The sequence below is a fragment of the Aethalodelphis obliquidens genome, unplaced genomic scaffold (assembly GCF_003676395.1).
Source record: "Aethalodelphis obliquidens isolate GAN/ISIS:26980383/991018 unplaced genomic scaffold, ASM367639v1 scaffold18, whole genome shotgun sequence".
Taxonomy (NCBI): Eukaryota; Metazoa; Chordata; class Mammalia; order Artiodactyla; family Delphinidae; genus Aethalodelphis; species Aethalodelphis obliquidens.
Window position 1 is genome coordinate 5980818 of NW_020837962.1, and position 61326 is coordinate 6042143.

The 61326-nt window shown below is 44.9% G+C and overlaps 1 protein-coding gene and 1 long non-coding RNA gene across 2 annotated transcripts; both read right to left on the reverse strand.

Moving 5' to 3' along the window:
* Window positions 1–8483: 8483 nt before the first annotated feature.
* LOC113626550 (uncharacterized) lies at window positions 8484–9238 on the reverse strand. Its single transcript, XR_003435188.1, has 2 exons — window positions 9014–9238; window positions 8484–8599 (listed from the first exon to the last, which is right to left on the reverse strand). It is a non-coding gene; the product is annotated as an uncharacterized LOC113626550 (long non-coding RNA).
* Window positions 9239–28268: 19030 nt separating this feature from the next.
* Window positions 28269–55724, reverse strand: HAPSTR1 (HUWE1 associated protein modifying stress responses). Its single transcript, XM_027117431.1, has 5 exons — window positions 55416–55724; window positions 53457–54371; window positions 52776–52856; window positions 42843–43118; window positions 28269–30667 (listed from the first exon to the last, which is right to left on the reverse strand). The coding sequence occupies exons 2-5, from the start codon at window positions 53680–53682 to the stop codon at window positions 30423–30425; spliced, it is 828 nt and encodes a 275-aa protein (XP_026973232.1). The 5' UTR covers window positions 53683–54371; window positions 55416–55724; the 3' UTR covers window positions 28269–30422.
* Between the last annotated feature and the right edge of the window lie 5602 nt (window positions 55725–61326).

A 61326-nucleotide genomic window follows, 5' to 3' on the forward strand; every position in this document is an offset into this window, starting at 1 on the left:
TTCTGGGCCAGGCGCTCTACAGACATGATCTTCTGAATCATGATCTTCTGAATCCCCAGTATAACCAAGCAGGACCCTATGAGGTCTTCCCAGAATAGACCTCCACCCATGTCCTCTGCCTGCCTTTTGTCTGTAGAAAAGCTTTAGTCAACGAATAAATTTAATCAGAGAAGTGAGAAAATGCAGAAAGAAAGAAAACAGTCAAGCAAGACAAAATGATACTTTAGCCATTAAACCAAGTCAAGGACCTTTAGTTCCTCCTCAAGGACTACAGATAATATTCTGAGCCATGTCCTTTGAGCTGTTCTGCAGATACTGAAACCCAGGTGGAAGAAGTTAACTGCATGCTGCCCACCAGCACATAGACCCCAGACCAGTTGGAACCAGTAGGTTGATAACTCCTGATTACCTCACTACCAACCAATCAGAAGAATATGCACAAGCAGATCACGCGCTGCTCCTTGAACACTCTAAGACTCCTCACTACCCCCCTCCAGGGCAGGACACACAGGCTTGAGGGCATTAGCCCGCCGTGGCCTCCTTTGCCTGGCAAAGCAATAAGGCTATTTCTTTCTACTTCACCCAAAACTCTGCCTCCGAGATTTAATCTGGCACCAAATTTCGGCAACACCAGGACAACCCTAGAGGCTGCCCTGATTACCCACATGTTACAGGTAAGGAAACTGAGAGAGGGGACTCCAGGTACCCAAGGCCACACAGCTAAGAGGTGGCAGAGCTGAATTCACACTCAGGTCTCTCTGACTCCAAAACTCGTGTTTATTCTACTCCCCTAAGCTGTCTCCCAGCTCACAAATCTTAGCATCGATTCCCGCTTTACAGATGAGAAATCTGTGGCTCACAGAGGTCAGGGGACTAGCTCGCAGGGCACCCAGCTAGTGGTGGAGGAGGGCCTTGAACCCCAGCATCCGACTGCAATCCAGCGTTTCATCCTAGACCGAGTCTCCGAACATGTGATTGGGAATCAGTATATCAAGAATGTTATAAATTCTCTGTAATAATGCAACCTTGAAACATAAGAGTAGACACCAAGATGGAAAGAAGTGACGGATTTCACATTATTACTGCCAGCCCCAGACGGACAGTTCTTCTGCAAAATGGGTATAACCCTCCGGTGCCGTGGTTCATAACCTGTGCTCTAGGGAAAGCACCAAGGGCCGACAGGTTAGGTGAAAATAAGGATGTCAAAATAGTGGATGCAGGCAGCTCCTCCCTCCCCTTCAATCAACTGGAATAATCCTGATTTTCTGTTTGGTACACTAAGCTGTCAGATAAGGCTTCATTTGGAAAAGACAGCTGGGTGGTTAAGGAAATAAAGCTTGAAAACGACCCCTTGCACGAGTCATTCCGAGCTGGCTCAGGGGTCCCGGAGCAGAGTGGGAGTGCGCATTAGTCTCAGGGGCTGCACAGCAAAGTACTGCTGACTACGGGGCAGCTTCAGCAACAGATATGTATCCTCTCACAGTCCTGGAGGCTGGACGTCCACGATCAAGGTGTTGGCTGGTTGGTTTCTTCTGAGGTCTCTCTCTCTTCGGCTTGCAGGTGGCCGCCTGTGTGTTTACATGGTGTTTTCCCTCTCTCCGTGTCTATGTCCAAATCTCCTCTACTCATAAGGACACCAGTCATATTAGATTACGGCCCACTCTTAGGACCTCATTTTAGCGTAATTCCCTCTCCACAGACCCCATCTCCAAATAGAGTCACATTCTGAGGTTCCGGGGTGGGGAGGACATTTTAGCTCATAACAGAGTATATTAGGGCAATCAGGGTCACCTGACTCCTCTCTCCCACAGGGTCCATCCAAAGGGACGGGAGGGATTGCAAAGCAGGGGAAAGGCCCAGAGGGTCCACTCAGCGGGCAGGGCTGCTAATGGCCAGAGCAGGGTCCGGCATGGCTGCATCCGATGCTCAGCCTGCCAGGCACCCAGGTGAATAGGATTTATCACCACAGTCACCAGGGTAATTAGCGAGAAGGAGGCTGTCAGGGGCAGGTCCCGAGGACAGTATTTCAGCCACGACTCCCTTGCCCAAGCCCCCCCATACTCCATGAGTTATCACTCCGCACCCCCAGGCCTCACCTCCCATCCCAGGCTGTGCAGAGACGGGTATGTGACTTTATGAAGGGCTTTTCAAGGTCATCTATTTGAGCAGCCTGCCCTGGTCACTCTCTCTGAGGGTGCCCCTACCTGACGGGCCTCCAGCTCAGCTGCACCTCCACAGGTCTGAGTTAATGGATCTGCGGTACGGGGCTAAGAATGACACAGCCCTTCCCTCAGGACCCCAACTCCAGATCTGAGCAGAGAACTGCCCAAGTTCAGATCCCGCCTAGCTAGCTCCAAGTTCTCTCTCTCTCTGTCTCTCTCTCTCATCGCAAGCAGGAAGCCACATTAAAAAGTGTCTTCGCCTGCCCTGCTGGGCTCCCATCCTAGCCCTGGAGCCCCTCCCCTCCCCCAACCTCTCCTTTTTGCATCCCCTCCCCAGGTGAGAGGCCACCTCCCTGGTCCCGTGCACCACAAGACTCAGACAGCCCCTCTGGGAAGGTATCTCATCCGGGCCCTTCGCCCTGATGGATCACCAAGAAGATGTGAGCTGTGAATCAGGAAGAGATGGGGGCCCTCATGTCCACCTGGAACCTCAAAAGGTGACCTTATGTAGAAATAGTGTCTTTACAGATGCAATAGTTAAGATGAGGTCATATTGGATTGGGGGAGGGGAAGGCCCTCAATCAAATGATTGGTTTCTTTATAAGAAATGGGAAATTTGGACACAGAACACAGGGAGAGCACCATGTGAAAACAGGCAGAGATGGAGCGAGGCCACTACCAGTCCAGGAGCACCCAGGATTGCCGGCACCCCTGGAAGCCGGGAGCGAGCCGGGGGATAGATTCTCCCTCAGAGCCCCCCAGAAGGAACCCACCCTGTGGACACCCCGATTTTGATTTTCTGGCCTCCAGAACTGCAAGAGAATGAATTCCTGTTGTTTGAAGCCCCTCAGTCTGTGGTCTTTTGTTACGGCAGCGCCAGGAAACTGATACAGGGCCCAAGAGGAGGTGCAACCAGAAAACCCCAAACAGACCTGGAACAAAGCTGACCTCAGACTTTGACAGCCAAGGGGTGGGGAACAGTCCCAGAGGAACTGGCCTGCGTGGTACCAAGTGAGAGGTGCCAGGGATGCCCCCCCCAACAAAGAGACACACGATTCAGGGGAGTCCTGGTGTCCAGACGTGGGGCTAAGAAGGACGTGGCGGCTGGGAGGTTTGCGTGAGATCCGGATGCTCGCTCAGCCTCAGGTCTTCCTCCCCGAATTGGATGTGAGCATCTGCCCCACCGGCTGTGGCATGGTTGGCAGGCAGGTCAGCGTGTAGTTGATGCCCAGACCTCAAGGATGATGTGAGGCGCAGCTCTGGGACTGGGGAGGAGGGGCTGGGAGGACAGTGTCAGGATTTCATCCGGTATTAAATCACTCTAGGACACAGCTAACACGGGAACCCTCTGCCCCCAGCCCATCTTTAAATACCTGGCAGTTCCGTTACTGTCTGTACCAGGCGGATACCTCATAGGTGGAATTTACTTTGAGGGTTTTAATAAAAAGGGATCTTACGTGAGCTTCAACTAATATCCCCAAAGCAGAAGGCTCAGAGCAATGTGGGTTACCCAGAAAATTACATAGAAAAACATCATGAAGTTCGATTGCTGGACTTCCCTGGTGGTCCAGTGGTTAAGAATCTGCCTGCCAGTGCAGGGGACAAGGGTTCAATCCCTAGTCGGGGAAGATCCCACATGCCGTGGAGCAACTAAGCCCGTGCACCACCACTAGTGAGCCCACACGCCGCAACTACCGAAGCCCGCGTGCTCTAGGGCCCACATGCTGCAACAAGAGAAGCCACCGCAATGAGAGGCCGGAGCACAGCAACGAAGAGTAGCCCCCGCTCGCCGCAACTAGAGAAAGCCCGCACGCAGCTACAAAGCCCCAGCACAGCCAAAAATCATAAATAAATAAATAAAAAGTTCGATTGCTGACAATTCCGTATTCCTTGGCCTCTTGGAGAAGAGTTTCAGTGGGAACACAGTGATTTATGCCTGAGTGAGAGCCACACCCCAGATTAGAAAAATTCCTAAGTGCGAGGTAGAGACCTGTCAGTGGCAAGAGCAGCATCGGCCTATATCGATGATGATGGGGCATCAGGTAGGTATCAGAGCCCATGACGCAGGATGAGCTGGAGAGCGTGCTGGGTTCCTTCCTGCACCTGAACTCTAAGGCTCATCCACAACCCAGCGGGTCGGGGAGCAGCTGCCCTGATGGAGGCAATAAGAGGCTGTATCTCATCTGTACAGAGCTGAAGCCAAGAATGAAATCGACCACAAGTTGGACTGCTTTTTATCCTCACCACCGCAGTACTCTTCCCCCAAAATATCTTCGCTGGCCTAAGTTCCAAACAGTTGCTGCCGTTAGTTACCGCTGAATTTTCATAATATACACATAAACTTCAAAGCAGCACGTTTTTATTACTGATACTTGTCCCTTCATAAACATTGTATTCTAAATAGCAATTCATTCTGAGAACACCCAGCCACACAGCCAGACAGACTCAGCTCCCCACGTTTGTTTTGGGAGTAAATTCCTAGATGCTGGGCGTCACCCTCTCTGGGTGCAGGTTGAGTCACTGACGCCCCCCTGGTGTTTAGTACCGCTGCGTGCAAACAGCAGAGTCCATGTAAACAAGGGGGGGGGGCCCCAAGATGAGGACGTCAAGCTGGAGTTACCTCCTAAAATCTTGGCATTTTGATTTGTGTGGACACTTTTGGTTTTGGTTTTGGTTTTGCTTTTTGGCCGCGCGGATCGTCATGTGGGATCTAGTTCCCTGACTGGGGATTGAACCCGTGCCCCCTGCATTGGGAGCTCGGAGTCTTAACCACTGGACCACCAGGGAAGTCCCTGTATGGACAGTTTAGGACAGTGAGACGGGGGAACCCTCGAGGTGTCCTATTTTTGTTTCAATAAGTGCAAATTCTAGTTCACACGTGAAACACCTTCCTGAATTCAGATAACATCTTTAAAATGAAACATTTGTTTCTCTTTTAGTTGTTACTCCCTCGTTTTAAAACCAAAGAACCAATCCAGAAGATGATGATTGTTACCGACATCACAGAAGATCATTTTGTCATAAAGAGGAGGTGCTAATGTCATTAAGGCCACTTAAAAATGGTCAAAACGCTAAATCATGCAATATATATTTCATCACAAGTTTTTTAATTAATATGCCAAAAAACATTGAATTGTACTTTCAATGGGTGAATTATATAGGATGTGGATTATATCTGAATAAAGCCATTTCTAAAATGGTAGGGGGGAAGGAGTGTTTTGTTTTTTTTAATGACCCACTCCAGGCATCATATAAGCTAGATATGCCACTAGGTGGTGGTATTGCTGTTTTATAGAAGAGGAAACAGAGGCTCAGAGAGGTGAAGTGACTTGCTCAAGGTGCCACAGCTGGTAAGTGGCAGAATCTGGATTCCAAGTCAGGTCTGTGTGAGCCCTTTCTGCTCTCCCATCCTGCAGCCTTCTTTTTTTTTTTTTAATTTAATTTTATTTTTTTATACAGCAGGTTCTTATTAGTCATCCCTTTTATACATATTAGTGTATATATGTCAATCCCAATCTCTCAATTCATCCCACCACCACCCGCTCCCTGCCACCTTCCCCCCTTGGTGTCCATACGTTTGTTCTATCTGTGTCGCTATTATCCCGCAGCCTTCTGCACCTGCCGTGGCCCCCTCCCACGGAGACCTTGACAGTGCGGGGGTAGCCAAAGCATCCACTCCACAGCTCACCTGGAGAAGGAAGTCAGGGCCAAGCATGGCGATTGAGGGAACAGGAGGTGATGTGCCGTGGAGATGTGCACCCAGGACAGGGTGTGGGCCCACACTTGGGTTTCTGGGGCAGCACCTGATAGCTTAGAATTTAGACATGACTGACCCCAGGTACCTCAGCCCCCTTGGCCAGAGCCCAAGCCATGGAGAATTCAGGAGACCCTTGGCACTTAGTTTGGGTTCCAGGGAGAGACAGGAAGGCCGAGGATACGCAGTAGTTACCCATCTGCTGAGGCAGCTTTTGGAAGCTGAGACACAGGCCATAGGCCGCTGTCACTTGTGTTTATCCAAAGCCCAAAAGAAGGGGTCTCAATGAGAGGAACCTCCAGGTTTAACAAGCACCCACCCCGTGATCTTGCAGGTGCTCTGAGGCCCACACGGGCAGAACAGGCCAACATTCTTCTTGGCCTCGGTCCCCATTCCCACTCTTCTGCCAGCTCACGGTTCAACCCCATGGAAACTGAGAAGGGGGTGGAGTACAGGCCAGAAGAAATGCGGGTGATGTGGTGCAGCCTGGCTTCCCAGCCCTGGGGACAGTCAGCCCTGATTACTTGCTCGTGTTGGCCAGAGACAGAGAGAGACAGTTGATGAGAGAAAGACTGAGGGATGAAGAAGGGGACAGGCCAGAGGTTCTCCAGGCTACTGTGTCCCCCAGGGGGCAGCTAGCAGTGTTTGGAGACAATCTGTGTTGTCACAACTGGGGAGGGGGTGCTACTGGCATCTAGTGGGTGGAGGCCAGGGATGCTGCTCAACTTCCCAAAGCGCCCAGGACGGCCCCACAGCAAAGAAGGATGCAGCCCCAAATGTCAATATCGCTGGAGTCAAGACAGGGATAGGGAGACAGAACATAGAAACAGCAAGTGACACAGAGACACAGACACAGGAACTGGCATCATTTGGGGAGAACAAAACCAGGAAGGAACTCAGGGTTGTGGCGGGGGAGTGGTGAGGAGGGAAAGAACTGGAGAAGGAGGGATGGGGGAGAGATGGGAGTGAGGAAAAGAATTTGGTCCAAAGGCACCATCGGATTCAAGTTCCATATTCAACAGACTAATGTTTCAAAGATTTAAATAATACTAAGAATGCCTGCTCTTCAACAGAATATATTATCTGTATCCAACCCAAAGGCTGGCAGAGTTCTGCCAGCAGAAGTGCAGGAGAAGGCAAATGAACTAACTTCAGCCACCGGTGGGCATAGGAGAAAAAGAGACCCAGGCGAACAGTGGGCTTCAATCACCCCTAGGAAAAAAATTTTAAGTCATGTCTAATAGATAAGACTCTAGATGTTGAAAGGGTGTATCTGTCTGCTTCCAAAACCTTTCAGAGCACCCATTTCTGGTCCCAAACTAAGAAGACCCAGATACAACCCCAAGAACTCCCCAGATCTGGCCCCTTTGCAAAGCCCCAACATCCCCCAAGTACAGGGCTGAGCTCTTCGAGGTCTGGACTGTCCCCAGTACCAGATAGTTCCTGGGACAAGGCAGAGCCCAAAAAATATGAGTGGAATGTTTGCAATGGCTAAACTTGAACTCTTTGTAAGTCCAAGATCCTTCCAGCAGCCTCTGTCCCTCTCTGCTTTCACCTCCGCCTCTCTCTTTTCTCTGCTCCCCTGCTCTCCTCCAGCAACACTGGCTCCATCCTGTCCCTCAAACCCACCAGGCACCCTCCTGCCCCAGGGCCTTTGCATGTTCTGTGCCCTCATGGCTCACTCCCTCCTCCCCTTCAGGTCTTTAAATTGCCACCCCCTCTCCTTCCCTTTCTACCTCCTTCCCATTCTTTGCTTTGTTTTCCCTGCAGCACTTACATCCTTCCCACTTGCTAAATAAGTCCCTCATTCATTTGTTTAATGTTTATCTCTAGATAGACTCCTGCAGTAAAAGACCGCAATATATATTTATTGAATGAATAAATGTGCTTTAAGCCTCATAATGACTCTCTGTGATGGGGAATATCATTCACCCCATTTAAAGATGGGAAAACTGTAGCTCAGGGACCTGAAGTTGGTCACCCAAGATCACACATCCAAGAAGTGAAGTCAGGATTCTGACTACAAGCCAAGCCTCGGTGCAGGACAAGGGTCACAGCCACCCTCGGAGGAATGGCCCTGAGATGGACAACAATTGGCTAACCCTTCATGAACACTCGCTGCTCGCCAGGCACAGTGCTGAGCACCCTGTAAATGGCCCTTCTTTTTTAAAAAAAAATTTTTAATAGGATAATTATTTATTTTATTTATTTATTTTGGCTGTACCGCATGGCATGCGGGATCCTAGTTCCCTGACCAGGGATGGAACCCACGCCCCTTGCAGTGGAAGCGCAAAGTCTTAACCACTGGACTGCCAGGGAAGTCCCCAATATGGCCCTTCCTCTGATCCTCGTGATTGTGAGGAAACTGAGGCTCGGAGAGGTCATGTGACCTGCTCAAGGTCACGAAGCTAGCGAGTTCCACAGCCGGGTTCCAGCTTAGGCAGGTGGCCCAAGGTTTTCCTTCACAACCTGTGGCTATGGGGCCTCCCAGGCAAAGCCTTTCCCCAGAGTCCTGTTCTGTCCCTGGACCGGGACCTTGGGCAGGTTCCTTGCCCTGGGCCTGCTCACCTGGAAAGGGGGCCGTCTGGATTCTTCAAAGATCCTTCAATGATTCCCACACTGGAGATTTCGTAAGATTCACGTGCAGTTGGCAGCTCCCTTTCACATGGGTAAATATGGAGCTCTAGAGAGATGTGGTGTGGAATGTGGAAAATTAGAGAGAGCTGGGTGCCAGTACCCGCTGGCCAGCCATACACTGTGGGACCTCCCTGAGGAGGGTGGACGCTTGGGCCCCCTCCCCAAAAGATGTCAAGGTCCTCTCTCAGGACCTTGGAAGGTGACCATATTTGAAGATATCAGATTAACCGAGATAATCAATTTCAAATAAGGTCATTAGGGTGGGCTCTAATCCAATATGACTTATGTCCTTATAAAAAGGGGAAATTTGGACATAAAGACACAAACAAAGGGAAGACAATGCAAAGACACAAGAAGAAGACGGCCATAAGTCAAGAAACACCTCAGGCCACCAGAAGCTGGGAGCGAGGCCTGGAGCCGTTTCTCCCTCTTTTCCCCCAAAGGGAGCCCCCCTCAGCACCTGGATTTTAGGCTCCCAGCCTCCTGAACTGTGAGAATAAATGTCTTTTCTTCCAGCCAGCCAGTTTGTGGTCATGTGTTACAGCAGCCCTAATCCAGTGGATACCCCAATAAATTTTGGGTTCTGCGGAAAGTGAAGAAAAAGAGAAGGGGGGTCACTGCATACGTGCTGAAATCACACACAGTCAGGGACTTCCCTGGCGGTCCAGGGGTTAGGACTCGGCGCTTCCACTGCAGGGGGTACAGGTTCGATCCCTGGTCGGGAACTAAGATCCCACATGCCACACGGCACAGCCAAAAAAAATAAAATAAAATAGAATTTACAGCATGAGAAAGAAATATTATTCAAAAAAAAAAAAAAAAAAAAAACACAGTCAACTTGACTCAAATTCTTGAGGCAAAGTCCTTGTTCTATTTGAACTTCAATTCTATCCTTGACTCCTGGCTGGATGGTTCCTGCACTCTGTTCTCAGAAATTCTCTTGGCTTTTATCTCTAGATTCACTCTTCTGATTCTTCATGGTTTCCCATTAAGACACAAGGCAGGGACTAACCTGGTGGTGCAGTGGTTAAGAATCCGCCTGCCAATGCAGGGACACGGGTTCGAGCCCTGGTCTGGGAAGATCCCACATGCCTCGGAGCAACTAAGCCCATGAACCACAACTACTGAGCCTGCGCTCTAGAGCCTGCAAGCCACAACTACTGAGCCCATGCACCACAACTACTGAGCCTGCACTCTAGAGCCCACAAGCCACAACTACTGAGCCCACGTGCCACAACTACTGCAGCCCATGTGCCTAGAGCCTGTGCTCTGCAACAAGAGAAGCCACCACAATGAGAAGCCTGCGCACCACAATGAAGAGTAGCCTCCGCTCGACACAACTAGAGAAAGCCCACGCGCAGCAACGAAAACCCAACGCAGCCAAACAAATAAATAAATAAAAATTTTAAATCCCTTAAAAAAAAAAGACATAAGGCAAGGTGTCTGATCACAAGCGACTTATGGAACATGACTTACTCGATTTATTCTTGCCCAGATACTGGAGATGCTTTAATAACAACCAAAAAACTGTTCATAAATAGGGATGGGTGCCTTATCAAGCACATTAAAAGGATTCGGTACCTACCCTTCAGGGAAGGGCAGCTAAAACCTTGATATGGATTGGCCTAAAGAAAAATAATCAGACAAAATACAAGAACAAGAGGGACGACGAATAGGAATTTCACTTCACGCAACTTAATTTTTATTTATTTATTTATTTTTTTTGCGGTACGCGGGCCTCTCACTGTTGTGGCCTCTCCCGTTGCAGAGCACAGGCTCCAGACGCACAGGCTCAGCGGCCACGCCTCACGGGCCCAGCCGCTCCGTGGCATGGGGGATCTTCCCAGACCGGGGCACGAACCCGTGTCTCCTGCATCAGCAGGCGGACTCTCAACCACTGCGCCACCAGGGAAGCCCACACAACTTAATTTTAAGAAAAGCATGGTTATCTCAATAAATGAAGCTAAAGTTTCTCCTGGACCCCAGAACTCGAACCATATTTATAAGTATATAATTCAGCTACCATTTAGTTTAAATGGCCCTGTTGGGCTAGCTTGGGAAATGTTATTATTTTACTATTTTCTGCAGAGAAAATAATTTCCAATTTACCTATCAAACAATTGATGGGCTGTTAAAATACAACCCATTTAAAAATTGAGTTAACATATAAAATACTGCTTTATGCCATAATAAAAATATTAGTACTTTCAGGTTTTTTAAAAATTATATCAATGTAGAGTAGTAATAGGTTTTATCCACCCCCCCAAATGTTACATTTAATATTGTTGATTTTGAAGGTTTTTTGTAAACATTAAAGAGTAACCATCTTGATTTTTATCTTCTCTTTCCTTTCATCCATTGATAACAAATCTTGTTACAATTTTCTTCCTTCAGTTTTACTCTCCCTGTGCTTTTTCCCTTGGGATTCCTTAGGAATCAAGGTTTGCATTCTAAAAACTCACAGTATTTTGCAGAATCAAAATACTGAGACCTTGAGAGCTAAACGGGATCTTAGAAACAGCTGAGTCAAACAAATGTTAATTGGACACAGTAGATATCACTGAATATTTGATAAATGGACCACCCATAGGTTACAAAGCACAAAGCTGAACTGCTGCCATTGACTCTGGGAAAGCATTCCAACATGTTTTCTAAAACAGAGAAAGCCAAGGAGAAGAATACACCTAAATTGTTTTGAAAGGCTGGGTTTCAAATGTGGAATAATGGAGCTATGTGTTTGTAAACACAGCTATTTAAAAGAATGTAAGCTGCCTGCCAATGCAGGGGACACAGGTTCGAGCCCTGATCCGGGAAGATCCCACATGCCCTGAAGCAACTAAGCCCATGCGCCACAACTACTGAAGCCCGCACCCCTAAAGCCTGTGCTCCGCAACAAGAGAAGCCACCGAAGACCCAATGCAGCCCAAAATAAATAAATAAATAATAAAATTTTAAAAATTAAAGAATGTATGACTTATCTTGCCATTAAAATACCATGCAAACTTGGAAAGCTGAGCTTTGTCAGCTAAAACTAGTAAACAGAAGAGTGCAAATGAAATCATTTCTAACTGAATTCGTTGTTTATGATGATGATACTGTTGGGGTTTTTTTGGTTGGTTGTTTTGTTTTGTTTTTGGCCGCACCACATGGCTTGCGGGGTCTTAGTTCCCCGACCAGGGATCGAACCCAGGCCCTTGGCAGTGAAAGCACAGAGTCCTAACCACTAGACCACCAGGGAATCCCCAGATACTATTTATTGTTTGGAACCAACACAGTCTTGATCATGTTTCTTTCCGGAAGGACTCCCCTCTAGAGCTCTCGTTGGAGATGAGGGACAGCTATTATAATTAGATGCTAGAGAAGTTACAACAAGAAGCTAACATTTACTGAGTGTTGATAATGTGCTAGCTCTTGCAATAAGCAAGTTGTACATAGTCTCTCATTTAATCTTTCCAAGAACTCTATGAGGTCATGCATTTAATAGGCCTAAATTCAGTTACAAGTAACAGAGACCCAAAATGACAGTGGCCTAAATAAGATAGAAGTTTACTTTTCTGTGACATAAAAATCTGTTAGGGAGTGGTCCAGGGCTGGTGTGGCAGCTCCACGGTATCAGAGAAACAACTTTCTTCTGTCTTGTCCATCTACTATGCATGCCCTCCACTCTCCATTCCTAAAACGACTTCACGTTCCAGATGGCTGCTCCATCTCCAGCCATTGCACCTGCCGTCCAGCTCAGGGGAAGGAGGAAAGGGGAGGAGAATGGCAACAGCGCATCCCAGAAGTTCCCCACATCACTTACACCCTATTGGTGAACTTGGTCACAAGGCTAAACATAGCTGCAAAGGAAACTGAGAAATGTAGTCTTCATTTGGCATAGCCCCGGCTAAAATTCAGGGGAGAAACGATCTTAGGGGAAAATGAGCAGTCTTTGCCACAGGTAGGATATTCTTGTGAATCCTCTTTCACAGATGAGAAAACTTAGAAGTTAGTAACTTGACCAAGGTCACAGCATTAATAGGTGATGAGCTAGGATTTGCAAAATCCTATTTTGTGACACTTCTTCTCATGTACCTGGCAATGGTAAGGTATTAGTTACTAACTCTACTATGTTGCTCAGAAGAGAGAAGTTAAACAAACACAGTACATTTAGGATTTTACTCTGTTACACTCAAATCACTGCTTATTTTATCAATCAGAAATTTTTAAAGTGCAGCTATCCCCATGACAGAGAGTACTGAACAGACTAACAAAAAATAGGATTTCCCCCTTCTCCAGGGTATGTGGGTAAAAGAGCCAGCCCCACTCATGCCCCAGAGGGTTTATGAGCAGCAGGTCAGCGTTCTCTCTCTCCGGGGCTCACTGTGGCTCTGGCTGCAGCATCTTACACCCTTCACAAAAATGAACCCAAATGGATCATACACCTAAAATGTAAAATGTAAAACTCTTAAAACTCCTAGAAGATAACACAGGAGAAAACCTAGATAGGTGATCTTGGGCATAGTAATAACTTTTAAAATATAACACCAAAGGCACAATCCATGAAAGAAATAATTGATAAGCTGGACTTCATTAAAATTAAAAACTTCTGCTCTGCAAAAGACAGTGCCAAGAGAATTAGAAGACAAGCCACAGATTGGGAGAAACTGTTTGCAAATGACACATCTGATAAAGGTCTGTTACCCAAAATACACAGAGAACTCCTAAAACTCAACAATAAGGAAATAAATAACCTTATTAAAAAATGGGCCAGGACTTCCCTGGTGACACAGAGGTTAAGGATCTGCCTGCCACTGCAGGGGACATGGGTTCAATCCCTGGTCCGGGAAGATCCCACATGCCACGGAGCAACTAAACCCGTGAGCCACAACTACTGAGCCCATGTGTCACAACTACTTAAGCTCACGTGCCTAGAGCCCGTGCTCCACAGCAAGAGAAGCCACCACAATGAGAAGCCCACGCACCACAACGAAGAGTAGCCCCTGCTTGCCGCATCTAGAGAAAGCCTGCGAGCAGCAACAAAAACCAAATGCAGCCAAAAATAAATAAATAAATTTATATTTAAAAAATGGGCCAAAGACCTTAATAGACACCTCACCAAAGAAGAAACACAGATGGCAAATAAGCATATGAAAAAATACTCCACATCATATGTCATCAGGGAAATGCAAATTACAACAACAGTGAATACCATTTCATACTTAAAGATCTGAAATACTGACAACATCAAATGCTGGTGAGGATGTGGAGCAACAGGAACTCTCATACATTGTTGGTGGGAATGCAAAATGGTACAGCTACTTTGGAAGACAGTCTGGTGGTTTCTTACAAAACTGAACATACTCTTACCATACAATATCCAGCAATCTTGCTCCTTGGTATTTACCCAAAGGAGCTAAACACTTAGATCCCCACAAAAACCTGAACGTGCATGTTTACAGTAGCTTTATTCATAAGCTGTGGTACATCCGGACAATAGGATATTATTCAGCACTAAAAAGAAATGAGCTACCAAACCATGAAAAGACATGGAGAAATCTTAAATTCATATTATTAAGTGAAAGGAGCCAGTCTGAAAAGGCTATGTACTATATGATTCTAACTATATGACGTTCTGGAAAAAGCAAAATTAGGGAGACAGTAAAAAGATCAGTGTTTTCCAGGGGTTGTGGTGGAAGGAGGAATGAATAGGTGGAGCACAGGGGATTTGGGGGGCAGCAAAATACTCTGTATGATACTATATTCTTATGTCCAAATCCATAGAATATACACCACCAGATGAACCCTAATGTAAACTATAGACTTTGGACAATTATGATGTGTCAGTCTAAGTTCATAAGATGTACCACTCTGTAGGGGATGTTGATAATGGGAAAGGCTACCTGGTGGGGGGTGGGTATAATATGGGAATCTCTGTACTTCCTCTCAATTTTGCTTACCTAAAACTGCCCTTTAAAAAGTCTTAAAATGGAGTCAAGGAACCTCCTAAAATATATCTATCTATATGTATGTTTCCAGGGTCAAAGGCTCTATGCCAAGCTCTGACCCCCATTAAATTATAAAATATCAATGGTCTATCGATGGCTCTCAAACCTCAATGTGCCACAGACATAGAGAACAAACGTACAGATACCAAGGGGAAAAGTGGGGATGGGATAAAGTGGGAGATTGAGATTGACGTATATACACTATTGATACTACGTATAAAATAGATAACTAATAAGAACCTACTGTATAGCACGGGAAACTCTACTCACTGCTCTGTGGTGACCTAATGGGAAGGAAATCCAAAAAGGAGTGGATATATGTATGCGTATAGCTGGTTTACTCTACTGTACAGTAGAAACTACCACAACATTGTAAAGCAACTACACTCTAATAAAAATTAAAAACAAAAACACACTTCAATGTGCATCAGAATCACCCAAGGAGCATGTTAAAATTCTAGCTATTCAGCACTCCTGCCCACCACCTCCCCCCAGCAAGGTCTGATTCAGGGGGATTGGGATGTACCCTGGATCTTTACTATTAAGTCTCCCACCAGCTGATACCGATGCAGGTTCAAGGGCCACATTTTAAGAAATACGGCCCCAAAGGCTTCCTTGATCCTTGTAAGGATCTTGACCTAAGGGTCTTTCTAGCATTGACCAAGCAGACCTCCCGTGGGGCAGGGTGCAGGGTCGACCGCGCCCTCTCCACCCCTGGGGCTGGAGCCCAGTGTCAGCGGGAGGGGCTGCAAGGGACAGCTGCCATGTGGGCCAGAGGCCTCTAGATGGCAGTGCTTAGCCAGAAACAGAGCCAGCTGATGGTCCAGGGACCCCCCGCAGGGGGAAGGAGCCTGGGGCCACTGCTCTACAACCTTCCCCAAATGGCTCACACAGGGTGGACCAGGCAAGGAGCCGGAACACTGATACGTGTGCAACTGAGCGATGAATGAATGAATGATAATTTGAGGGTCTGACATCATCAATAATGATAGTAGCTCACATTTACTGAAAACTAGCTACCAGGCACTGTTCTAGCCAAATTAAGATCATGCTGCATACATTTCCCATTATATTATGAGCATTTCCCCACTTCTTGAAATAGTCAAGAGCATGCTTTATAAAGACTTCATAATTTTCCACCTAGTGAAACTGATAAGATGTTTATCAGTCCCCTATCACTAGGTTTTTATATTATTTCTTTGTGTCTTCTATTCCAAATAATACTACACTTCATATTGTTGCATAAGAAGCAGTTTCCACAACTCTGATTATTCCCCTCTTGGGGTAAATGTTTATAAGTGGAATTATAGGATCAAAAGCTAGGACCGGGCTTCCCTGGTGGCGCAGTGGTTGAGAGTCCGCCTGCCAATGCAGGGGACACGGGTTCGGGCCCTGGTCTGGGAAGATCCCACATGCCGCGGAGCAGCGAAGCCCGTGCGCCACAACTACTGAAGCCCGCGTGCCTACAGCCCACAAGCCGCAGCTGGAGAAAGCCCGTGCGCAGCAACGGGGACACAATGCAGCCAAAAATAAATAAATGAAATAAATAATAAATTTTTAAAAATTAAAAAAAAAAAAGCTAGGACCATTTTTAAAGATCTTGATACAGATGGCCAACTAAGTTTTTGGAATATTGGAAGTTTGCCTTCTCAGGAACAACATGTATGAAGGTACATCATCCCGGACTTCCCAGTGCTGAGTAGTATCCACTTACCATTTCAAAACTGTATTCAAAACTCAGTATCTCAAAAAAAAAAAAAAAACTCAGTATCTCTTTTTAAAATTTGGATTTCACAAAGTAAGGTTGAATTTTCTATTCATATATTGATTTGTCATTTGCATTTCTGCCTGTGAATTCCGTCCCTATTTTTCCTTTTTGGTGTATTACATGTCACAGTCCCATTTTCCTTTCAATTTTGTTCATATTGGTGATGAACAAGAGTTTAAATTTATGCTCACAATTTTTTATTTTTAAAAAATATTGTCCATTTCTTTACACTTATAAGGTTAAGCATTCACAAACATTTTCCTTGTTTATGTTTTACATTTAACGTTTTAATCTCTCAAAATATCTGGGAGCATGAGATGATGCGCTAACAATTTTTCCCCCAAATATTGTTTTCCCTGACACTTGTTGGCTAATCCATCCCTTCCATCATTTGTGCTATTTTCTGATGGAATACCAAGTATATTTTCTGGAGTATCTATCTTGTTTCATTGTGCCAACACCTAACTTTTTTTTTTTTTTTTGCTGTGCCCCCAGCGCCTCCCAGCTTGCTGGATCTTAGTTCCCCAACCAGGGATCGAGCCCACGCCCTCAGCAGTGAAAGTGCAGAGTCCTAACCACTGGACCACCAGGGAATTCCCAACACCTAACTTTTAATTATTACCATTTTATAAGTTTTAAATTCTTTATTTCAAAATTTCCTTACCTAATCTCAGTTGTGAATTCTTTCAGGTGAACTTAAATAGCAATATTTCTGATGCGTTTCCAAAAATCCCTTCAGGCTTTTATGAGAACTATAAATTCAACTTTGTACCATAAATTCAAAGTTAATTTCGCAAGGTTCAACCTTCAAGTGTGGAGACAATATGGGAAAATGGGTGCTTGCAGACACTGCTGGGGGTAGTATAAAATGGGCTTTTAAAAAAATCTTTATTGGAGTATAATTGCTTTACAACATTGTGTTAGTTTCTGCTGTACAACGAAGTGAATCAGCTAGACGTATACATACATCCCCATATCCCCTCCCTCTTGCGTCTCCCTCCCATCCTCCCTTTCCCACCCCTCTAGGTGGTCACAAAGCATCGAGCTGATCTCCCTGTGCTATGCAGCAGCTTCCCACTAGCCATCCATTTTACATTTGGTAGTGTATATGTCAGTGCTACTCTCTCACTTCGTCCCAGCTTCCCCTTCCCCCCTGTGTCCTCAAGTCTGCTCTCTATGTCTGCATCTTTATTCCTGCCCTGCCCCTAGGTTCATTAGTACCGTTTTTTTAGATTCCATATATGTGCATTAGTATACGGTATTTTGTTTTTCTGTTTCTGACTTACTTCACTCTGTATGACAGACTCTAGGTCCATCCACCTCATTACAAATAACTCAATTTTGTTCATTTTTATGGCTGACTAATATTCCATTGTATACGCGTGCCACATCTTCTTTATCCATTCATCTGTTGATGGACACTTAGGTTGCTTCCATGTCCTGGCTATTGTAAATAATGCTGCAGTGAACACTGTGGTACATGTATCTTTTTGAATTATGGTAAACTGGCCTTTTGAGAAGATTTGACAGTCTCCATCCAACTCTTAAACGTATGTATGCTTTGACCCAGAGTTTCTATTTCTTGGTATCTAGAAATCTCACACATATACACAAAAGAATCACTGCAGCACTTTTTGCAATAGACTACAGGGAAATAAACTAAATGACATCACAGAGATGGGCTAATAAATTATGGGATGGCCAAACTCTGAAATACTAGCAGCAGGCTGGTCTGCGTGTGGAGAGATCTTTTTTTTCCTTCCTTTTTTTTTTTTGGCCATGCCACGCGGCTTGAGGGATCTTAGTTCCCCAACCAGGGATTGAACCCAGGCCCTCTGCAGTGAATGCACGAGTCCCAACCACTGGACCACCAGGGAATTCCCAAGGAGGTCCTTGATTTAATATTAAGTGAAGAAAAGCAAATTGCTAAACAAATGCCTACAATATAATTCCTTTTTTTTTTTTATAATGATAAATGGTCTAGAGCAGAGGTCAGCTTTCTGTAAAGGACCAGAGAGTAAACATTTTGGGCTTTGTGAACCATAAGGTCACAACTATTCAACTCTGCAAATGCAGCCCTAGACCATATGTAAGCAAACGAATGTAAATAACACTTTATTCACAAAACCAGGCGGGGGTAGAATTTGGCCCTGAGGCTATATACAAGCTGTAGTTACTGATTCCTGGTCCAGAAAGATAGGTACCAAAATAATGTCAAAACTATTGCCTCAGCGATAAAAGTGGGAGGGGGTAGAGGGGGATTCTTAGAGAAAAAGAGGACTGCAGGATCTGGTGGCAGACTCCCTGGACCCAAATCCTGACTCCAGGGTCCCTGGGCCCATTCATCAGCACCCCTCACCACCAGGAATCCCCAAGACAAGCCTGCCCTAGGGGTTTGAGGGACCAAGGGGGCTACTAACTCTATCTGCTATGGGTGAGGACCCTTCCTTTTTTGGGGGGGCTATGCCACGCGGCTTGTGGGATCTTAGTTCCCTGCCCAGGATCGAACCTGTCCCCGCCCCCAGCAGTGCTAATGTGAAGCCTCAACCACTGGACCGCCAGGGAATTCCACCTTCCATAGTATATTTACCTTCCATAATATATTTATCCATTCTATCACAGTAAAAAAAACCACTTCTATAGTGCTTACTAAATGGCAAATGCTACTATAAGAACTTTCGATTATTAAGTCATTAACTCCATTTAAGCCTCATAACAACAACTTATCCACATTTTAGATGAGGAAACTGAGGCACAGAGCAGTTAAGTGGGTTTGCTCAAGGTCACACAGCTCATCAGTGGTGGAGCCAGGATATTCAAATCCTGTGTCCAGAGATTGTACATCAGCATTACTTTTTTTAGTCCTGCTGTGTTGTTCTGTTTCTTTAAATAGTGTGCCAGCCATTCTAATAAAGAATTCCATTTTTATACTGAAGAAAAGGCATGATTGAGTGGAAAAGAAGCTATTCTCTCTCTTTATGCTGAGACCACGAAACATCACCATTTAACTGGAGTGAATATAAAACAAAGTTAAACACATAAAATGATCCGGAATGACACACTCCCCACCAGATCACAAGTTCCATGGCAACAAGGATTGTGCCTTGATCAGGTAAAGGAAAATCACACAGACGGAGTCTGGACTAGAGAGATGAAATTCCAAGTTTGAGTGCCAGCTGGGTATCCTCAGACAAGTCACTCAGGCTTTCTGAGCAGCAGCTTCTCCATTGGCAAAACAGACACATACACATGCCTTAGGGGTTGCAATAACCTTGCAATGGGATATATGCACGTAAAGCACCCAAGAGACAGTGGAGAAATGGGGTTACCAGCACAACTGGCCTTTCATCTCCCTGTGGGCACAGCACAAATTCCTGCAGGATTGGTGGACTTCCTGTTTGTTTTGGCCAAAAAGCCCAAGCCTGTTTTGCTCACAGCCATGTGTTTGTCTCCTGCACAGGCTAATGGAAGGATTACAGCCACAGCTGGGACTAGGAAGGACTTCTGAGGCAAAGCCCTGGAGGGCAGACCCGAGACACCACCAGAACCCTGGCACAGTCTGGGGATGGGAGGGAGTTTGCGGGGGCGGGGTGGGGGGGAAGGCGGGTGGTCCAGGAGCAGGGACTAAACCCCGAGAATAAGTAAGTGCGAGTTACAGTTCATGGATTCCTGAGTATCCCAAGCCAGGACCCCAAATCCAGGGCCGGTGAGAGAGCCCATTTTAGAGGTGGGCAAGGTGAGGAGCCTGAAGGAGCCTGGAAAGGCATCCACCCATTCTCCCAGGTGCCCTGACCCAAGGAAGGCCAAAGCCATCCCCACCCACAGAAGGTGCTCAGTTGAGCCAACAGCCTGTGTTGAACTCAAACTTCCTTAAACCATTGTGCACTCTGCAATTCACCTTCGTCCTGGGGATGCCAGCTTCACGCATGGATCTGACCCCGTCAGCATCTGAGTGGACCACCCCCAACAAACAGGACTTCATGGAATTTTCAGTCACCACCCCCAACAAACAGGACTTCATGGAATTTTCAGTCACCACCCCCAACAAACGGGACTTCATGGAATTTTCAGTCAGCCTAGGGTACTGTTACCCAGTTTGACAATGAAGGCCCAGACCAAAGTTCAACAGAATTAGGGAGTGAGGTCCTGGCAGTGTGGGTCCCTCCAAAATAGTCCGGCAGCTGGACTGGGCACTGGGAGGTGGTGCAAGGTGGGAGGGGGCTTGGGGCTGTGTCCTTAGGGGAAAAGAGGAGCACTGCGGGATCTGGCGGCAGGCTCCCTGGGCTCAAATCCGGACACCAGGGTCGCTGGGCCCATTCATCACCACCCACTCAGCGCCAGGAATCCCCGGTACAAGCCCTGCCCTAGGAGGACTGTCCCTTTAAGGCTCTGGTGTGCGGGCCCAGCCATTTTCAAGGAGCTGACCCTGGCTGTTTTTCAACCTTCCAAACTCCAGGCCCAAACAGGAAGTGAGTCCCTGCAGGAGAATGCCAGGCTCCCAGCCTTAAGGGGATATTCACGGACGACCCTAGGTGCCCCCGGGGGAGGGGTGGGGGCCCAGGACTTTGCGGGGTGCATGGCTCTGCGGGGTGCATGGCTCTGCGGGTGAGGGAAAACGATTTCAGCATCTGCTTGCATCACTGAATGGTGTGTCTGAAGGAAGTTCTCAAACTCAATCCAAGTTCGTCCAGTTGACCAGGTCATGCAGCTCACATGGGCATCCTCCAGTCCCTGGCCAGGTCCCCAAAACAAGAAATTGTTGCCTACAACCCCAGGAGGTAGTTAACCAGTGTCACCCCTATTTTGAACGAGGAAACTGAGGCTCAGGTTAAGGTAACCTGCTCAAGGTCCCAATCCTCTTGAATTTGAACCCGAGCTTCAGCTAGACAAGGAATGCTCACAAGTACATTCTAGACAGGGCAGATGCAGACAGATATGGGTTCAGCTCCTGGTTTGGGCACCCCCTTAACCTTTCAGTACCTCTGTCTTCTCATATGTAAAATGGGGATCCCCTCATCCCATCAAATATGGTTAAGGATGTCCACCCGGTGACAGACACAATGACAGTGAATAACACACATGGCCTCCAGGAAAAGCAGACACAACGCAAAAGTAAACCAGTAAATAAAATCAGGACAGGATGAGAAACAAGGGGCATAGAGGATGATGGGGGAGGGGAGGGTCCTATGAGATGACATAGAAGACGAACCAAAAAGAATAAAGTGACAGCCTTCTCAACAGTGGGTGAAAGGGCACCCCAGGGGGCAAACATAAATCAAAAGAATTCCAGTATTTGCACAACTTGGAGCAAATGTTCACAAGGAGAGGCCTCTGGGGAAGGTTCCAGTGGGGTGGCCCCCGAGCCCTGCTAGGTCATGCCCAAGAAGGGAAACCCTCATCGCTGGCACCTGCTGAGAACACCAGCTGGGGTGACAGCTGACCCCAGCCTCAGACGGGGCCACCTCGGCGCCCAGGGCCTGGAAATAACTCCCTCGGCCTTCAGACACCCCACCCCTGCCTGCCGTGAGCCTGTACTAGCGGTGACCCCGCTGGTCGCCTACCTAAGCCGGGACATCTGGAGGGGCGCCCACTATGTGGGTTCGCGGGTAGCCGCTAGGCGCGCAGAGCCAGCCGATTTAAAACGAGTTTCATTAGGCAGCTTAGTGTCCGGGACGTCATGTCCCAGGACGTCGAGTCCCAGGCGGCTCCGCGGAGCCCACCTGCCGCGCTCGTGCTGTCCTTGGGTGGAGGCCCAGGCCTTCCCTTCGAGGCGGGTCCGTCGTCCCGGTGCCTCTCCCCGACGACCTCGGCGGCCCCTCCTCCCCCAGAGCGCCCTCCTCTGGCCCGGGTGCCTCAGCGTCCCCCGCTGTCACCACTTTCCATCCTCAGGACAGCCGCTCTGGCTCCCCTGGAGAAAGGGACAACGCTCTCTTGCGGCCCCGGTACCAGGATTAAGAACTCGGTGCTCACCGTGAGGCGGGTATCCTTCCATGTGAGGCGAGTATCCTTCCGTGTGAGGCGGATATCCTTCCGTGTGAGGCGGATATGCTTCCGTGTGAGGCGGATATGCTTCCGTGTGAGGCATCACACCGTTTCATCCTCCCTTAGAGATGGGGAGGGCGAGGCAGAGTGGCCAACACTTGCCCAGGTGGGTGGGTGACTATACCCACAAGGCTCCATGTCGTCCGAGCACAGTGGCCAGCGCAGCCCCGAGGGCTCCCCAGGAGCCCACTGCGCACCCAGCCCTGCACAGGGCAGTGGCCACAATGCCAGGCACCCACGCTCCACTCTCATCCGGAAAATGGAGCTGGCAGGTATCTTCACCCTTTTCCATTACAATACTCATTACTAATACAAGGTACAGGTCTGTACAGGCTGGCAAAGGAAGAGCTCCAACTTATTTTTTTATAAATTTATTTATTTATGGCTGCATTGGGTCTTCGTTTCTGTGTGTGGGCTTTTCTCTACTTGCAAGGAGCAAGGGCTACTCTTCCTTGCACTGTGTGGGCTTCTCATTGCGGTGGCTTCTCTTGTCGCGGAACACGGGCTCTAGGCGCGCAGGCTCAGTAGTTGTGGCTCACGGGCTCTACAGAGCGCAGGCTCAGTAGTTGTGGCGCACGGGCTTAGTTGCTCCACGGCACGTGGGATCTTCCTGGACCATAGATCGAACCCATGTCCCCCTGCATTGGCAGGCGGATTCTTAACCATTGCACCACCAGGGAAGCCCTCCAACTTATTTTAACTGAAAACAAAAAGTGCAGTTGAGAGTGTATGTGACCCTTTTTGTATAGTTTTTCAGGAATACGTATATTTAAGTACATGTACAGAAATTCTAAAGTGCGCCCAGTAACTCTTGACAAGGTAGGGAGACTGGGGGTCTGCACCTCACCCTGATTTCCTGCAACGGGGAACTGCTCCTTGAAACAGGATTCCAAGCTGAGTAAATGCAATGGCTGGCACGCTCTGGGACCAAGGTCCTTCATTTCCTGCTGTGCCCATCAGCCCCGGCCTTGGCCCAGCTTCCCTCAGGGGCAGAAGGCCGCACAACTCCAGGCTCAACTCCACACACAACATCCCAGAGGAGACAGCTCAGGAAGACTTGTCACCTTGAACTTTTCCGTACTATTTTCCCAAGTGCATGTGTTACCAATAAAATTTTTAAAATGTAGAGATAACCAGGTAGTAGGACTTAGGACCCACTTTTATTTAATTTGCCTTCTTTTAAAAACAGAAACCCTGTCCCCCCCCCCCCCCAGACCTTTGGATTCTGTATGTAGGTGGGGAGTCCAGGAATCTGTATTTTTAAACCTTTCCCAAGGTGACAGTCCCGCCAGGTGCAGGAGAGTCATCTCCTGGGGCAAGACTGCTGGGTCACTCCTGGTGAGTCATGATTCACAGCGCCCTGGGGCCTTGTGGGTGCAAACTTCCCCCTGCCACGCCCAGTAAAACAGCCTGCCCCAGAAGAATGTCCAGACTTCCTGAAGGCCTAAGGGACTGAAGGTGGCTGGGCAGGCAGCTAAGGGGAGCGGCGGGGTACAGGACCAGCTGCCCTCAGCCTCAGGGCTGGCCTGAGAGCCCGGTGCCACTGGCCACCTGCCCAATAAACAATCTGGAAAGGGCCAAAGCACCATTCCCCTCTGGATTCTCTGAAGAACCCACCAGAGGTCCTTGGACAGTTGTCTGTCACTAGAGGAGCTTGAAAAATGCTAGTGCCTGGGTCCCACCCCAAGGAGTCTCCTCTAGTGTGTCTGGGGTACACCTGACCATGGCTGATTCTAATGTGCAGGTAAGTTGAGAACCACGGAACTGGAGAGGAGACGAAATAGCAAAAGGAGCTGGAGTCGAGCATAGAACCCAGGAGAGATCCTTCTCACACTCTAAGGGGATTTTATCCGCCAGGTGGACAATGGAGGGGACCATATTGAGCGGCTCCTGGGTGTGCTTCCCACGTGCAGCTGTCGTCCCAGGCATCTTCACCTCACCTCGGACAGGAGACAGCGCTCACCTCACTGACCACCATACCCTGGTTCTTGACAGACTGTGAAGGTCCACAGGGAAAAAGAGGGACTTTTCATGAAAATCTAGAAAACTTCAAGCCACCTTTATCTACTCACTCTTTCAAGAAATGTCCAAGTTCCTACACTTTGTGCCAGGCGCTGATATCCAGAGCTCCCAGGTTTTCAAACTGGGTGGGAAATCAGTGTAGTAGTTCACAGACAGCATACTGTTTAGAGAAATAGCAAGAAACCATAAAGTCAAGTGCACCACACACAAAAAGGTAACAATTCTCTACAACTTGTTTCAGTTGTGGGGGGTGTGTGTGTGCATGTGTGTCCACACTAGGTCTTCAAGGGAAAGGTGTTTCTTACTGTGGATCACAGTCCAAATGCTCGAGAAACACTGAGATGGGCAAGAGACAAGCCTTAACGTACCAAATATAATTGTGTAAGCAAACACAGTTCTGTAGACATTTATGTTAACCCAAGAAGCCCCAAACAGCACATCAGAACTTCGTGGTAGTTACAAACTTCTAGATACACCTTGAAATCAACACTGCCTTTGTGGTCGTGAGACTCACTGTAGAAGAGATGGGTGAAAAAAGCAATCAGCCTCCTCCATGATTTGATCAATGGTCTCCTCTCCCCCAGGAATTTCAGCCCAGCATCACCACCACCCCTAAGGAACAGATACCAATGGTCTGAGAATCCTTCCACAAATCCCAAAGGTACAGTGGCACATACCTTGGTGGACTTACGGGGGTCATCTGGATTAGGAGCCCACCGGGGCCCGGGGGGCTGAAAGCACCCCAGGGAAACCAGTGGGGGCGGGCTGCCCCAGCACCCCCAGCCCTTCTTCCTCAGGCTGCACACCTGCTGAGCCTTCCTCATTGCTGCAGCTGGATAAAGCCTAGGACTCCTGGCGCTCTCAATGACAGCTCCATGAACGATCGGAACCCTAAACACTTCAGGTAGCTCAAAGCACACACCCACCAGATCCGCAGCAGAGGACTACCCCAGCCCTACCAAGCGCCGCTGTGCTGCAACAAAGCACAACCGGGACCTGCACTGAACTCAGAGTGGACACGCCCACCCAGCACCCAGTCCCCTGGGTTCTGAAGGCCTGGCTCCCCAACTCGAGGATTAAGGACTCATAAAGGAAGGTCACCTGTACTTGCTGGCCTGTGGCATCCTAGGTAGGCGTTCGACTTCATTCTTGAAAGTAGGATCTCACGAACATGTAGACAAACTTTTGCCCTAAAAACTAATCATCACACAGACCCACAAGCTTCACCTTGTGCTTGGTACCTACCCCTCTGTTCTCAAACTGTCCCAGGACATGGTGAAATCAGCCCATTTTCAAGCCTGGAGCTTCCACGTTCCAGTCTCTCACATCACTCAAGTGTGTGATCCAGCACTAACTCCTACACAGGAGTCAACCAGCACAGCTGAGTGGCCACACGCATGAAGGACTTAGAAACCTACAGAAAATTGCTTGGAAGGTTACTCTCCAAAACTATCCAGTTTTTACCTTTGGAGAGGGCTGAAAAGCCTTTACGCTAATGTTTGACATTTTAATTTTCTTTATAAAAACGAGTATGTTAATCTTTTCAATGGCACATTAAAAAAAAAAACTATCAGCCACATTCCAGAGTTAATAAGGGCTCCACTGATGGAAGGCAGATTATAAATGCAGATGTAAATGTATCCACAGAATTCAAGTCACTAAGCTTCGCATCATTGTTTTCTATTTCACAGATGATGAAACCGAGCCCAGAGAGGCAAACTTACCCAGGCTCCCACACCTAGTGAGTGGAGGGGTCAGCATTCAAATCCACATGATTTCAAGCAAAGGTTCCTCCTTCATACAAGGGGGCAAAAGGCAAATGGAAATCGTGAGATCATTTCTCTCTGCAAGTAGTACAGCTACCCAACACTGGCTAAGATGTAGGGGGAAAGGCACTCTTATAATCATGTTGATGGAAGTATTAGCCGATCCTCCTTATTAAATATTAAAGTATATTAAATATTATATACATTATATATATACAATACTAAAGTATATCAATATTTTAATATTGAATTTTAATATGAAATTTAATATGAATTCCTTTGAACCAACAACTTTACCTGCAGAAATTTATCCCATAGGAACCTAAAAAAAACTTGAGTGTTCACTGTTACTAACTGGAAAAAACTGGGACCCACCATGAAGGCCCAGACATACCATGGAATTCTATTTAGTCACAAAATATCACCATATACATTCTTATGCAGAAAGACCTGCATATACTATAAGCTGCTGTGTGGCTGGATTTTTCCTGTTAAAAAAATTTTTTTTAAGCATTAACTCAACACAAATAAAATGAGGGGCCATCAGAAATTTGCAATAACATCAATGAAACTTCCCAGTTTTGCCGAGGGCCACAAAATTTGTGCTGGACTCTCAAAATCCTCTTGCATCACAGGCTACTCTGTGCTGGACTCCACAGAGAACATGCAGGGCCCACCACAAGAAGTAAAACCTTGTCAAGTGCATCAGTACAACACAAAGTGACCCCACTAAAACATCACACACCTCACAAACATTCCAGCGTGGGGTGTGGAAGCAAGACATACCAGGTGAGGTCATCTGAATTGATCAAAGTTGTAACAGCTTTCAAGGAGGGAGCAGGTACTATAACAACATCTGATCAGAGTAACCTCCTAAACTTAACTAAATTAAACATATGAATCTTAAGTTTAAAATAAACAAGGGTTTCTTCTGGCGGAAGCTTTCACGTAACTGCACTCCAAGAGTCCAGAACCTACCTATGAAAGATTCCCAACCTCCTAACTAGACACCTAAATAATCAATCTAATGGATGAAGTGGCAGGTAATAGCAAGCTATACAAAATAAAATGTAATGAGATTAATCTGCTAACAGTCACTATACCTCTCAAAAAGTTCAGGTAGTAATGGTGCCAAAAACTACTGATCCACTCATAATTATTTTCTGAAATTAACTGTGCTGCCTGTGTCCCCAGCTAAAGGCCCATTTCCAAATCATCTCTTGGCATCTTTCACCTTCATTGCACTGAGGCTAGCTCACCCTCTTGGCCAGGCCTTGGCGACCCCCCTTACTGTTCAGCAAATTAGCCCAGCTTTCACTGCTGTACAGCAACCTTAAGGCCCAAAAGCCACAGTAACTCAAGTTTAATGAGTTCCACCAGCCCTTGGGAAAAATATTTCGGCTAGTTATTTTTTAAGCCTGAACTTCATCTGATTATGTCAAAGTTGTTCAGATGTGATGACCAAAACAAAACTGCAGACAAGCCCCATAGTTTTTTTTTTTTTTTAAATTATTTATTCATTGAATGATTTAAGGTGTGTACCACTACTCCAGTTGGGTAAACCACATTGAAGAATTTGACTGCAGGTCTTTAGATTCAGCCAAATGCTTTCCATTAATTTTGCTCTATAAAATACCAAACATTATATACTTAAGTTTTTAATGCTTCAGCCATGCTCAGAACACTGCAGCTTAAGGATAACTCAACCCACTCATGCCAAGTTAGGGTAACAGGAACAGAACTCATGAGCTATGACGTCTAAAAGCATCAGAGAATCTAGCTTAAGATGAAAAGAGGTTCTGTTCCCCCAAAGTAAACTGTCAGCCTACACTGTTCTCAAAAGACTGAAGGAAAAAAAAAACAAAAAACCCAACATTAAAAAGTATCACACAAATATGCAATCTTCCATGATTTGTTTTGCATCTAAAATGGCACAAAGAAAGGCTGCAAAAATCTAGCAGTCAGAACTAAGTTTTCCTAAGAGAAATCATTTCCCTTTCTACTCCTAGGTCTTGGTTTATTCTGTGCTCGGGTGGCACAGGAGAGCAACGAGACGGAGATGGGGGGAAGAGTTACTGCTGGGTGACAGAGCATTTAGAATTAAATGCAATGGAAAAAAGTAACAAATGCTAAAGTTTTCAAAAAGTTTAATGGAGCCAATAAGATATATAAATTGTGTTCTGGCAGACATGAAGACCTGCTTTCTCTTACCAAAGAAAATGGCACATGTTTTATCAAAATTTGACAATCGAGAGTAAAGGGTATTGAGATTAAGCTTCAGAGCACCAACTAAAACAAAAACCACCAAAAAAATTTTTTTGTTGTTACTAACTTGGAAAGAGGAACTAGAACCAAGGCATAAAGGGGAGATTAAATATGTGTTCCTCAGCCTCAAAATCCTTTAGGAAGAGGAGTTCTGGCTGCTTGTGAGCAATGCTTCACACCACCAAACCCAATTCCAGAATCTAAATTTACGATAGAAAAACAAAGATAACTCCAGATTCATTTCTTGATATATTCCAAAGGGAAGCCTGAAAGTATTCATAATACATAGGCTCACCCGTTTCCGGTAAAATGATACATTGCTATAATTCTTCCTATCATATTCAAACAAAAAAAATGATCCACTTTTGCAAAAATTTAGAAATGCCTCACTTTCATTCCTAGGTTTAGTATGGAATTGACTTTTTTTTAAATAAGGGCTGTATCTATAGTGAATACAGAACTTCTTCAGTTCACACATTACATTCACATCCCACCCAATGAATATTATGGTTAACTTAGCAAAGTTTCTTCACAGAAAGATTATTAAATGGCTGAAGAAATTGCAAACTTTAACAAAGTGCTGTGAGTAATTACTGGAAAAACCCTTACACTGATTTGTAATGGTCTTTTAAGGATAAAAACAAAGTAACTGATACTGAGCTACAAGTTTGCAAGGAAACATTTTCACTGTCCTACTTGATACATTTATAATAATATGATAGAATAAATTACAGTACCTGGCAGGCTGACATCAGTTCTTCATCTAAAAAAAGACTACGATTCAGTTCAAGATATTAAAAATGAAGATGAAACATGCTCTAAAACATTGTAGGTACAAGAGATCTTATGTTTACTCAAAAGAGGAATCTATTGAGAACTTTTATTTAAGTCTACCTAACATCTAGAGAACCTCCATGCGATTCCATCTTTTCCAGAATGAGATTCCAAACTGCACTTTATAGGAGAGGGATTGGAGAGTTGGGTTTTGCTATTTAAGGTGTGATCACATTATTAGCAGATAAAAGACCTTTATCTTCCACCCATTCCAATGGAAACTGCACAAAGTAGAACATTCATGAAAAATGTTAAACAGAATATAACAGACTAGAATACCTACCCTCCCACCATCCATCTCGCTCTCACTAATACTGAACCAAAAAGGAAGCCCATGAAGTTCATGACCTCTCTACTTTAGGTCACCATGAATGCAGTCTACATGTTTACATTTACCATAAGGACAGTACCCTGCATGGGAAGTAGTACTTGTCTTAAAAATGAGTATTTCAATCCTACAAGGTTAATCTGGGGGCAATTTAATAATATTGCTACTTTTAGAGCACTAACACACACAAAGTGAATCCAATAAAGTTGTGTATTGATTTGATATTAAGTATTAATTGCATGACCATCATAGCACCTCTTTACATCACACAATCACCAGAATTAGAAACTGCTTTGAAAACTAAAAATAGGGCACAGTTCAATAATCAGAAGTTGCACACTGTTACTAGAGAGAAACCAGGTGCATGGTACAGTGCTGCTGCAAAAATGGAAGCCTGGCGATTTGACGAGGAAGCCAAATCACGTGTTTTAGACAATTTTAGGAACCTGGCAATACTGTTGAAGCAAAATACTCAACACACAGGAAATGGAGCCCCCCCCCCAAAAAAAGCGTTCTATAACCAAATAAACATCTGATACTTCCTTTCCCTTTGAGAATAAATACAGTTAAGGTCACTTTTAGCCTTGAAACGGATATATGTTTGCCTATGATGATCTTGCTAACGACTACACAATATCTGATGTCCTCTGCTAGGACTATAGTTTTAAGAAAGCCATAGTTACAAGAGGCATCTACTGTAAATACCTAGAACTTCCTTTTATGGCAACCACTATAGAATTCACTTGTCTTAAACAGTGAACAAGGGAAGATGGCCTCATGTTTCCTTTGCAATAATAGTATATGTTGAGGATCAAGTGGCTTTCAAGCAGCATGGTGGGTGTGAAAATGTTTGCAGTTTAGATCATTCTGTTGCGTTTATGGGTTGGTGAGTCTGTAATGACATCGCCACACTGGGCTGAGGTACGCTTTCTAGTTCCACCATTGTCCAAGTGGAGTGCCATTTCTTCTGATATGAAAGTGTTCAAATCGACATCATGGAGTCCATTTCTCCTTCGACTAGCATTCGATCCACTGCTTACATGTGTAGGAGAGCCTGGGGTACTCGAACGCACGCTTATACTAGCCATTGCACCACTAAGACCTAGGAAGAAGAAAAAAGGTTTTAGAGTTGCTCGATTATTTAACCCTCTTGAAAGCAACCCAACTTTACTTTCAACGTCGTCATAGTGTCAAAGGATGTCTGCCTATTTTCCTTGCAAGGGGGTCACCGGGCAGCAGTTTTTTCCTGGAAGAACGAATCATCTGGCTTTGACATAGGAAATGTTCACTGGTAATACTACCAATATTTACAATATCGGTTACTACCAATTACTGGAAGCTTATGCGGCAGGCACCATGCTAGGTGTACAACTCCATTATGAAATCCTGCCATCTACTCTACTAGGTACGGACTATAGGTAACTTAGAGCTGAGGAAGGAGGTGCTTGCTTTAAACAGGAGAAGATTTTGGTTATACAAAGTCACCGTTCCAATAGATCCCTGTGCTGTGTGTGTGTGCAAACAGGGGAGCATGCAGTCACTTGCAGGCCTGAGTGGGCTTATTCTGACATTTCTATAGATAAGGCGACTTTTTAATTTAGCATCTAAAACAGTACACTACTGAACATGAAAAAGGGTCACTATTAAAAATGATCCTGGGACATCAAATACAAAGTGATTCTGCCCTGGACAAATCAGGCAATATGATCACCCCAAGGTCTGGACTATACTATACTTGGTATATACCCCTTAGGGCAGCCTCACTCAGCATCATCTCTAATCCTTCGGGGGGCGGGAGAACAAGGGTGGTATAAAAAATCCTGCTGCCTTGCCTTCAAGGTTAAGAGTTACTAAATCCAGAGTATTCCAGCACTCATGGTCAGACACTCATTCCTTAGACCCCTGAACAGTTAAAGGAGGCCATTGTATGTTCTGCTTCTAAATGTTCAGGATACACCTGTGAAAGGCATGAGAGGCCTGAAAACAAACCACAGCATTTAATTTAATAACCTGACATCACCGCCTGTAGATTTTCCTTCTTACGGACTCCCCCTTGGGCTATCCTAGCCTCATATATGGATTTTGTTAGTGCTTGACTAAACTGATATGATCTAGTATAATCAGTGTTTCCCAAGAATAGGACCTGTACCTTAAAGTAAGCTTAGAGGTTGGTTTCGTAGGGGCCCATTCTCATTTACTCCATAAATGTACTTTAAATTTGAACATTAAGTTGAAAAAGGATTCTCTGCTTCCTACCACACCAAAGCTATTAAATTCCCTTTGACATTGTTCTCACTCTACAAATACTGTGAACATTCCCAAACCCTTGGCCTCAACCACCTCCCATACATGCTGATCAAGTTCTGCAGTCCACACCTCCTTTCTAAACTGCTCTCAACTCCCTACGCTAGGAACCAACCAGTCCCCTCACTGCTCTCCCTGTAGAAGATGCATCCTCTCTCCCTTCCCCTGGTGGCCAGAGAAAATCTGATCTCACTCATTTCCAAGGCTAGTGCCTATTAAAAATAAATAAAAGCACTAATACTGGAATACTTCCTATGTCGGGCACTGTATTAATAAGCACTTTTTAATTTCATCCTCAAACTCAGCCTATATTTGTGCTATCTTTTTTGCCGATGAAAAGCCGAGGTTAAAAGGCTGAGCAAGGCACTCAAGGTCACAGAGCTAGTAAGCAAGAGCTGGGACCCAAGACAAACAGAATCTAAATTCCTACTCATGTTATGCTACCCACCTCTTCGAGCCTAAATTATTTCAGCCTCAGGACCTAGGGCCCGGCCTGCCTCGCAGGTCTGTCTCTGAGCAGCTAAAGCTAACTCTCCCTTCTGCCCTCTTCACTCCCATCCTAAGGCTTAATAATCATGCACTGCCAATATCAACTTATCTGCAGTTCCTAAAAATGGCCCAGGCTGCACCTGCCTCCCAACATCTGCTCCCCACTGCCTGAGGCCCAAGTTCCTCCAGCACCGCCTCCCAGTCTGGGGCTACTTTCCTGGTTCTCCTCCCTCTCCTTAGAAACTCTCCTCTTTGCTGTTCTCCAGCCTGCCTGCTCCTTCCTCACTGGCCTTTGCAGGCTTCTCTTCTGCCCCTCACAGGCTGATGTCACCCAGGTGAGAGCCTTGGCCTCTTAGCTTACCCACAGGCATCATTTTCCACATCCGTGCCACAGGAGCAGACATTTTTCCTGAGATCAAGGGCCCATCCATATTTCTAACTGCCTGTTGGCCCTCTCAAACCGAACATCTTCAGAAAAAAACCACGCTGCTTCTTCCCCAGCCCACACAACTTTATTAAAAGTTAAAGAGAAGGGAAAGAAACGCCTCGGGCTGATTTCACATAGCATAGCACCATTGCTCATCTCTTCCTATAGACACTGTGTCTTTACATCTGTATCTCATGAACACAGTGCCTGGCACATAAAGGAATGCTTCAGAGCCCTACCCGTCACTCTGAAATCCAAAGCTGTTGATGTTTATTCACCTCTCCAATGCCAGGAAATATATACCCAGGTGGCTCTCTTCACTTAAATCTTTGCCATGAAGTTAAAACTCAATTATTCTCAACTTGCTGGGTTTGGTTTTTTCTTTTTCTGTTTTTAAGTTCTCCACCAAGACTGTAAACTCCTTGAGGGGAGAGCTGTGCCTTTTTTCCTAATCTCGCAGCCTCTAACATACTGAAAGGTGTCTGTGTACTTGAGACCACCTTTTCATACCTGTTTCATAATGCAGGAGATTCTACGATAATTATGCTGCAAAATGTGGGCCCTCAGCAATAAACCGGGCTACTTCAGTAATTAAACTCAGGATCCCCTAAGCATTCAATACCCAAAAAAGAACTCAACAAACCCTGCTCCAATGCCCCTCTTGTTAATGTAGGAGCCACGTAGCTGTATGTTTAACACCCAAGGCTCAAAACGCTCCATCAGAAGTGAAGAGGCACCTCAAGCAAATCCTTCAACTGCTATCCTCCATGAAAAAAGAAGAGAGATTAAACATCAATTTGGTCAATTTGAAAATTCCCCAGTAACTTCCAGAAAACCATAATCTTTTTTCTGTTGGGTGTATGACTCTGGGCTTAGTTTGACAGCTAAAGCAAAATCACAATGTGCAACATTACCTATTTATTATTATCTACTCTCAGCAGTGAAAATTCTTTTCAAAGTTTAACTATCTAATCTTCCCCCAAGACTTTTCACAAGTGTCAAAAAAAAATTAAGATTAACAACCAAAAAATATATATTTTAAACAACCCAAATTTTATTTTATAAACCAATGACAGCTACTAGAAGATGCTTTAGGAAACCTTAGCTAAGCCACATGAACAATCAGGCCTATACAAGTACAGAGAATCTAAACATGCTTCAGAACTAAAAACTAAGTTGTATGGCCCAAGGGCATACAACTTAATTTCTACCAAAAACACACTTTTTCAAAAGGGCTATGGGAATATCAATTGACAAAAAGCAGTAGAACAAGTAGTATGATTAGACAGAGAAGTCTCCATTGCTTAATACAAGATAAACTCATCAGTTTTAAAAGTTTCTGCATTCATTTTAAAGGATTAGTGCAGGGGTGGAAAAAAGATCAAGAGGATTTAATCATACTTTGAAAAGAAAGCTCCCACATGAGCTAAAACAAAGTTACAGTCCAAGTTATAGGAATCTAGGTTACATGGCAAATTGTTAAAAAGTAGCACAGAACTATTATTTTCATACCAAGGTCATGCTTAGGGTCATAAGAAAACCCTGTTTTCAGAATTAATTACATATAATTCCAGTTTACCAGCACATAGTTAGGTCACACAAAGAGCAAATGCAGAGCCCAGCCAGCCTCCCTTCCTCCATCCGGCAGCCCTGGAAGTGGCCTAGAGGCCGCCTCTACCCTTTCTGCTGGCCTCCCAGCCCCCTTCAGCACCTGCGAGCCTCGAGACTCGCCCTGGAGGAGACAAGGCAGACTGTTTACTGTGGTTCCACTCAGCACAGGTCCAGGACCCTCTGCAGGTCTGCGCCACCAGCTCTCTCATCTCCGGCAGAAGGGGGATGTGAAATCCCCACAACTTGGACAAAGTGATTAACATTCTGACTGGGAACCCTAAGAAACAGGCATTCTTGCATTTGAAATGAAATGCACTAATCAAATGGACATACACTCCCTTTGCACAAAGTTGTATTCTGAGGTTTTAAGCAAGCAAGCACTTGTGTGTAAATGTCGTGTTTTAAGTGCACCAGGGGAGGAGTTCAATCCTGGAAAAGTGAATTCTACTAGGAAGATTTGGGTAATTTGAAGTAGATACCACTCCCCACCCCAATCTGTAAATTGTAATACTGAACTTTTATTGAAGTAAAGCACACTAAATCAAACCAATTACAAAGATACATGTGTCACACCAAGAAAACATTTTCAGTTATGCTGACAGCCCAAAATGCTTTCAATTTTTCAAAGACAGTTTTAATGCCATGGGAAAAATGCTCACGACGTTAAAATGAAAAAAGCAAGATACAGTACCATATACGCAGCATGATCTCAACTATGAAATAATTTTAATATTTATACATTGAAAAAAAAGACTGGAAGAAAATGCACCAAACATTTAACTGCAGTTATCTCTGTATAGTTGGAAAACAAGATACTGGATTTTTTACTTTTTGGAAATTTTCAAATTTTCCAAGAAATTAATATTTATAAATCAGAAAACTAGTGAAAAAAATAAAACTTAAATGTTAAACTACCAATGGATTATTAAGGAAGTACTAGGTGAGTAAACTGGCTTTGAGGCATGGCTACATGGACTTCACCTCAATGAAAAAAATGTCCAAGAAAATTTTACTGCAAATTCATAACAGTTTTGTATTATTAATGTTGGAAGCTTTAGTTAAGTCCTACCCACAGAAACTTCAGTAGCTAATATCTAATCTTAATATACAGAAAATGCCAACTTTTCATCAAAAATTTAATGCTATCTTAATTGCCTTAATTGTTCTTGTTCTCAGAGGCTGGTCTGAACAAAGGGTATAATTTAAAAATTCCAGCCTTCACAAGAGTTTCCATTAAAGAAGGTTACTTGAAATAATCAATCTTAAGCAATTAAGAGATGAGATTTGCTTTTGGTGCATTAATCTCTTACATCTTAATTTCCAAATAAGTTTTTAAAACATTTTACTGTTAAATGACTATTGACAGTTCTGTTATTTCAAGAAGATGCAGAATGCAACATTCAACAAGCATTTATTAAGAATCTACTGTGTTCCACACATTGTGCTAGGAGTGTGGGCAAGAGGAGGAAAAGGGATTTTGAAAGGTGGTTGGATATAAATCCCCCACAGGTCAGTTCTAATTAATTCTCTACAACAGAAAATTGCCAAGAAGTTTCTTTCATACTGTACCATTGGTTTAAAAGCACTTAACCTAAGTATCTGTGTGGCTGTCAATGTTTGTTTCTATATATTTAGCTTTATCAACAGAAGGAATGAAGAGTGATAGAAAAGGGGAGAGACACAGAACCAAGCATAAATAATCAAATTTCTTCTTAAATGTACAGATCTCAATTTTATCAGGAAGATTTGTTCTCACCGAAATTTGGTAACTTCTCTACTACACACAGGCCAAAGAATGTTCTGAAAAAATAACAAAAGCTACAAAACCTGTGGCTCGAAGGAGCAAGAAAATCCTATTGGTCCATGCTGCCTAAATTCACAGCTTTCCAAAACTCTAGAAGAAGGGATCCATTTTATGACAAATTCAGAATCTGCCTTACATTTTTTTCTAAAGTAAAAATTCCTACCTGACCTTACACCCCTGAATATGGTATCAAATGAATGCATTTTTCTTATATGGCCCTATACCCAGTCTCTCCAGATCCAAGAATCTTTTCAAGCAATTTAATGATTTAAGAGACTAAGGATCACCACATATGCCAGAAAAAGACTTTGTTAGACAAAAGAGAGGCCAGATATAGAGCCTAGTAACTGCTAAAGTGATGGCACTGTGCCTCAATCTGATTGCCTGGGATTATGTTTCAAACTAATAGTACAATTCTATTAGGCTAGAAACTCCTTGAGAGATTATGTGATTCATCTTTGTATTACCTGACCCTATCACTAGCCTCTAATAAATAGAATGCTTGGCTGTTTACTGTGTCCAGTAAATGTTGGGCAATAGGAAAGGCTACAGAATGACAAGATACACTTGCATTTTTAAATGACCGCACCTTCCACAGAAGGATTTTAATTGCAGAAATCAGAACTCATAACACCACAGCCAGACACACACACACACAGTTTCCAGACTAAAAAGCTTCAGATTTTAACCCTCGCTAAAAAAGCTATCTTTTAACACACACAGTGTTTTCTCAAAAACAGACAAACAAAACAAAAACCTTTTCTTTTGTTACTTTCCTTTTTTGGGGGAAATTCTCCAATATCATATTAAAGGCTAGACTACCTGCATTTGCCTAAGACCCTTTCAGTACTTACAAATGTAGCAGCCCACTGTCTTTTTTAAACTTTTGTTGTTTAAACACAAAAGGAACTTGAACTTGAGCAAGGAGATATCTTAAAGCCAAATGCCAATGACAGCAATGGCTCCCACCAGTGACTAGTTTTAACACCCAGACCCTGTGTGAACTGATGAATTTTACAGAGGGTCAACCCAGTCCCAATGGGGTTTTAGTTCCCTGTACTACAGTCAAGAGAATGCCATCAAAATGACTTTTAGAACTACCAATAAAACCAAGTGTCTCCAATTTTTATGGAACAGTCTGAACCAGGGCCAAAAACCTACAAAGTCCACCTATGAAATGACTGAGAGCAGGTTTTTAATAAAGTTAGCAAATGAGTGAAGTCTGACTTGGCACCCGGCTTACTTTCCCATCCAGGTCTCTATCTTCCACATATATGCCCCATTCTAGCTCTGGACCCTTTTTACCTAATCCCTATGATGACAAACAGAACCCAAAATGAGGAAACCAGATTTCAATCTAAGGCTTTCTAGACACAGCACTAGCTTGGGCAAGTCAGCTCAGAATCTCTTCATCCAGTAGACAGAGAGAACATTCAACTTCACCAGTTTATACCAACATAAAAGAAGCTCAAGATCTCAGCAAGAAATATAAGTAGGTAGTTAAGACTAAGTTTTAAATTATCCCTTCCTCTGGAATGATTATCTGCAATTTAAAAAGCCACCCTTCCTGAAAAGGGAGAAAAAGTATCCTCAAAGGCCACCTGACCTCCAGGTCTGTTTTTGCAGTAATGCTATCCAGAGGCAAAGAAGGCACTCAGGACTTAGAACTAAGCAGAAGTCCTCCTTCTCTCAAGGCAAAGAACACTTTGTTTAAGGGTGGGTACTCTGCTTCTCACTTTATGTATCTCCTTTTCAGAGGAGACTGCCTTGGAGACATTAGCCATCTTGCCCAAGGTCATGCTGGGAATGCAGCCTATGTACAAAGCCTAAATACTCTTCCTGCTAAAATGAACCAGAAATACAGGTTAAAGCCATTCATCTTCAAGCCTACTTATCCAGATTCACTTATGGGGAAAAACCCCAGCAAGAAATACCAAACTTATGTATATAGTCTGATGTCTTTAGGGAAGAAAAACAAGCCTAGAGACCTTTCCCATGCCATCCACCAGCCCTACTAAGGGGGGTGGGGGGGGAAGAAACCCCAAATGTACACATGTAGAGGTACTGAATTGGGGAACCAGACAGATCTGGAATATCTGTTCTACCATTTACTGACCTGGTCTATTTTATTTAGCCAAATAAGCCTTCTTCATCAATAAAACGGCAATAATCCAGGGGAAGTATTAGTTTTAAATGAGACCCTCCTCAGCAGGACGCTGACGTGAAGTAAACACTGAAAGAACCGCTCTAAAGGTACATCACCCTCAGGTCCCACTCCAAGACTCAGTTGTTCAGTGTGAAGAGCTGACTTTGCAGCACTAAGATACACCCGGCTCTGTTCTCCATTCTCCTCACCCTCCTCATACTGCAGTCACCTGGGGATCTATAAGCCTCAACTCTTTGGAAAGGTTCTCTGCCCCCACTGCGTTGACTTAGCAGACCTCTGAATCCCTGTGTTAAGCTCAGAACACATCTATGCCAGGTTCTGTTAAAGCCAGAAGCTCCAAGACACGGTCCCTGCACCACTGTAGCCCCAGTCTATGGGAAGGGATAGCTATGGAAGCAAAGCAAAAGGGGAGAGCAGACACACAGCTCAGGGAAGGTTGGAGAAAATCGGGGGAACTGAAGGAAAGCTTCGTCACAGATGTTCGATCTGTCTGAAGAGATGAACAGGCAGAAGAAAACCTTAGAAAAGAGCATGAAGGTATTCAAAAGATTACACGGTATAGCTAAGATATCTGACCCAAGGTCAGATCAAACCACAAGGGTCTTACAATGTTGTGCTCAGTTCAGACTTCACCCTAGAGGACACAGGGATACAAAGGTTATTTTTCAGTGAAGCAACAAGATCAAAAAGATCACTCCAGTGGTCCCAGGAAAGAGGGACTGGTGAATGGGTCAACTCAGGACTGGGAAGCAAGAGCAGGAAGGAGATTATTCCAAGCGCCCAGAACTCACCTCCTCCAGAATAGCCTTCTCTGAACCCATGGCCAGGCCGCACTGTGAAATGTCCTTTTCTGACCCCAGAACACCTTACATATAACATCAAAATAAATCATCCAAGTATGCATTGGCCTCAACAGAAAAGGAAGCACCCTATTCAATCATATATTCCCTAGAAACTGCACAGAATCTGCTACGTACGCATCTGCTGAGTGGCAAGGTCACAAAAACAGAAAAGACCTGTTTTTGCTGTTGTTGAGGCTAGATGAGTCCGCTCTGAACACCTACAGGACACCGTGGTGAAGATGTCCACCAGGGGACAATGGGGCATACGTCTTTAGCAGTCAGGAGAGACGGTCTAAACTATAAGGACCAATTTTGTAAATTAAGACTGAAATGGCCCTTAAAGGGATTGCAGGAGAAGGTGGCTAAAGGCTAAACCCTGGGGAATGTAACCTAAGTCACTGAAAGGTCAGAGGTCAAAGTAGCCTAAAGAGAAGACAATAAAAGTCTCTAGAAGAGAAAGGATGACTAAGAGAGGAATAATCAGAAAGGCAGGCAGGGAACCACAAAATGGTCCAGATGATTTTTGGTCTATCTGAAATTTGTTTACATAAAAACAAGGTGCCAGCTATTAATTCAGTTCTCAGTAAATTTTTGATAATGTTATTTTAAGACAAGGATGAATAAGGAAAGGACAGAGATCAATTTAGCACATGCATATACATTTCCTTGATTTCTCTGGTGAGTTTAGCATCCAGATAAGGAGATACCATGTTACACAGAAAATAAACAACATATGTTGCAAACAAGTGCCAAAATAAAGCACTGGATTATATTCCTTAAACCTCCATAACCATTAGTTGACAGTTTTGATTGAAACTATTTGATAATCATTAATTGATGTACTTTTAATTGCAATACTTAAATGTAAGGCTCATGAGGGTACTGATCAAAGGATCTTATCATCACACCCTCACTGTCTACATGAAAAACTCTACAATTATCTTCTATCTTGGCCATCTGTCTTCATATAAAGAACATATAGCACATATGGGTGGCATTTGTTGGAAGTGAGCCGATAAAGAAAAAAAGAAAAAATTACAGGGGTAACTGTCCTCTTTTTTTTTTTTTTTTGCTGTACGCAGGCCTTTCACTGTTGTGGCCTCTCCCGTTGCGGAGCACAGGCTCCAGACACACAGGCTCCGCGACATGTGGGATCCTCCCAGACCGGGGCACAAACCTGTGTCCCCTGCATCGGCAGGCGGACTCTCAACCACTGCACCACCAGGGAAGCCCTGTCCTCTCTTTTAAGGACATGAGGTTGCTTATGGATAAGAATAAATCAATATGACTCCTACACTAATGTTTGCTTTGATTATAAATTTAAGTCAGCCTCAGTATACCAATTCTTTTCCTGTCTCCCCCGGCATCCCAAAACTTCATGAATGTAGACTCTCCCTCCAACGTAGAACCCCAAGAACTTCAATTTGACCTCACATTTCATAGATCTGGCTAAGCAAATTCTATGCAAAACCAAATTCTGACCAGTATGTACCCTAATTAAGATGAATTTCCAAACATATTTTAAAAGATCTAAACAGTTTTGACTTCAATTTACAGCTATTCAATAAATCAGATCATGAGGACACCTGGTTACAAAGTTAGTCATTAATCTGCTTTACAATTTAGTTAACAATGCCCTATTAGAAATCATTCAAATTACTAAAAATACTCAAGTCAGACTAGCATTCCCAACACAGCTATGTCCTCTAAAACCAATATAACACAAAACTCAGTATATAATGTTCTGTGTACTCTTTTCAAGGGGCCCTATTACTGCATAGCAACTTCATGTTTTAACTACATGAATTCAGTTTATGAACCCTAGGAATCCAATGTACTCTGGATTGGCACTACTTCGTAAGTTTATTGAAGGGAAAGGTTATTTTTCTATAGCTTTATAATTAAACTTTTTTAAACCCTCACAATTTAAACATAAGTCAAAATTATAAATAGTACCTTCCAAAATCTACATCACCACTAAAACTCCCAAAGTTCAGTAAAATAATAAATCACAAGTTGAATAAACTCAATTTAAGAAAATGTAATGGGATGTGGAGAATATAGTAGTTGCAGGGGGGAGGGCTGCTAGCTTGCCCTTTTTACAATGTGTACAACTGCATTAAGATTTTATAACAAGAGTGGCATTTATGTTTCTTAAAACTACCTTCTACAGTAGAGTGTAATACAGAAAAAAAGACACTTCAACAAGAGAAATATGGAATGAATCATAAATCCACTTGATGACAAAGGAAATCAAAATGCTTAAGGAAAACACAACTACATCAAATACTACCATGCACTAAAATTAATCTGACAAACTATGTACACTTGTAGTAATTTTTTTCAAACAATGGTAAAAGATGTGAAACTAATTCAGTAGGAACAGATCAATCTCTATTTTGCCTGAGTTTCAAACTTTCTGACAGCATCAACTATTCCACTACATTAGAAACAGCAAGCAGTCTTATGTACTGCATCCATACATCATGGACTTCCTTGCAATAAAATGTTTTTGTGTTTTTAACTTATCGTAAACAAATTCACAATCAGGAGGGGAAAAAAACAACACTTTTTCCAACTCCCATGTTCTGAATGGCGTTTTAGATAAAGAATCAATGTTTGCCAAAGAGAACAAGAATCTCTGTAAGCATTAAAGCTTCGATGATATAGAAGCCCTTTGTATACATCCCAGTTTTTATCACCAGGTTATTTTATTTTAGATGACCTACACTATGGCTCAGAAATATGTTAACTTTTAACAGGACTCATGAGGTAACTCACTAATTACTTCTGTTTAGTCACTTGTACAATCCATGTTTTCATCTTGGCTTCAACCAAGTCTTATTATTTTGTTGTTTTATTTTTACAGCAGTATTGAATGTCCTATAAGTACCTCTCCCAGTTCTATCTGGAAGCCTGTATTAGAGAACAAGCAACAACAAACTTACTGACTACATACCCCAGGCTTCTCCAATAATACTTAAACCCCTCAGCCAAGAATGTCTTTTTATGGCAGGTCTGGCCTGGGGAGATGGTGATGGACCTGTTCTCTAACACTCCTATCAAAGCAAGGCCCTAAGGGACAACAGACATAAGGAAAGTCAATTTAATTATTCTTACATCTGTCCACTCCCTCTTGGGTCATCAACGCTCAGGTTCTACAGGCACACTCAATAACCTAAGGTGTCAAAGGGAGTTCCCATGAGAACTAGCCCAACAGTTATCTGCCTTACTTGCCCGTAACTGACTAGGCTCTCCAGGTAATTATAAATGCAACAGTATTCTTAAGACACAAGAACTTCCTCTTTGACTCAGAAGAGTAAGGAAACATGTACAATATCAGTGTGTAAAGCAATAAATTCTAATCAATGTTGCAAAAAATGCTGTTATTGTAACACCAATCAGCTCAAACTAACTTTCTAAAAACATTTTTTTTAGGATAGGCTGGCTAACATTCAAAAATTGCCCATGTAAGTTCTTAGCTTACATTCTATTTAAACATTTCTAGAGCAAGTAGTAACTAGAATAGACAAAAAACAGACAATATATCTGGACCTAAACCTAAATGTGAAATTGGGTCCACAGGCACACTCTTAACCATTTTTCCAAAGAAATATGTTTAAACGGCTTTACCATGCAGAGCTATGGCTTCCCGGAAGGGTTGCAAATCAGTCTCTACAGATGAGCTAGTTTCCGTTGAAGTAGCTCGGTTAGGGGACACTACAGTCAGTCTTGGGGGAGCTCTAGAGTTTCGCGGTGGAGGAACTTTTCCACACAGGAAGCTGATCAAATCTTCTCTACGAATAGTTCTTCTGCGCTTTTTAACCCAAGCCAACACATCCTTATTGCGTCGCTGATAGCCAATCTGAATTCCAATATCAAAACTTCGCTGATGGGTATCCACGCTTTCTGTTAGGAAAAAAGAATAAGAAGAAGATACATGATGATCAGTAGAGCCAAGCTGCATTCTCTCCTAAAGAAAACCACGATTTTACAAGTTCACCAAAATGAATATCATTAAGTATGGGGCTCTTTAAGTCTATCAGTAATCTATTAAACTGAACTTCATTCATGTTTAAAATATCATACCTGACACCTAATCATAATGTTCTAAATTCAGTAAACACATCACATAATCCTAGAGCTTCTGCCTTGTTCTTTAAAAAAAAAACTCAACAGATAAAAACAGAGACTACTTATTGTTAAACGAATTACCATTTTAATAATGGTATTTCCTTAAAAAAGCTTACTTAATCTAATCAAGCTAGTTTATTTAGTAATGCTAACAATAGGTGAATTGGGCTTCCCTGGTGGCACAGTGGTTAAGAGTCCGCCTGCCGATGCAGGGTACGCGGGTTCATGCCTTGGTCCGGGAGGATCCCACATGCCACGGAGCGGCTGGGCCCGTGGGCCATGGCCGCTGAGCCTGAGCGTCCGGAGCCTGTGCTCCGCAACGGGAGAGGCCACAACAGTGAGAGGCCCACGTACCGCAAAAAAAAAAAAAAAAATTTTTAAATAGGTGAATTATTAAATGCTTATTGGTACTATACCCAGCTTCCCCTGAGAAGAAAGGGACACGAATACCTTGAGAGCAGTACTACTGTCCCCTCATTGCAACTGAGCAAACAGACAGAGTAACTCTACCACAGTATTCAAGAGCTGGAATTTTTGTTCCAGAGTCTGTGGTTCTTAACCACTAAGCTTTGAGAAAAGAAGGAATTCTCAGGAGTTCTAACTAAACAGGAGCGTTCACATCATTCACCAGATGACTATACACCGCAACAAATCACTCAGGCGGTGCTCACCTTGCATGTACCATGTCATTTCGGAGGTGTACTCCTACTGACAGGTTCAGCACCAAGAACTGGAAACACACTAAAAGCAGTAGCAAACATTTTAGAAATAATAAGGGAAAATTAATTCTGATTGACTGCTCAACAAAGCCAAACAGCACTGTGGAAACAAGAAGCTTCATTCATTTCCCAGGAACGTTTTCAATCTGCTTCCAGCTCCCAACAGTTTTCTGTAACTTATAACCACTTCCAAAAGACCCTGTCTTAAAATCTCTCAGACTGGTCTCCTATTCTCCCTGTAGATACTGCCCGCTCCCTGTACATACCGAACCCAGATTTTCAATAAAATGATGCCTGCCCCTTTAGTGGCTTTACACAGTTGAAAACAATATTAATACTTGCAAACTTAAGTCACTGCCATTTATTTTTAGTTGATCTGCTGTGCTAGCAGGAAAATCACCAATATATCTTCATTCCTCTTACTTTTCCTGACCTGGATTTTAATTCTGTCTGCGACATCTAAAGTAGATGCTGAAAGGATAAGCAAACCAGTGAATGAAGACCTGTGTCCCAGAAAGACAATAATCCAGACATCACAGAGGCTCCCAAGCTGCATGAATTTGCGTTATTAAAAAAGATGGCAAGAGGGCAGCACAAACAGAACTTTATAACAAGGCCTATTCCTTAGATGATCAGTTCTTATTGCTAAAAAGTTAAAAAGAAAAATGAAAGAAGTTACCCACAGGAGTACTCTTTAAATATTAAACTCCATCACAACTTTCTAATTTTACAAATATGAAAAAAGCTACTCGTGGGACTTCCCTGGTGGCACAGTGGTTAATAAGACTCCTTCTTCCAATGCAGGGGGCCCGGGTTTGATCCCTGATCAGGGAACTAGATCCCACGTGCATGCCTCAACTAACAGTTTCGCATGCCACAGCTAAGGAGCCCGCCTGCCACAACTAAGACCCAGTGCAACCAAAATAAATAAATAAAAAACGCGTCTAAAAGAAAAAGCTACTCATGAATGAAGTAATTTCTCCAGTGTCTCACTACTAGAATGCCCAAGTTATAATGTGAATCAACGTGTTCTGATTTCTCATTTCATCATAAACAAAACGAGCACGAACCCCATTTCAAAGGTAAATAGCATTTAAGAGGCTAATACAGTGCCTTCCCATCTCTTAGTCTTAAAGACTTAGATGAAGCCAACCTTAAAGGATGCATAATCTCTAAGATGACCTTGTAAAGTTATATGTAGACCTTAAGTGATTCTGAAAGAGCTAGAAACATTTTAAGAGAAATCAAATCATTGAGTAAACTAAGCCCATCCCATGGGACCACAGAAAGGAGGATAACCGTCCACTGTTATGGATCTGAAAGCAACTAGATTTCTACAAAGCTGCCCTACCGAAGAGAGCTGTTAAAATCAAGCTCTTAACCAGAGAAGTTTGTTTCCAAAAAGAATGACTCAGGAAATTTTATTTTTCGAGAACCAAATGGAGGCAGGTCCAGAATTGGAAGTATAGAGGGACAAAAAGTTGAAAGGGGTACAAGAAACAAGTTCGAAGCAAGCATGGATAGTGCAAAGTAAGATGAAGCAGGCATGTAAATGTACACCTAGCAAACCAGACAGCAAATAAGAAAAGCTGAACTTGATACAAAACTCAAGAGCCAAAGGGAAGGAACCAGATGAGGCAGTTTAAAAAAAAAAAAAAAAAAACCCTGACAATCCTGGGAGGAAGAGCTTTGATTCGTTTTGATTGAGGACACAAGGAAAGCCCAAAAGTCAGATCGGCAACAGGATGATGCTTTAATCACAGAGTTGAACAAAGTTGGAAAACTCAATATTCATACTTTTGAAGGAAGGCAGTTATATAAGTAGTTGTGAACCTCTTTTAAAATGTATGCAACTGACCAATCACTTCACCTCAAAAATTCTGCACAAGTCTCAACAACACAACCAACCAAGAACACACTAAAAATCAAGTATTTTGTAAACAGACTTTTACAGACTAAGAAGTACAGGAGGAGAAAAGCAGATCTAACATTTAAGGTCTTCGGGTACATACATGCTTTTGCACTGTCTGGGCATAATTTGGTCTTATACCATTAACATATCCTGAAAGCCAAATCCAATTACTTTACCACCCAGATTAATCCAATCTCAGTTATTTCCTTAAACAGAGAATCTCATATTGACACTAAAACATAGTTTAAAATATAGTTCTTATGTTTGAGAACTTTAAAGAGTTACTTGGTTGAAAATTAAACCCTCCTATCACATCTTGCACTAAGTAGAAGAGATCTAAATGCTCATTGGAGAATCTTAGGAATGACCAGACTAGATTTTAATCACTGGTTAATTTAGTGTCCAGTAAAATAATAAACGTACACACAAAGATGGCCTCCAGAAGGCTCTCAGCCAAAGACTGCTTTGAATACTCCTGAACCTTCCAATTAGACATCCAAATTCTAGAAATGCAGAGCAAAGAAAACTGTAGGGACAGTCTTGTGTCCAACACTTTTACTGATGCCAAAGCCACTGTGGAAAAAGGCCATGATCTCGAAGGTTAGGCAAAGCCCAAGGGCATCAAAATGTCAATCTAACCTTTAATCACAACACATTCATTTCCTTATTCAAGAAACAAACTGATTCATACAACTCACAGTAGACATCTTTGTTTCATATTTTTTTTAAACTGTTTTTATATAAATAGCTGAAATTGAATTCAAGGGATTTTTATTAGTCTCATTTTCCCACTGCTGGCAAGGGGCAGTAGGCAAAGAATCATATTGATTTCTGAAATGAAGACCAAATGCAGAACTTTCTTACATGAAACATAAACACAATCAGATTTCACTATCTATAGTTTTTTGATACTTACTAACCTTATGTGAGTTAGCCAAAGCAGATACCTCAATTTCATAAACAAGGAATTGGAACTGAGGCTCAAAGGGCCTTGCCCTAAAAAGTTACTAAATAGCAAAAGTTCTTTCTACAATCGATTTTTTCCTCAACAATAGAGAAGTCATCTCCCATTCTCCTTAGAGGATCTACAAACCAGAAAAATCACACTGCTAGATCAGGGTACATTTCCAAGGAATACTAGTAACTACAAAACATTTAAACTTAGAACTCAATCTGCACTAACCAACTAGTCTGCTGTAGGCAAAAATATGTATTTTAACTGTTTCATTAGAAACAAATATCTAGGGACTTCCCTGGTGGTACAGTGGTTAAGAATAGGACTGCCAATGCAGGAGACACGGGTTCGAGCCCTGGTCCGGGAAAATCCCACATGTCGCAGAACAACTAAGCCCGTCCGCCACAACTACTGAGCCCACATGCCACAACTACTGAAGCCCGCGCGCCTAGAGCCTGTGCTCCGCAACAAGAGAAGCCACCACAACGAGAAGCCCACGCACCGCAACGAAGAGTAGCCCCCGCTCGCTGCAACCAGAGAAAGCCTGCACACAGCAACAAAGACCCAACGCAACCAAAAATAAATAATAATAAATTTTTAAAAAAGGAAAAGATATGAGTCATGACCAAAATAAAACTGCTTTTCAATTGTTTTTTTTTTAATATTTACTTATTTATTTATATTTTATTTGGCCGTGTCAGATCTTAGTTGAGGCACGTGGGATTTTCATTGTGGCATGCAGGATCTTTAGTTGCAGCAGGTGGGATCTAATTCCCTGACCAGGGATTGAACCGGGATCCCCTGCATTGGGAGTGCAGAGTCTTAGCCAGTGGACCACCAGGGAAGCTCTTTTTTCAATTGATTTAAGGAAACAATTTCTAAGTTCCCTAACAAAGTGGTATCCAAAGATAAACACGAACTTCTAGGTAACTTACATACTGACTTAAATCTTCACCTAGCACATACAAACAGCAGGAACCAGGGAAGGATCAGAGTGGCCACGGTTCCCTACCATCCAGTCCTCGTCCTCCCTTTCCTAAAGGTACTCACAAGTTTTTGTTTGGATAGCTCTGAATAAAGGCTTCTTCCACATTTGCTCAATTGATGATGAAACTTGTGGTATAGTCCCAAACAAATCTGCATAACCCCAAAACTGTGGCTATGATACTGGTTCTGAATAACCATGTGACCCAATTCTGTCCCAGAGACATAAGTCATTTACTGGTAGCTCCTGGGAAAGAAGCTTCTGGGCTCTTCTAACCTTCCGTGAGTGACCCTAAGCTGTGAGGTGTGAGCTGCCAACACTGAAACTAGCCTAATGACAAAGCTGGTATGCGCAGGCCCACACATGGACTACAGAGAGCTACAGAGCAGGGAGGCCTGAGCCACTGGATTCAATCAATCCCACCTTCAGGCTTCAAGGCAGAGAGCAGCCAATCCATGTCCAGCCTGACTTGTCTTTTCTGCTATTTGCAGCTAAAACATCCTTTTACAGAGAAGTTACACATCAGAAACTGACAGTCTTCTATAAAAATTCACAAAAAAATCTATAAATGGTATTAATAATGACTGAGGCTGCTGCTTAGTAAAATAAAACAGGGTATTCAACTGCAATCCATACTAAGGTTTTTTGAACACTCTCAAAGTTCAATAGTTTTCTGCAGCAGGAGAGTCACAAACCAACTCCAGAAAGTCAAAACATAAGCTGAAATTTCATTATTTGCCTCCAGGTAGAACATGCTTTCTCTGACCAGTTGTTTATACACCAATCACTCATCCAAAAATTTTCAGTACGTTCTGTTCACTTTCAGTTCACAGAGAAGCCCAAGAAGGGCACAATGAAGTGACTACACACTATAAACAGGATCTGGAATCAAGATGTCTCAAAAATAAGGACTTTAAAGGGCATCACACTATTTTTCTCCTGTCAATTCTATTTACTTTCAGCCCTTTCAGGGAAAAATGAAGACACACCACAAAAGTTATTCTGACAGAAATAAAAATAAATAAATAAATAAGAATTTCTTCCCTTCATCTTAAGCACTGCCCATAGCCAAAAACATCATCTGAAAAACAGAACCTGACCACCAACACAGTCCATGCTTGAAGACTCATTGCATGACACACTAAGAGCCTGCACTCTAAGTTGTGCGTACTTACTCCTACTCACAATTGAGAAAACGAAGGCTTACAATAGTGAAATATTTTTTGTTCCATTATCTGTCTCCAGGACCATACGACTAAGTAAAAGTAACAGTCTAAAATCTGAACTAGAACAATCTAGCAGAAGACTCCATGATAATGATGCTGCTGGCCTTCTCCAAGTACCGCTAGAGTCACACCTTGGGGCAAATGCTGTTCAAGGAGAAAACCAAAAACATCTTTAACATAAACAGTATCAAGAGAAAGCTCTTAACATATGTGGGAGAAGTCGGTATACAACTAAAGTTTCAGACAGTTTTAAAATGCGGAGGAGCTTAGCATTAAACAACAACAAAAAAAATGGAGCTTAACATAAAACAAAAATCGAAAAAGAAAAATATTACAAAGTTGAGGGAAATGACAATAAGCAGCAGCGAGAAGTGGCTCTGGGGGATGTGGGTGAGCACTGGCTCCCAGGCAGCTGCTGCAGAGCAAGCAGGGCCCCAGCACCCACCTCCGCTGACCACGAGGCTCCAAAGGACGGCCAGCCTCTACTGAGCAAGTAACCCCACACCGTAGAAGGAATTTAGAATTCATTATTTTCCTAATGAGGAGTCAGGAAAGAGGTTGCAACCAGTCACCCAAGGAAATGGGAGGTGTATTTAAGAGGCAGAAAGAGATGAGCTTGACAAAGCATTTTTCAGATAAGCATCAACCAGGCTAGTTAAAACCACCTCAGTAACTTCACTCCCTTTGCTGCAGACAACAGAAAACGTACTAAGCCAGGGGACACAACACCACTGAATATTTAACAAACATTACTTCCTTTAGATTTATCAAAGCAAAGAAAAAACAAAAACCAGCCATCAGAATTTTCTTCCCTTCCAAAAAAGGATGCCAATGTCTGACTCAACTTACTATGTGGAGCAAAAGGAACTCCATTTTGCCAAATTCTGTGCACACTGAGGACACCCCAATTCACTCTCCTCCAAGTCTCCAGCCACATTCAACCAAACCAACTGCATCGTTCAATGTTTCAAAACGCCACATCAAAAGGGGCCCTCTGCTAGACTTTTACCTCAATTCTGACCTTCCTATGTGCTCATCTTAGGTGCTATCAGGAAGCTGGTAGAAGTACCAACCTCTCCCCAGGCTGGGTGAGGCAAAATGAGCCATCTTTAGCTTGTCAGATAAGCGCTTAATCATACAAACTGCAAGAGCATTGCCCATTTACAAGGATCCTCCAAAATCTCCCCCCATCCCCGCCCCCATAAATTACATTTAGATATTGAATAAGAACTGTGAACACTCTAAATTTACCACTACTTACAGCTGCATGCACTGTGACACTACCTTGCTAATTTTATTGGTTCTATTTAAGGTACCCAATTATTCCTACAGCTGCATTCTTGTTCTCTGAAGACCACACCCTGAAAAGGAGGAAGAATGTGAGGATCTGCAGAGCTTATCCACACTTTCCTTGAGTCAGCTAGGAACAGAATAATGTTGCTATACTACCAAATTCCACAAACCACAATTAACCATTCCTCAGGTAAAAGGGGATATATTTCATTTTACAGAAATAGGACACAAAATAAAACTAAGGTTGGACTGACAATCCAGCATTTGCCATAATGCAAGAACTTCATGTTTATTTAAAAAGAAATTTAATGTCTTCCATTACATTTTCTGAACAAAGGAAACTAATACATTATAAGAAGCATTTTCAAATCAAGAAATCAAATTAGGGATTATTTCAGAGTTCAGCTTCTGAGCCCACTTTTTTACATGAAGAATTAACACTAAAGAAAACCGTCAGCTACAGTCTAAAGAGATGCATTCCAGGAGCACACAACAGCACCAAAAACTGAGAAGTCAGAGAACGTTCATATTTTTCTACGGCCTAGTCCAAGAGCGTGGCACACAGATGGACTAAAACGATGTGTTGCTTTCCCCTTAAAGCAAAAAATAATTGCAAAACCTGAAATGGATAAACCGTGATACCTCCACACACAACACTAGTCAGAAAAACAAAAAGCACTTAACAATTTATTAATACCTGCAATGTGAACTGAATAGATCAATCTCAAAAACTTTATGAAAAGTGGATAGAAGATACCAAACAGAAAAGGCTACCTACTATAAGGTTCTATTTATTACATTATGGAAACACAAAAACCATATATACAGAATTCAGATCAGCGGTTGCCTGGGGTGGGGGGAATAAATATATTCCATTTACTAACAATGTATGTTTGTCAAATTCATGCCATACACTTTAAAACGGTGATTTTACTATATGTAAATTATACTCCAAGAAAGCAGAGTTTTCCAAACATATGAGTTTGAAGTATTATTTCAAAATTCCCTGTCTGGGTGAAACCAAGAGCCATTTCAGAGAACGTTAAAAACCCTCAAGCAGTAATGAATGTTAGAGTCAAAATTTAAGGAACTCAGCTGTATAAAATCAAAGCTGACCACTGGGGCACCACTTCATTAGGTTTCCTTTTCTCAGTAAGCCTAGATTATTAGCTCTCCATTCCCTGAAATTAACATTCTATTCACCAGGTTCAGTTTACATTCTCAAATTATCATCCCAAAAAACTGCAAGGTTTAAAAGGAAATCCAAAATAAGGGATTTTTTTGCCTAAAGAATGCTATCTTAATTGGTTTATTCTTATGCAGATAAGAATCTGAGAATCAAGTCACTCCACAGCCTGTTTCAACCTTATTTAGATAATTCTGAAAAACACAAAGCTCTACTGCAATTATCAACAGCTTCTGGCAGTTTAAAAGCATTTATTTAAATTACATTTTTACTAAAATTAACACTCAAATTCAAATCCTTTTCCCACAGAAACCTTGCCAAATATCAAACCCAAATTTCCAAATCTTCAAAACAAATCTAAACCCACTGTTGCTGAGAGAACACGATGGGCAAGAACATTTACTCACATATCTTCACGTGGGGGGCGGGGATTAACTGCAGAAAAGCACTGCCATGAAACACAAATCTTGATATCAACTCAAACTGATCAGATTTCCTGCCAACAATGTACCGTCAGGCAGAAAGCAGCTTGGAAGGCAAATATTTGATGGAGTTGCTAGGGAAGAGCAACTCCATCAAATATCTGCATGTTAATGTGCGTACAGATTACCCCAATTAGCTAGTTTTCGACGCACTTAAATTATGCTGTGCCACCACCATGCTCGAAATTGCCTAACTCAAGAAAAACTATTCCAAGAGGTGCTTTTCCACAAACAAGTTGTCCCTCCCACCTCTGTGCGAGACACACTCCTCTTCCCTGGGTGCCTAAGAAGCACATCTCAGTCTGGAGCTCTGGGCCTCTCAACCTCGGCACTACTGCCATTTGGGGGGTGGAGAGGCTGTCTCGTGCACCGAGGACAGTTAGCGGCCTCCTCTCAGTGATGACACTCTGGAGTGCCCCAGACATTGTCAAATATCGCCATGGAGTGAGGGGACCAAACGCCCCCGGCTGAGAACCCGTTATCTAGATATAACATCACACCGCCAGAATTCTCAAGTTGCAAGATACTGAGAGTTAGTGGCTGGATTCAGAAGCAGAAAACACTCGGGAGATACCTCCAGGTCAAGGTGGCCAATGCACTAAGGAACGCAGGACTTAAACCCTGACGCAGACCGCCCTTCCCCTTAGCCAGCAATGCAGCAAAGTTGTCCTTACCTTTGTAAAGGTTGGTGACGGCAGTGGCTGCATTTTGGAAGGGAACCCAAAGAGAAAGTCCTGGCTGCTGACACACTCGGTCTGAAAAACGACGAAACGAAAGAGAAAAAACAAAAAAACACACAAAGACAAAAAAAGAAAAAGCAATGTTATTTGGGCGTCAATCACTCCGGAACGGCCATATTAGGTTTCGCCATTTTGTTCAAGGGTTCCGGGATCCCGCGCTAGGTGGGGAGCGGGCAAGAAAGGGGTCGCGGCGGGGCTGGAGGGGGAGCCGCGGGGCCCCCGGGCGCAGCCGGGACAGATGCGCGGCAGAGGGAGGCACCCCTTCGTAGTCCCCGCCCCGAGGCCGGCTCCAGCACAATAGGGGCCCCGCGCCGCCTCCCTTCGCCATTTTGTGACCGGGGGCTCCTCCCCTGCCCTCCCCGGCCCGGGGGCACCCAGCGGCCCGGCCCCAGGAGCGGGAGGGCCCCACGGGCAGCCCCAAGCCCGGCCGCCCCCCACGCCGGCCCCCGGCCGCCTCCCGAGGGCCCGCCTCCCGCGGCGCCATCTTGCGAGGAGGGGGCGGTGGGGCCGCGTTGCGACGGCCGGAGCCCAGCCAACCGCTCCCCGGGCTCTCCGCCGACGGCCGGGCGCGAGGCGGGGGCGGCGGCGCAAAATGGCGGCGGCGGCGGCCCTCACCTTTGTAGAGCTGGGCCACGGCGGTGGCCGAGTTCTGGAAGAGGTGCCACAGCTTCTGCTGCTTGTGCTCGGGCTGCGCGGCGGCCGCCGCCTCCTCCTGCAGCTCAGGGGGCAACTGCTCGTCCTGCTCGGCCTCGGCCAGGCACTGCCGCTCCCACTTGGAGAACCAGTGCTCGGGCCCGTGCTCCTGGATCTCGGCCTCGCCCTCCTCCTTCCGCTCCTCCATCCTCCGCGGCCTCCCGCGGCCTCGCAGCCGCCGCGGCCGCGTCCTGCTCAGGCGGGGCCCCCGCGGGAGCGTCGTCGTCGAGCGGCCCGGCGGCGGGGCCCAGCGGCCTGCGGCGGCTCCTCGCGGCGGCCCAGGCCTCCTGCACCCCGACGGCCTGCGAGCCCCGCCCCGCGGCCCCGCGCTGCCCGGGACAACCCCCGACCCAGTCTTCCCCACCCCCGGCCCCTGCCGAAGGGCGCTGCGGACCGGATGGACACCGCCGCCTCTCGCCTCGCCGGCCTGAGCACGTCTACCGCCCCGCCATGGCGCCGCGGCCTCCCTAGGGCCACCGCCGACCGCTCCGCGTAGCCCTACCGGCGCCGCCGAGCCTACCCCAAAGACTGAGGAACGTCGTCGTTGCTGCCGCCGTCGTCGACGCCTCTGCGGTTGCTGGTCCCCGCCCACATGCTGACGGGGAAGCACCGCCCACTCGGCCCCGGCTCCCCTGCCCGGTTGGGGCGCGCCGGATCCGAGGGCTTCTATTGGTCCAATCCGACCGGTTCCGCTTGCCGGCCTCTAAACACAGCGCCGTGATTGGCTCATCGGCGTGTCCGCCTGACGTAACCAAAGGGCGAGGGGAAGGGAGTGAAAGGAAGGGTGAAGACGGAGAAGGAGGGGGAGGAGCTGACAGTGGTTGCGTCCGAGCCAACCTAAGGGGGAGTGGGGAGGGGGAGAGAGAGAGTGAGAGAGAGAGGGAGGGAGGGAGGGGGGAGAGGGAGAGAGAGAGAGAGAGAGGAAGGCAGGGGGAGGCAGGGAGAGAAAGAGGGGGAGGGAGGGAGAGAAAGACGGGGAGGGAAGGAGAGAAAGAGGGGGAGGGAGGGAGAGAGGAAGGGAGGGAGAGAGGGAGGGGAGGGAGAGAGTGGGACGGAGGGAGGGAGAGAGGAGAGGAAGGGAGGGGGAGGGAGAGAGAGAGAGGGGAGGGAAAGAGAGAGGAAAGACAGGGAGGGGGAGGGGAGAGAGGAGAGGGGGGAGAGAGAGGGGGAGAGGGGGAGGGGGGAGGGAGGGGGGAGGGGGAGAGAGAGAGAGAGAGAGAATGAATTGCGCATGCGCACTTGCTCGCTGGCCAGAGGCAGCGGGCAGGAGTCACGTGACCCGGGGCTCCGAGACCGCACCCCACAGGAGGGCTGATCCGGTGCCTCCAGGCCGTAGGGGACGCAAAATCAACTCCCGTGACCGCTCTGCGGGGACGGAAGGGTGTGGTGGGTGGCATCCCGCTACTCCAGCCCCTTGGGCTTCCAAAGGGAGGAGGGAATCGAAAAAAGTGAATTAAACGCCCAACTTGAATCCAAGTTGGCAAAGTGCTTCGCCAGCTGTTTACTTCAGACCCATTTCTTAGATGGGCAAGTTGAGCCTCAGAGTCCAAAGAAAAACTTCCGAGATGCGAGGCCCGCGGGCTCCCACCAGCCTGCTGGGCAGACAGCAGGCACGCGGCTCGCTGCGCGTTGTGCGTGGGGGACCCTCTGGCCCGCCCCACTAAGACGCCCTGGCGCTCTCCGAGGACACCTTCCCTTGACCAGACCGCAGCGGCCACGAATCTGAAAATAAACCTGAGTGGGAGACGGGGTGCCGAGGCCCGGCTGCGTCTGCGCCTTCGCGAACTTGGCGGCCCCCGCACCTGTCCCGAAAAAAGCACACTCCTGGGCCACGTGCGGCCGCCTGCCTCACGTGCCAGCCCCCGCCCCCCCCCCCACTACCGGAATCCGCGTGGCCGCGCCGAGTGGGAGGCCCCGCTTCCAGGGGGAAAGTTCTGCGCCGACTTCTTGTTCAGCCTCCGTGCGCAATCGCCCGGTCAGCCTCCGCCGACCCGGGCTGCGCGACTGCTGTGGGCCAGGCGCGGGGCTGCGCGCTGCGGTCACCCAGCCGGGGGCGTCCCCAGGGGCTCAGGGTCTGAGGAGTAAGCCGCCACTTAAAGGGGCGATGACCGCACAGAGGCAAAACTGGCCCTCACAGTTTGGCGGCGGAGGCACGAGCCACTGGGGCTTGGAGAAGTCCCACGAGCTGCAAGAAAACCCTTCTACAAAGCAATTTGGCTGTAAAGCCATCACCTTGGGAATAAAATCTGACCTCCTCTCTGTGGGCTACAAGTCCCTGCAGGACCTGGCCCCGCCTCCTCTGTATTCATCTCAACGCCAGTCTCTGCTTGGCTTGGGCTGCCCAGCCACACTGGCCTTCTTTCTGTTTCCTCGGAAACTGCCTTTGCCCTCGCAGTTCCCTCTCTCTCTGGAATCTTTTCCTTCTCGTCGTCATTCCTCAAGGTTCCTCTCAAATGGCCCGCGAGCAGAGAGCCTTTGTCAGACCAGCCTCGTTAAAGCACCACCCTCCACACTCTCCTATTGCCTGGTTTTGTTTTTTCATAGCCTGTATCAGTATCTGAAATGATTACTTATGTGTCTCCTTTCAACAAAAAGTAAGTTCTTAGAGGGCAGGGAGCTTGGCAGTCTTGTTCCTGGTTGAATCTTAAAAAGATAAGGTTTAGAAAGAAAGGGGGATGGAGGCCATGGCAGGAAGGACATGCCAGGCAAAAGTAAGGCTTGTAGAGGAATCCCAAGTTCTTTAGGTCGACCAGAATGGGAGGGAGCGGCAGGCAGGGTACTTGTCCACTCAGTATTAGAGGAACACAGCCTAGGGTCTGTTTTGTACAGGCACTACAAAAACAATTTATTGATTCTATAATATGAAAATGTTTTTCAATTTTTTTTTTACAATAGGAAAAATCTTCAGTTATTTTTATAGCAAATAATTATCGTTATCATCATCATCTGAATGCATTGTAACGTTTTCTGTGATAAGTGAGATTCTTCTGGGAGCTACCAAGGTCTTAGATGAATCTCTCTCTCTTTTTCTCTGTCCCACACAAACACATACACACAAAATGACTGGAGACCAGGCTACTGGCTACTGGCAAATGAGTTTATTTTTTTTCATTCTAAACTGCCTTTTTTAAAACCTAAGCAACATTATTACACATCAACACCTGGTGGGTGCTCATAGCCAACCTGCAAAAGCTGTGGGGTGAGTCTCACAAGTGGCCACTGTGAAAAGCAGCATGAGCATGTGCCAAATGCTATTTCCCAGTGATGAGAATCAGGGAGGGCTTCCTGGGGGAGGAAGCGTTGTAGCTAAGCCATGAAGCACAGGCAAGGCTCCCTGAAGGGAGAGGCCCCTCAGAGTGGAGGGACCCATAGATTCAAAGGCACAGAAGTAGAAAGGGCTCCAGGAACCAGGAATGATCTGGTTTGACTTGAACTACATTCTCTTTCTGATGATGGTGAGATGGTGCCATGTCATCTGGCTTTCTAAATAATTGTACAGGCACTTCCTAGCTGAGTGTCCTTGGGCTAATTACTAAGTCTCTCTGAGCATAATAAATGGAGATGATGTTAGAAAGTCATAGGGTTAAAAAAGGGGTTAAAAGTCTCAGGATTAAATGATAAGTGAGGAGAGAACAAACTCCTACAATCCCAGCACACAAAATCATTCAACAAAGACTAGCACTCAAGGGGCCTGGGAAAATGCTTCTGGATTAGCCTCCAGCCTTGGAATTGGGAGGCTGTATGAGCCACAGTGAATATAACACCTTTCAGCTAAGATCTGGAAACTTCAATCCATTTAAAGTAACCAGAAGGAATTCCCTGGCGGTGCAGTGGTTAGGACTCGGTGCTTTCACTGCTGAGGGCCCGGGGTTCAATCCCTGGTCAGGTAACTAAGATCCTGCAAGCCTCAAGGTGTGGCCAAAAAAAATTTTTTTTAATAAATAAAGCTTCTGAGTTTTGCATCAAGCTTAAAAAGGCCTTCCCCACTCCAAGATTCTTAATGTGATTGAATTAAAACCACAATGGCAACAACAAAAAAACCCACAATGGCAGCCCATTTTTTCCTCACCTTTTTTTTTTTGTGTGTGGTACGCGGGCCTCTCTCTGTTGTGGCCTCTCCCGTTACGGAGCACAGGCTCCAGACGCGCAGGCTCAGCGGCCATGGCTCACGGGCCCAGCCACTCCGCGGCATGTGGGATCTTCCCAAACCGGGGCACGAACTCGTGTCCCCTGCATCGGCAGGCGGACTCTCAACCACTGCGCCACCAGGGAAGCCCTTCCTCACCTATTTGACTACCAAGCAGAAATGTCAAGAGAATAAAGGATACCAATAGCTTCTCACGATACATAATGCATGCATTCATCACAGTGGGCAGCAAAAGTGGTCTCATGGATTAATTACTGCTAGAAAGGTCAAAGTTAGACTCAAGGACATGAGACAAAAGACATAAGAAAAGTCAAAGAAAAGTCAAAGAAAAAAAAGAAAAGTCAAATCATATTCAAAAGGCAATACTAATAACAAGATAAAATAAAACATCTTTTATTTAACATTTAACAGCACACAGGGACTTCCCTGGTGGTCCAGTGGCTAAGACTCCTTGCTTCCACTGCAGGAGGCATGGGTTCGATCCTTCGTCGGGGAACTAAGATCCCACTTGGCACAGCCAAAAAAATAAATAAATAAAAAATTTTAAACAGTAAATAAATAAAAAATAAAGTGAGTTAAAATTCACATCACATGAAATTAGCCATCTTGCATACATTTAAAAAAATAATTTTGTCACAAAAATTCAAACAGCATCTTAAAAAAGAACACCTAGCAAAAACGTTGCTGAAATCTAATATTGTTGCAATCAGAAGAGAGAAAAATAATCATGATGATCATTTCTCGAGTGCTGACTAAGCACCATGCACAGAAATAAATGACTTAGGTCAGCAGTTCTCAACTGGGGGTCATATTGCCCCCTCACGGGACATTTGCTAATGTCTAGAAACATTTTGGTTGTTGTAACTGGGATAGGGGAGACATTGTTACTGGCATCTAGTGGGTAGAGACCAGGGATGCTGCTAAACATCCTACAGGATAGCCCCACAACAAAGAATTATCTGGCCCAAATGTCAGTAATGCTGAGGTTGAGAAACCCTGATGTGTATCCATCGATTGTCCCCTTTTACAGATGAGGAGACTGAGGCTTATAGAGGTTAAATAACTCATATAAAACCACCCAGCTCGGACATCCCTGGTGGTGCAGTGGTTAAGAATCTGCCTGCCAATACAGGAGACAGGGTTCAAGCCCTGGTCTGGGAAGATCCCACATGCCACAGAGAAACTAAGCCCGTGCGCCACAACTACTGAAGCCCACGTGCCTAGAGCCCATGCTCCGCAACAAGAGAAGTCACCACAAAGAGAAGCCTGCCACTGCAACGAAGAGTAGCCCGACTCGCCGCAACTGGAGAAAGCCCACGCGCAACAACAAAGATCCAACACAGCCAAAAATAAATAAATTTTTAAAAAGCAAAAAAAACCACTCGGCTTGTAGGCAGTAGAACCAGGATTGAAACTCAGGCAGCCTGTCTCCAGAATCACCATCCTTTGCTGAAGCAAAGACAGCAGGAGGGGGATGACTTAGTGAGAAGATCTCTTGGAGAAGAAGGAATCCAAACATCTCACTGAGAAGACACATATTCCCAGTCCGCAGTCTGATCTTCAATGAACCAGGATGGTGAAATGAACAGATGAGGAGCCTCAGGCTCTCCACAGGCTGCTTGAGTGTCCTCAAGACATGGCTTCCCCAAAAGTGAGTGAGCTGAGAATACCAGGCAGAAGTTACCCTTTTTATGACCTAGCCTCAAAAGTCACACAGCATCATTCTGCCACATTCTATTCCTTAGACGCAACACACTAAGTCTGGGCCACATTCAAGGAGAGGGGGGAATTAGACCCCATCTATTGAAGAGAGGAGTGTCATAGATTTGGAGGACATGTTTTATTTTTTTTTTTAAGATTTCTTTGATGTGGACCATTTTTAAAGTCTTTATTGAATTTGTTACAATATTCTTCTGCTTTATGTTTTCGGTTTTTGGCCACAAGGCATGTGGGATCTTAGCTCCCCGACTAGGGATTGAACCTGCACCCCCTGTGTTGGAAGGCGAAGTCTTAACCGCTGGACCACCAGGGAAGTCCCATGGAGAACATGTTTTAAAACCACCAGATCTAGATTTCACCCAGGCTGCATTCAGCTCTCTAATGAAGGTGGGATTCTCTGATTGTTCAAAAAGTCCTAGATTCCAAAGGTGACCCAGAAGGCCCACAACTCACCTTCCAAAGTCATCTTGTACAGGAACAGGAGGTGAGTGTTCCAGCAAGTAGGGAAGGAAGGTGGAAGAGGTGGGTTCTGATTCCCCTTTTTGATGCCTTTCTGAGAGCATAAATGGCATGCTCATGATTGGATCCAGTTACAACCCACTTACCTCTTTTGGTAAACTGAAGGTAAACTCTTGTTTTAAACAGTAACACAGATTGAAAACAAAGATAAGTTTTAAAGAAAGAAATTTTTTAACAGAAATTGGAAGCCTTATATGTTCTCCTCCCCTTGTTATGAAATACAGCTAACCTAGGGCAAGTAAATTCTACCTGCCTTGACAAACAATAGAAAATAGTGCTGCTAGTCTGTTATCTATGAGACAAAAAATCTTTTACCCAGACGTGTCACAGAATCTCAGACCTCATGGGGGAAATGGTGGATTTTCCTAAGGATCTCTCAAAACTGAGCACGGAATGGGATAATATATATAACAGAGTCTGCTAGCTCCCTTCCCAATTATCATTCCACAGTTGTTCTTTGCTAACAGAGCCTACATTTTATTCAAGTGGGCAATGTGCCCTTTTTCTTTTTTTCAGGTATGAAAACACAACATTTTTTTGGGATAATCGTTCAGATGGCTCCTTTTGAGGCATTATAATGTCCAAGGCCATTTTATTTTGGAGGAGAGCTTTTTTTATTAGAGACATTCCAGTGTTCAGGAAGAATGGGCTTTGTTGGCCATCATTTAAGCTTTTCTGGGTGAATTTAGCAAGGGCTATCATGTCCTCCAGGCCAATGGAGGGAACAAAGATGGCAACCAAATGATCGTACCTGTGGGAAACCAAACGTGCCCAGCTGGCCTTGAAGAGAAGGAGGTTGGCAGCTTTAGGAACTTAATGTGTCCGTCTTAAGAACTACATTTCCCAGCATCCCTTGAAATTAAGGGAGGATGATGAAATAATAAGAGGAAGTCATTGGGTGGGGCTTCCAGGAAAGCTACTTAGAGGGAACTGACTTAACATGCCCACTTGCTACTTCCTTCTTCCTTCTACCTGGAGCACAAGCAAGATTGCAAGGGCTGCAGCAGCCATCTTTGACCATGAGGTAACCTTTAGGAAGGAAGCTATAAGCCAAGGATGGTGGAACAGAAAGGAGGATATCCCAAACTGGGGTACAAACCCATGTCCCCTGCATCGGCAGGTGGACTCTCAACCACTGCGCCACCAGGGAAGCCCCTCAAAGGATTTTTAAAAATTTATTTATTTTATTTTTGGCTGCATTGGGTCTCTTGCACGTGGGCTTTCTCTAGTTGCGGTGAGCAGGGGTTACTCTTTGTTGCAGTGCATGGGCTTCTCATTGCGGTGGCTTCTCTTGTTGCAGAGCATGGGCTCTAGGCACGCGGGCTTCAGTAGTCGTGGCACACAGGCTCAGTAGTTGTGGCTCGTGGGCTCAGTAGCTGTGGCACACGGGCTTAGTTGCTCCGCGGC

What these genes read in the sequence shown, in the direction of transcription:
- HAPSTR1 (XM_027117431.1), bottom strand. Translation starts at nt 53,682, where the DNA reads ATGGAGGAGCGGAAGGAGGAGGGCGAGGCCGAGATCCAGGAGCACGGG. An exon ending in CGTCACCAACCTTTACAAAG is followed by an intron (nt 43,119 to 52,775) that starts GTAAGGACAACT and finishes TTTTCCTAACAG; the next exon opens with AAAGCGTGGATACCCATCAG. An exon ending in GGAAGCCATAGCTCTGCATG is followed by an intron (nt 30,668 to 42,842) that starts GTAAAGCCGTTT and finishes TCTTCTTCCTAG; the next exon opens with GTCTTAGTGGTGCAATGGCT.